We start from the raw sequence: 72,089 nt of genomic DNA, 5'->3' as shown, positions 1-72,089 counted from the left end.
TATTTTTTTTTAATACACAAAATTCTTTCTCTGCTGTTATTTTCTAGGTCTAGTCATAGCAATGATTACTAAATCATTACATTACGCCACTAACATTTACGTACTAAACACTTCGCTCAGCTCAGGTATCTAACCTTCAGTTTTCACAAGAATGATTTTACAACATTGCATATAATATATATATTCTGGTCAATGTGAAATACGCTGAAACTTCTTAGTTATCTTGTCTTCTGCAACGCACACAGAGGAAGAAAAAACTAACTGGTACTTTCTGTACACTGATTCTGTTGGCTCAAAGCATAAACCTGAAGCCTTACTAATTTTTAATACTGTCACATCCAACACCTACTCAGAACTTTTAATTTCAAGGAGAAGATTGCTGTAATTAAAATATCATGAACACAGCTTGTTCCCACCAGTTGCAAGCTCTTTGCCTGATAAGGGTTCTTGTTATCATTACTATTTGGCACCTACTGCATCGAGTATAAAATCATCATAAATTTTAACACCTAATTAAGCACTGTTTAATCAGGTAGTATTAGTCATAGTGGTCCCTGCTAAAATAAAAAGGGAGTGAGAGATTTATGATAATAGTGTTCCAATTAAGCCTCAGCTACTGCTATTCGCTATCACTCACTGGACTAAGTCAGCAGATATCCCTGGGAGACATCCCAATAAAGCAGCTAGTCTAATTAAGTGGAATATGGTATATATTGTATTACATGATAACGAGATTAAATATTGGCTCTCTGCATACCAGGTTTTCTGATGAATAGTGATTCACTGGGGCCATGGCAGGACCAGTCACTCTTTCTCTCTAATTGTATTGAGAAGCAATATAGATGTTTTCCTACCATGTGGTTTCTGACATTTTTGCCTAATAATAGTTTTAACCTTATGATACATGAATGACATGGAATGAATGTCTGATGGATTTGCTAGAAGTTAGACAAAGTATAAACAATAATGTGGTAAAAAAAAAAAAAGAATTAAAAAAACCAAGATTATCCAAGAATACAAGCCATGCACAGAGTGAAAAGAAGCTATGAAACCATAGACCAGAATTTACTTTCAAACAACTGGAGAGAAAGCTGCTATGAAAACAAAATTACATGAAGAAACACCAGGAATTTGGAAGCAAAGACAAATGATGTACAATACAAAGACATTTATAAAAATATGGAAAATATTTTAGACCTGTGCAGAACACATGTAGGCTGAGTGATGGGTGATAAGGGTGTGTGAATCTTTGTAGTGTCAGATGACACTAAGTTGTAATCATCTTCATACATGTCTTGATATAATTTATTTTTTTAATTAAAGCAATTATTATTCAAGCAACTATTGATTAATCACTTGTTATAGTGTTAGAAAAATTCGTAGAGTCAAAGTTATCCTTTCACCTTCAGAAAAAGTCACCAGTTCGAGTCACAGCAGTTTTGTGCTCTTAAAAGTGTAATTCTTCATATAGGACTGAAAATCAAAGAGCTCTTACAAGTTCCACTGCTACTACTAGCAGATGTGCAGCTCTTCTTAGGGATCATTGTGTTTCTTGTTTACAAGATCAGAAATACAATGCTGGCAAAAATTTGAGGTGTACTGAAATATTCTATGAAGACCGCACATTAAAAAAAACTACAATATAATTATATTGTATTTGAAATTATTGCTTTTCAATGATTTCCACTGGAAGAAAATATATTTTCAATAAAAAAAATCTGAATGAAAAAACTTTCAGTTTTCTACAATAAATTATTTATCACAGAATCATTTAGGTTGGAAAAGACCCTTGGGATTATCGAGTCCAACCATCAACCCATAGACCATATCCCCTAACACCACATCTAAATGACTCTTAAACACATTCAGGGATGGTGACTCCACCACCTCCCTGGGCAGCCTATTCCAGTGTCTGACCACTCTTTCTGTGAAGAATTTTTTCCTAATGTCCAGCCTAAACCTACCCTGCTGCAGCTTGAAGCCATTCCCTCTTGTTCTATCGCTAATTACCTGTGAGAAGAGACCACCACCAACCTCTCTACAATGTCCTTTCAAGTAGTTGTAGAGAGTGATGAGGTCTCCCCTCAGCCTCCTCTTCCTCAAACTAAACAGTCCCAATGCAACAGTAAATGTATTAAAAATATGTTTCCCCTGAAAGTAAAATGTGATAAATTAAAAGAGCATTATTGTGTATCCTTAGTACCTTACCGGTAAAATACTTCATGGGAAAGTCTCATAAACCTCTGTATTATGACAGTAAGTTCAAGGTCCCTCTTCATAATTTATTTGTAAAAGAAGATAAAGTAATCCTGATAGGAAACAGTTTATGCACAGAGCTTCTTCCATAGATGAGAACAGGAACATAAGATGGTTGATCCACAACTAGTATGGAATGCTCTGGCAAAATTCTGCATTAAGGCTTTTCTTTTTTCTAAAAATAAACTTTTATAACCAATTTCAGTAAAAAGGTTTCACTTCACAAAAGCACTATCTATCTTGATGGAAAAACCATACATACTAGCACTAACCTTAATTTTACTTTAATTACATAAGATTTTTTTAAGTGTAGAGATATTAAATTCTTCCTGAAGTTGTTTAACTACTGTTACATTCTGAACTGAAGATCAATCCCAAGTTAATATAAAAGTATCAAGTACAAGTTAAAATAAAAAAGGTATTTTAAATTTAATAATATATACTTTATACTGTGAATTCTATATAAAGGTATACAAAAGCATCCATTCTTCATAATGTGAAAATTAAATGCCGAGGTAAATTTCAAGTATCATTAGCATCATTATCATAGAAAAACAATACTGGACCTGTTTTTTTCTATCTTGCTTTCATCTGAAATAAACATTCTTTCAGGATGACTAAGCCACAGCTAATGATAAATGGACAGTATGAAACAACCTTAATGATGTACAGTAAATATTGTACTGTATGATCACAGTATCTCAAGGACAAAATGTATACTATGTGGAAGAAAATCAGATACAGGTATTTTAAAAACTGAAGAACATAAATCACACAGTGAAGAATGACTGGGACAAATTGCTTCAGAATAGGTCTAAGTGATTTCTCATAAATTTCTACAATAATAACATATATGAGATTGATCACTTCATATGTTGAAAGAATGAAGTATATCATTATGAATACACTTGGTTAGTTGACCTTATCTAACTATTTTTATGTATTCAGTTCCCAAACACTATATTGTAAAGAAAAGACCACCTGGAATACAGTTCCAGATGTTAATCAATATATTGTCTTAAGATGTGCTGAAATTGATACGCTACCTAGGAAGAAAAAGATAATTTTCTAAAAGGCCTGTATGTATTAATTTACAGTGAAAGACTGAGTAAAGAGAAGAATATGCATTCCTGAGTCTAAGCTATAGTCATTGGCTGAGACAAATGTCTCAAATGAGCTGAGACAACATCACTGTATTCATATGATGATAGTCTTTATAGTAAATCTACCAAATTTTAAACAGAATATATCTAATTTAATCACCAGAACAGGTAATCAATTAATGTTGGTTCCTAAAACTACATATTAAATAAAATATACTGGTTATTTAGAATTCAGCTGCTTTCATCTGACAGGATTTAGGACAAAGCTATATATGTCTATTTGTGTAATAAAGTGAGCCTGTGGTACAATTTAATATGAATTTGAATGAGCATGGAGGGAAGGATGTTTAACATACACAAAAAGACAGCTGAACTTTCTTATTAGAAGTGAAACAATATTTCATTTTTATACAGAACAAGCAGAAATCTACTGTTATAAAATCACTATAGAAAGTTTTATCTTTACAACAGTACTCTTTGTGGAACTCCTTTACTGCTGGTGATAGTTTTATTGATTGGCCAGAACTTGCAGATTTGGAAAGATTAGTAATTTCAAAGAAAGGTGATTTTTCTAATACATTCTTTAATTTCTTCCCCAAAATGCTAGTATGCTCCCCAATTCTCTTAATATCTCAAAGAAAGGCAACTGCAGCTTGAATTATTAAATAAACACTGAATTCTCACAAAACCTTTAATGGATTTTAATTTATCTCTAACTTATAATAGCAATATATCAGCTAGTTTTGCTTGGCCTAACAAGAGCTTGGCCCCGTAAACCAGAAGTGAATACTGATTAGCCTAAATATATAATCTCAGTGGGGAAAAAAAAAAAAAAGGCAAAAATGTTTTAAATTACCAAGGTTGATTCATGCCATAGACTGGAGATTCAAAGTCATTTTTAGAAATGGAGCATATAGTCTAATTATTACACACTTGAGTTGTCAAACTGTGATATCTGAGCCCTTGAGTATTTCAGCATCAGAAGACAAGAGCAATAATGAGTGGCACTGATTAGCTGAGGCATCTGACAGAAAAGGATTAGTTTAGAATAAAGTTGTCTTCCATTTCTAGAAAATATGTAAACATGACTCTCCAGGAAAAGGCTTTGGAAGGGAAAAAGAAAATAAAAGAAAAGCATTGAAGAAGCATGAGGAACGATCATACTTGGCTGATGGTGATTTTCACTTTTACTTTATAATAAATAATGTAAGCAAATAATATTAAAAAGTTTAACCTCAAAAAGCGAAAGAATTGTTGTTTTCAAAAGCTTTAAATGATGTCCTTGGCTCTCTCTTAGAATATATTAATAATTTTTAGGATTCTAATATTAATATCTATCTATATATATTTACCAAAAGGTCTGACACCGTGATATTTGTGTGCAGTAGAACTGACATATATTTTATTTAGAGATGAATTTGCAGCAAACTTATAAACAAGCTGTATGCATTCAGAAATAGCTTTAATTCAAGCTCCAGTTTCATGTCTAATTCAAACCAACAGATAAAGTATCTACATTCAACTTTGAATATTAAGCAACCTAAAATTATAGCACACATTGTCAAATTTCAGAATTTTATACACAGAACTGTGCCGATGTTAATATTTGCCTTCCACATACTGACTTTAAAACTTAATCTGTTTCATTTTGCCATTTTGCCAGCTACTTACCAAAGTACTGAGATGAATGATCTACTTGGCACTATCTACACTTCTACAGGTCTACAAGCAAAATTATTCTAGAACTTGAGAAAGAAGAACATTTAAATCTTGTCAATTCCAAGATTAACTTCCAGGTCTTATAATTATCCTCAAAATATAACAACATGGCATGCATTTAAAAGGAGTCAAAGTTTCCATGAAGGACTCATTATAATCTGTCTATATGATAACACACTACTTAAAATTGTAGAAGTGACATTAAAGTGCAGAAATTGTCCTTGTAGTAGCCACTATAACAAGAGTATAAAATGCTGTCAGTGCAATCTGGATGAGCAGACTGTCTGGTTTAGGAAGATAACTTCTAACAAGAGCTGATGCAAGGGATTTCCGCTTGACCAAGATGCTTGAGTTTTCTGAAATAGAAAAAGGCTGAGTAAATACATCTAGCTGCAAATAGGTCAGACACATATCATATCGGTTTCCATTCACTGACTTCAATTTTGTTTTCCTTTAAGGTCATAAGAAAATCAGAGTTGACAATCTCAATTACATATATTCGAGAGTCTTAAGACAACATAATGAAAAATGCAGCCAAGGAAATGGTGTTTAGATTTGGATCTGAATACAATTTATGGCATCTTGCAGATTCAGAACAGAGCCACACATATTCCTGTATAGGCACCAAATTCTTGAGTATTTTTTCAAGAAAAAGCATCAATATTTCTGATAGCAACAGTTCGTCTGTTTTCTGAATAGCTGTTCCCACACATTTCTTGGGGGATAAAAAACTGTGTCAAAAAACTCATTACAAAAAGTTTAACTCCTATAGGTCAAATTTAATCAGATTGAGCTGTCTGAAAAATTTACACTTAATTAAGGAGGAACAGTTAACTTGTATTAAAGAGGAATTTTAAATTAGTGCTTGAAAGAACGGAAAATATACTGAACACCTAATTTCATGGATCTGAAATCCAAAAACATAGTAGAATTACTCAGGATGAAAAAAGAGTGAGAACAGTATTACTTTGTAACTGCATTTGTTCCCACAAAAAATAAGAAACATTTTTTCCTACTTCTTCACTTACTGATAAACTTTTTATCAGTTTCTGAGGATTTCACTGTATTTTGTTAGGTACAACTGTTCAATGCGTAGTGGTATCTTTGTAGCACTTGTTATTTGAAGTGGTTTAACAGGGAAATAGATTTAGTTTATGTGTACAGCTGGGACTTTTCTAATTCTAACGCAATCACTGCTTTTGGATATAGAAAGTGAAATTAGTGTAGTTGTACCGCATGTTTTTTACTAATGCTTATAAAACAAAATCTTTTATTCTGAGAGATAAGAAAACCCATACTTGAAATACAAACTTCTATTTGCTGTTTGAAACAATCCATCTCCTTGTTAGAGCTGAACTCATTATTCATAGGGGTAAGCTTATTTTGGAAATAAAGAATTTGGGGTAAGATGACTTTTTTTTTAATAGCTGTTCATTATTGATCTCTGTGATCATCCTACCTGGAGTTGAATACAGCATACCCAAGAATGAGGTTGGGAGGGGAGGTTCTTAGGTTTTTTTGTTTGGTTGGTTGGTTTGTTTGGTTTGTGCTTTTTGTTTTTTTTTAATCACAGAGAAATAATTTGCTTTTATCCAGTGTCTCGGTAATATGGCTTGAGGTTATCATCTTATTGTAAATAATAATTTTGCAAGAAAAGAACAAAAAAATAAAATCAGAGGATCTCTCTGCTTCAGTACTAACCTTTAAATATAGAAAAGCACCTGCTTCCTTTAAAATTGCAGATTCAAGCTGTAAATATATTTTAAAACCACCATCAGTAATAATAGAAAAGCAATTTGAGTACCAAGATGGTTGATCTGATATTAAAATGTCTTTTTTGAAAAGATGTATCCTGCTCCACTACTGTACTAAATGAAGATTTTAAGATAGAAAACTAAAGGTTCCACAACTAGCCTGCTCTCCGCATCTGTTAGGTGTTCATGAGAGTTCTCCTGTGTTTGTGGGTTTTGCCCTCTGAACCACAGAGATGCACTATTACCTGTGGGAAGACCTCAGCTAAAAGCAGCCATGGACGCTACCCAGAAGCATGTGGAATTCGTTTGTTGGTACAAATACACAGGCACAGAAATATTCTTTCAGGGAAGGAGACACAATCTGCTTGTGATATCTGGATAAAGAGAAATGGTCTTAATTCATAGAATCATAGAATCAAAGAATCTTCACGGTTGGAAAGGACCCTTGAGATCATCGAGTCCAACCATACACACAAAAAACGTCCCCTACAATCTCTGTCACTAGAGCATGCCCTCAAGTGCCACATCTAGACGTTTCTTAAATACCTCTAGGGATGGTGACTCAACCACTTCCCTGGGCAGGCTGTTCTAGTGCCTGACCACTCTTTCAGTAAAGCAATTCTTCCTAATATCTAACCTAAACCTCCCCTGCCACAACTCCAGACCATTTCCTCTGGTCCTGTCATTATTCACCTGGGAGAAGAGGCCAACACCCACCTCTCTCCAACCTCCTTTCAGATAGTTGCAGAGGGCAATAAGGTCTGCCCTCAGCCTCCTCTTCTCCAAGCTAAACATGCCCAGCTCCCTCAGCCTCTCCTCATATGACCTGGTCTCCAGACCCCTCACCAGCCTGGTAGCTCTCCTCTGGACACACTCCAGCACTTCTATGTCCCTCTTGTACAGAGGGGCCCAGGACTGAACACAGTACTCGAGGTGAGGCCTCACCAGTGCCGAGTACAGAGGCACCATCACTTCCCTGCTCCTGCTGGCCACGCTATTCCTGATACAAGCCAGAATGCTGTTGGCCTTCTTGGCCACCTGGGCACACTGCTGGCTCATGTTAAGCTGGCCGTCCACCAGCACCCCCAGGTCCTTTTCTGCTGGGCAGCTTTCCAGCCACTCTGCCCCAAGCCTGTAGCGTTGCTTGGGGTTGTTGTGACCAAAATGCAGGAGCCAACACTTGGCCTTATTAAACCTCATACGATTGGCCTTGGCCCATCGATCCAGCCTGTCCAGGTTCCTCTGTAGAGCCTTCCTACCCTCAAGCAGATCAACACTCCCACCTAGTTTGGTGTCATCTGCAAACTTACTGAGGGTGCACTCGATCTGGCCTTTCATTTCATACTAAAACCAACTAATATTAAAATGGCCACAAAATGTGGCTACTAAGGTACCAGCAAAATCTATGAAAAAAACATGCTGGTCATGTAACATTTCTAAAGGACTGTAAGTATACGCTTGTATTTGAGAAGTCCAATTGCATATTTTCAGTTTTGTGGTTTTCACCTCTTCCAGTAATGATTTTCAAACCCTATGATTTACTGTTATGCAATGGAAATTGAACTAAAAATTCATGCTGTTTTTTTAAAGATGTTGATCCAGTTGTATTACTACACATCTCATGCCAAGGTATTATAAATAAAAAGTTAAGAATTATTGCAAGAACATACTCAAAAATACTCAAATGTGGCATTACAGCATTGTTCAATAAGGGAAGAGCAACTGACATCATCTACCTGGACTTGTCCAAAGCATTTGATACTGTCCCGCACAACATCCTTGTTTCTAAATTGGAGAGACATGGATTTGATGGATGATGGATCACTTGGTGGATAAGGAATTGACTGGATGGTTGCACTGAAAGGGTTGCAGTGAAATGGCAACCCGTGATGAGTGACGTTCCTCAAGGGTCAGTATTGGGACCGGTGCTGTTTAACATCTTTGTTGGTAATGTGGACAGTGGGATTGAGTGCACCCTCAGCAAGTTTGCCAACAATACGAAGTTGCATGGTACAGTTGACACACCGGAGGGAGGGGACATCATCCAGAGAGACCTGGACAGGCTTGATAGTTGGGCCAATCAGAATTTAATGAAATTCAACAAGGCCAAGTGTGAAGCCCTGCACGTGGGTTAGGGCAATCCCAAGCACAAATATAGGCTGGGTGGAGAATGAATTGAGAGCAGCCCTGAAGGTTGATGAGAAGCTCAACATGACATAGCAGTGTGCTCTTGCAGCCCAGAAAGCCAACCACATCCTGGGCTGCATCAAAAGCACGGCCAGCAGGTCAAGGGAGATGATTCCGCCCCTCTACTCCGCTCTCATGAGACCACACCTGGAGCACTGCATCCAGCTCAGTAGCCCCCAACATAATAAGGACATGGACCTGTTGGCATGAGTCCAGAGGAGGGCCATGAAGATGATCAGGGGGCTGGAGCACCTCTCCTATGAGGACAGGCTGAGAGAGTTGGGGTTGTTCAACTTGGAGAAGGGAAGACTCCAGGGAGACTTTATAGTAGCCTTCCAGTACCTAAAGGGGGCCTACAGGAAAGATGGGGAGGGACTCTTTATCAGGGACTGTAGCGATAGGATAAGGGGTAACTTTTTTAAACTGAAAGAGGGGAGATTTAGATTAGATATTAGGAAGAAATTCTTTCCTGTGAGAGTGGTGAAGTACTAGAACACGTTCCCCAGAGAAGTTGTGGATGCCCCATCCCTGGAAGTGTTCAAGGCCAGGCTGGATCAGGCTTTGAGCAGCCTGGTCTAGTGGGAGGTGTCCCTGCCCATGGCAGGGGGTTGGAACTAGATGACCTTTAAGGTCCCTTCCAACTCTAACCATTCTGTGATTCCAAAAATAGCTTCTCCCGATCTTGTTTCAGGGGAGAGCAAGAGTTAGTGTCCATACACTCAGAGACAATAATCTTATGCCATGTTTTAAACATTTGAATTAGGGATATGTGATTACATTATCTAAACACAAAATAAAATCTCAAAGAAGCAAGTGAAAATAAACAGGTAAAGTTAAGGGACTGCTGGCACAAGGACAAATGTCAGTAAGATTACTCTCATCAGTACAGTAGACCACAAATTAGAGGATATCCCCTGTGTGAACAAGATTCAAACTCAAATTAATCAAGACATGCTTTAACGTTAATCATTGATTACATGGCACAGCTGCTTTGACAGCAAAGACTCATTCCTTCCAAACTATTTTTTTTTTTTATGGAGAAAGAAAAAGCAAAACAATAGGAAGGAAAATCAGAAAAACAACTACTGCAGAAAGCATTACTGCCTGGAAGAACAAATCTTTAATTAGTATAGTATCTTCTTGGGGATTAAAGAAAAAAATCCACTTACAATTTTCATGCAAACTCATAGCAATCTAAACACACTCCCTCTTGGTATGTTAACTGTCCAATTCTAATCTAAAAACTTTATTTCCCTTTTGACTTTAAAGAGGCTACTGGTGTGAAACTGCAATTTACACGTTAATAAAGGTCTGCTTCAAGCAATGTGTGACCTGGAACAACCAGTCATAAATACAGCAAGTTAATGATTATATTTCAAAATATTAAAAAAAAAAAAAAGAAAAAAAATTAATTCCTTCAGAGATAAAAAAATAAAAGGTGCCATGCAAGTGAAAGCAGAAAAATACCCCCTCTTTATACAGTGTTCTTATATATTCTTTGTTTTGACCTATATGCAAATAGGTCATAACCAGCTGGGGAACAGTGGGAAAGTAACATTTGTAAAAGAAAACAGCAACTGAATATCAGTCTGTGTAGGCAATTTCTCAGAGAAAAATGCTAATCACAATTTCCCACTGATTGCCCGTTTAGATAATACAATTGTAATACATACAATAGATAGAATACTTTAAAGCGACTAGAATAAAGTCATTCATAAGGGTAGGTTTTTTGGGGGCTGATGATTATTCAAGGCTGATAGTACAGCTTTGATTATATGCCCATCTCTGGAGGGGTGAATGACCAATCTGATTGTTATAGCTAAATAAATGCTTCATTGGAGTTTTTAAAGTTTTCTGAAAAGCTTTTCTCTTCAAATGTTATTGCTACATCCAAATTGCTATATAAAAATAAAAATATTGGTTGCTCTATCAAACTGAAAAGTGGCTGCCATTTTGAAATTGAGGTAGTATCGATTTAGCTGCTGCCCACCTGTAACTAGTCAAATATAGCTGATTGGATGTAGACAACTTTGTGGGGAAAGCTATACAACAACGATATTACAAGAAGTAATTTGAAAAGAAATCCTACCAGAGAAACCTCAAGTCCCTAGTTATCTTCTCTCAGAGACTGAGAGGTCAGGCAACCAACAGTGATGGCTCACACAGTCTGGGAAACCAGGCAGCATGATGATCATCAAGACACTCTAGCTTTTTAGATGGCTGTATTGGCTGTAGGCATCAAGGTGTTGACAGTGGAGGCTGCAGGGTGACCTCTGAGGAAGCAGCATCAGAGACCAACTGTTATGGACTGAACACAACCCTCCGATCTCCATCCCCACCTGGGCCACTTGGGGGAGGAGGGCTGTGTGTGGGGAGGGTAGAGGAGTTGAGGATGAAGGAGTGAATTTGATCCTGGGAAAGATTCAAGGGGAGAAGCTGTTCTGACTTTTCTTTGTTTCTCACTATCCAAAACTATTTTAAAATTGGTTTTCCCTAAGTTGAGATGGTTTTGCCAGTGATAGTAACTGGTAAGTGATCTCCCTGCCTTTATCTGAACCCATGAGCTTTTCTGTCTTATTTTCTCCCCCTGTCCTTTTGAGGTGGGGGAGTGAGAGCAGCTAAGCAGGCATCTGGCTGATAGCCATCGATCCACCACAGTGACTGACTCTGACTCGAACCACAACCATACATCATTGTAAGCTTGCTCAATTGTGGATCTCTGCTAGATTTGTGCAGTAAAGTCTTCATGTAAGTCTTTATATAACTGAGGGCCAAAATGCAAAACAATTGTGTCTGATCTCATAAATGCTGGTCCAGTGAAAAGAGAATCAGGAATAAAGTTTTGTTCACTATGCCACAAAGCTGACATAAACTACAGTGACAAAGTTGTGAAACAATGGTTTAATCAGTGTTTATTCACATCAGAACTAATAGAAGGCAGTTTTAAGTACTTTTCTTCTCCCACCTCTTAATACCACTTCCGAGAAGCCTTATGAACTTTGCAAACACATGATAAATACAGATACAGAGCAGTAGACATTACACTTCCATCTGATCAGAGAGACTAAAAGCATCAGAGAACAGTAATGAGAGATTAAGCTTTAGAAGTCTAGGTCACTAGTTTCTGTCAAGCTCAGATAGATATGGGTCAAAAGTAATTGCCATCTAACGGCAGCTCAAACACTTGCGTAAATACGTTGGTAGACTGGAAGCAGTTCCAGGTAGAGCAGCTACGCAGTAAATTATTTCACATATTGGGCTCTTGTGAGACAAGGTAGTGTAGTTTGTGTAGTGGAACAATAGGAGGCTGGAGAACAGAGCGAAAGTTCCTTCTTCCTCTCACCACATAAGATCTGTACAGCAAAACAGCAGAAGTTTGAGAAACTCTCCGGTGTCATCACCTGGTCAGCAGACCCCATACAAGAATTTTTGCAAGATTTTGAATCTTGATTTTACATTTTAAAATCCTTAAATACAAAGCATTCTGTTTCTTTATCAGTGGAAGATAAAAACCAGCTCTTTATGTGCTGTGATTTATATTGCAGCTGTTGCAAGAGACACATGAGGCCTTGCTTTTCACTGGCAGTCAACAAGCACTACCATCTTCAGCAAGATACAGTAGGTACTTAGCTGTTTTCAAATCATAAAAGCTAAGCTTCATATGACATCACCCGATAAACTACGCAGAGCAAAGATTCATTTTATTGCTAATGTACTCATAGTATGTATACACTATTTCAAACTGTCTTGTCTAGTAACAGTCTTACTTCATAGAATAATTAAGTAGATTTAAGTATGATGCATATGCACAGATTTGTTTTAGCTACTCTGTAGAAAAAAGCCAGCTAGAGTTGAAGGGTTTCACTTTCAGCCAAGAAGTACTCTTCTGATCCACTATGCACCTTCGTACAATGTTAACCTTATTTGTAGTCTGAATAAAGTCAACAATAATAAATCATTTAACTACATATAAATTTCATTATATTTAGAACTAAGTATATGTAATTCGGAGATACATAAGGAACATTAAAACACCAAGAGATTACCTCCCAGACTTCATAGAAAAACTTCCCAGACATAATCCTCAGACCCAAACAGAAAAAGAAAGCTACTTGGGGGAGGAAAAGAGGGGGGAAGGGAAAAAAAAAAAGAAAAAGAAAAATCTAAGTATCAGTTAAGCTATTACCACTATCATCTGTAAAAGCAGTATTACTTTCCCAGAAGACAGAAGAATTAAGCTCTTTTTTCCCCCTAAGATCACAGTTTCAGAATTTTTTTAGCTTGTGGTGGGTTTACCTTGGCCAGCCACCTGGTGCCCACCCAGCTGCTCTCACTCTCCCTCCTCAGCAGGACTGGGGAGGGAATAACATGAAAATCTCATGGGTCAAGATAAAGCCACTTTAAAAAAAAGAAAAGCAAAGTCTGTGTGCAGAAGCAAAGGAAAACAAAAAAGATTTATTCTCTAGATATCCAGCCACTTCTTGGGAAGCAGGGCATCCATACACATAGCAGTTGCTTCAGGAGACAAATGTCTTCGTAAAGGATGCCTTCCTCCCCCTCTGCCTTAGCTTTTGTTGCAGAACACTTCATACAGTATAGAATATCACAATGGGATATCCCTTTGGTCAGTTTGGGTCATCTGTCCTGCCTTTGTCCCCTCCCAACTCTTGCCACAGCCTTTGAGGGAGGGAAGGAGGCAGGTGGGTAGTTGGAGGGACAGCCTTGATGCTGTGCAAGCACTGCTCAGCAACAGCCAAAACATTGGTGTGTTACCAACACTGTTCTAGCTATGAATACAAAGCACAGCACTGCAAGGGCTCTTGTGGGGAAAGTTGACTATCCCAGCCACACCCAATACACAGCTATATTTTTAAATAGCTGGAGGGTTGGCACACTTTCAAATCTTAAAATACACAAAAAATAAAGCCATCGTGCAGCAAAGTAAATCTATATGTGTCAATATTTGTATAAAGATTTATTAACTGCCAAAAGCCATGCAATTTCTTCCAACAAATTAAGTTCCCTCTTCACGCTCAATGTGCTGTTATGTTAAAAGAAAACAAAAAGACAAATTCTCCATGGAAGAAAAATTCACAGTGTTCTTTCAGTATACCCAGGATCAATTGCCAATTTGTTAATAAGACTACAAACCCCTACAAAATTAGCTACCAAGGTCAGTGTTTGTTTTTTTTTTGTTTTTTCTTTTTTTGACAGAGTCTGCAGTTTAAAGATATACAAGGAGACTTGAAAACCTGGAATGACATTTCAGGAATTCAGACAGTCATCTCTATTAAAAGAGAGTTTCTTGCAGGTAATGGAAAAAGTTGCATAGAAATCTGTTCCCCTTTATTACAGCTTTAATACCCTCCTTCTCTTTCAAAGATATTTTTTACTGTCAGTGTATTTATGAATTATCTTCCGCCCTTTACAACCATGGATCTCAGTAACAAACGTGAATATTGATCCACTGACATAAAAGTATTTTTAAGTAGTATTTATGAATAATACCAGTCATCTCTTAGTTTGTGTTGTCTACAACAGGGAAAATTACACTAAAATTCCACAGGTCAACCAGTTGACAAGTAATGAATATAGGTGAAGGTCAGTATCCAGACAAACAACATATAGAAATAATTTTCACTATATTTTGTTCTTAAAAAACTTAATACTTAAGGTCCTACGTTTCCAGGAAGCTTACTTGTAAAAGTTTCCATAGTTTCCTCTGTGAATTAAGTGCATATATTTGGTGTTTTAATATACACATTATACATTTCAAGTACATATATCTCATAGAATGAGGTTTGATGCCTCTGCTTTCTTTTAGAGAACTATTTGAGGCATGAGCAATTTTAATATTATATCTAAATTAGATTTAGCTATGTTAAGGTTAATTATTTAGACCCAAATTACATTCAGATATTCACTCCCTCCCCCACCCCCAGCTTCTGGAGAGGAGATCTTACTTGGCCTCCAACCAAGCTAATGTCTGGACTGAGTGAAAACACACCCCTCTCCATATAATTTCTTGTGTATGTTTCATTTCTGTAACTAGTGATATTAGACTTTGCTGAATCAAGGTCTTTTCTTTGCCTTTCCCTATTCCTTTTCCCAAACAAAAGGACTATTCTAGTTAAATTTTACATTAATATTGCTTGTTTAGTAGATATAGAATATTTTGAGCATTGAAAGCCATGGAAAGCTCTTTGGCTTGTGAAAATCATATAAAGTTTCACATTAATACATAAAAAGTGTGGAACCATATTGATTTACAATGAAGGATCCAGTTCAGAATCACTAACAAAGTGGACTTTTTTTTTTTTCTGATAAGATATGGAGGTTAACTTGAACTTCAGTGCCCTTTTCATGATTAGCTTTGGTGCTTGGGTGCGTTTTTGTTGGTCCTTCAAAAGAAAAAAAGAGAAGGTGTGGAAGATCTATCACTGAGTTAAATGGAAGCAGTCATACCATCAGGGACAGGCATGATTACAAGCATGAAAGGCCTGAGGTATAAAAGTACACAGTACCTGAACTGTGACTGTGTTATGAAAAAAATAATTACCTTCCTTCCCTTCTGAGGAGTTCTTAAGGTTTTGGTCAAGTAGTCCAAAAGTACATCTGTAACACCACTGAAGCAAATTTCTTATTCTTCCCCCTACTTGCTGCACTCTGATTCTCACTGTGGTGCAGTCCCAGAGGCTGTCAACTTGCTGACTTCTCAACAACAGAGAACAAGGTGCCTGCTCCAGGAAACCATGTAATGAGCTCAAGGGTCTGGAGACGATTTGGTCCATGGGGTCAGACAAGAACTAGCTTGAACTAAAATGGACAGTATGTATTGGGTTCTCACTATATACCTCACAATCTGCAAAGTCATTCCTACTACAGAATTAGTACTGCTTGTTGTACAGGCTAGGTAGTACACATATGAGAAAACTAGTTTTTCAAACCCTTAAAAACATTAGGGATCAGTTACACTCAAAGTTCATTGCAGGAGATGATCATGCAAAAATAAATTTCAAAATCCTATATTTTATTGACACTGCAACTATCAGCTAATAACAAATGTTACAAAATTTTCAGGACAAACAAAACCTTTCATAACAGCAAACTTTTTACCAACATTGTTTCCTTTGTTATGGGAAAACAGCAAATTGTAGTATTATGGATAGCTACAAATCAACACTATATAAATGAGAATATTTTGCAGCACTCCTATGACAGTTTACTACTTATATGAATGCATTTGTTGCCATTTGCAAGGTAAGCAAAAAAATTTAATAGTTTCAATAGGAGGCTTCTGTGAATCCCCAGGGCTCGCTATTGGGGCCAGTTCTCCTTAATATCTTTATCAGTGATCTGGATGAGGGGACTGAGTGCACCCTCACTAAGTTTGCAGATGACACCAAGTTAGGTGGGAGTGTCACCCTGCTTGAGGGTAGAAAGGCTTTGCAGAGGGATCTGGACAGGCTGGATCGATGGGTCAAGCCCAATGGTATGAGGTTCAACAAGGCCAAGTGCCGCGTCCTGCACTTGGGTCACAACAACCCCATGGAGTGCTACAAGCTTGGGGATGAGTGGCTGAAGAGCTGCCTGGCAGAAAAGGACCTGGGGGTGTTGGTCGATAGCCAGCTGAACATGAGCCAGCAGTGTGCTCAGGTGGCCAAGAAGGCCAACAGCATCCTGACCTGTATCAGGAACAGTGTGGTGAGCCGGACTAGGGAAGTGATCATCCCCCTGTACTCGGCACTGGTGAGGCCCCACCTCGAGTACTGCGTTCAGTTTTGGGCCCCTTGCCACAAAAAAGACACTGAGGTGTTGGAGCGTGTCCAGAGAAGGGCAACGAAGCTGGTGAGGGGTCTGGAGAGCAAGCCTCATAAGGAGCAGCTGAGGGAACTGGGGTTGTTCATCCTAGAGAAAAGGAGGCTGAGGGAAGACCTTATCACTCTCTACAACTACCTGAAAGGAGGTTGTAGTAAGGTGGGGGTCGGTCTCTTCTCCCAGGTAACAGGACATGAGGAAATGGCCTCAGGTTGCACCAGGGGAGGTTTAGACTGGATATTAGGAAAAATTTTTACACTGAAAGGGTTATCAAGCATTGAAACAGGCTGCTCAGGGAAGTGGTTGAAGCACAATCCCTAGAGGTACTTAAAAGACGTGTAGACATAGTGCTTAGAGATATGGTTTAGTGATGTTTTTTGTCAGAGTTAGGTTGATGGTTGGACTAGATGATCTGAACCTAGGCAATTCTATGATTCTATTACATTACAAACATTAAAACTTTTTCTGATAAAGCATCAGTAAATTTGACTTCTAATTTTTTGAATTAACTTCTTTGTTTTGGAACAATAAGATTTGATGGATACCACCATTAAATAACAAAAAATTATAATACTGTTTTCTATTACAACTGCACATTAATTTTAGATAGCTCTAACCGCTATATGAAAAATTCTATTCAGATATTAATTCAAAATGTTGATTTTTTTAACTGACCTCAGAAATGCGAGCATCGATAATTTATACCCTTTTTCATACATAATGAATAAAAAGAGACTACATATGGAAAGATAATGTAAATAATTTTGCTAATGTCAACTCTAGTGTTGCAGACTATTTTTATCTAAATATTAACATCTATTTACCAATAGATTTGTGCCAGTTCCCGTTGTTCTAAATGCTGGAATCTAATTAGACTTAATACACAGACACAGTTTTTTAAAAAACTGAAAGCACAGATATTTAAACATTTCTTACAGCTGTTACCCAACTGACCATTATAATATTAATATCATACCTGGAAAACTAGTTCCATGCCTTAGTCCATATAGTACAGTCCAACCTTACTACGCCACTAATTGCAGCTTTTTGTCTCTAGAACATCATTTCTCTGCTCAGAAAAAGGAGGGAAAGGATGTGGATTCAACTTAGAAACCCTTTATTTCCCCCATGGTGGGGGGAGCGCGTGGAAGGAAGAAAAAAAAAGACGAATGGACGTCATGCATATTGGCAGATCTTTTTTATCATTGCACAGACACCTTTTACATTCCAATGTAGCTTTTGTCCAGAAAAGGTATTTTTATACAGTATCCTTGATTGTTTCATAAATGAAGCACTTACGTAGTCCAAGAGAGAAAATGAAACCCTTTATTTCATCCCAAATAGTGTACAGGATCTGAGCCAAAAATCCTTCACTTGACATGTTATTCTGTAATACTGAATAGGATATATTAAAATTTGATATGCCTATGGTATGAATCTAAAAAACCCTGTGACTGCACTTGACCTGAAAGATGAAATTATGAAAAGGTTAGCAAGATCATTAAAAAGAGGATAAGAGGGATAACTAAAATTTAATCCTTTTAGGCAGTGAGGAAAGCACTGAAGAGCAACACAATGTTAGCAAAGCATCAGCACACATTACTTATTAAGACAGAATAAGAAGTTGATATGACTAAGTAGAATAAGTAAGTACTAGAAAGGAGCAGCATGCTTCAGAAAGAGAAAGTTGCATCTAGATGAAGAAAACAGAATCAAATTCTGGGAGGTTAAATGAAAAAAGTTCTGGATGAACACTGTCTTCAAATCTACCTAGAGCAAAAAATATGTCAGACAGTATGCAGAGCCAGCTGATGATCAGTGTACAAAAGGAACCTTCAGAGACAAGACCATTGAGGAAAAGTAGTGAGGTTTTTAAAGTGGTGTTCATAGAGGAGGAAGATCCAGACAGATGTCCATGCTGGAACTCCTTGTGGGAGGCTCAGGAGGTTTGCCTGAAACTGAAGTGACTATGGATTATATTAGAGAATTAAGTGAACAAAACCAATAACAAGAAACTTCTAGGACCAGGTGCTACTCAAGTAGAATTATTAAGTGTAGTCTTTAACATCTTACTTAACCCCACTTTTGTGTTAAGAAGTGACAAAGCTTTCACCAAACAAAAATGAAATAGGAAGAAAGGCTCCAGGTGCTATCCAGGTAACTTGAGGCTCTTCAATTCAATGCCTATAAAAAGGAAAAACATACCAAATAATGAAGTTCTTTGCAAAGTTCAAAAACCTAATAGTCTTACATATGAGTAAGGTTTTCACCAGAAGTCTTTATTAAAAAGCTTTAAAGAAACCAAGCAATCATGGGATGAGGAAAAGGTTGTGATACAAATAATTATTTTTAAAAGATATAAGAACTGGTAGTAGTATATATGCAGTTATCATGATTTTAAAAAGTGCAGAGGGGTTAATAAGAAGAAAGTTTTCTAATCCTACTAATTTACTGAGAGTAATGAAGGCAATAGAAAGAATAAACTCCGAAAGGAAGTTTTGATACTAGGTGACAGTACAACAGCTGACAAAATTTATTATATACACACACATAAGTGACATGTATAAGTAATATTTCTTAATGTAACCCTGAAAGGATGAAAGCTAAGTGTACACACGGAATATCATGCTCCATGTGGACCATTACCAAACATGAGTGACATCTAGAATCACAGAATCACAGAACGGTAGGGGTTGGAAGGAACCTCTGGAGATCATCTAGTCCAACCCCCTGCCAGAGCAGGGTCACCTAGAGCAGGCTGCACAGGAATGCAGATACAGAGATCACAGAGACTGTGATAGGTTTATAGGAACATGATCTCAAAACCCATTAGCTGACAATCTGTTGTTACAAGCTACTAACAAACAAGAAGAAACACCTCTGAAAACATTACACCACGACATAAGTCTGTGGCTTACTGTTCTTTGAAGCGCTGCTTCCCTGTCTTGGAATGAATTAAAAAAAATATTGGAAAAAAGAATGATTAATCATATAAAAATCACTAATAAGAAAATAAATTGTTTGGTATGGTATACAAGAAATTTACAAAATTCCAGACCACGAAGAAGTCGTGACTGTCATACCATAGAATCATAGAATCATAGAATCATAGGGTTGGAAGGGACCTCTGGAGATCATATAGTCCAACCCCCCTGCCAGAGCAGGGTCACCTAGAGCAGGCTGCACAGGAACGCATCCAGGCGGGTTTTGAATGTCTCCAGAGATGGAGACTCCACCACCTCTCTGGGCAGCCTGTTCCAGTGCTCTGCCACCCTCAAAGGAAAGAAGTTCCTCCTCATGTTTAGGTGGAACTTCCTATGCTCAAGTTTGTGCCCATTACCTCTTCTCCTGTCCCCGGGTACCACTGAAAAGAGCCTGGCCCCATCCTCCTGACACCCATCCTATATCTTCCAAAACAAGCACTAGGAGCCTAGTACTGAAAGATTTAAAGGAGGCAAATGAGGTTGAAAACGCTTAGTTAGGTAAGACAGCTTTTCTTTTCACACGGTCAGAGACCTACATAAATCCCAGTTGAGGGTAGTGTAGTTACTGACAGTTCACATGGATTTGATGGAAGACTGGACAAGCATTCAATTATAAGTCATCAAGAGTTTTTAAGTAGAAAAAACAGAGCAGATTCGGGAAGCCTTCAAAGCTGAAAGCAGTTGGAATCAGGCAGAAATTGTAGGGGGAAGCATCATTTAAAAGTACCAATCTATTTTCTTTCTTACACACCTGCAAGTAGCTGCTGCAGGAGGCAGGTCACTGTGCTGCATGGGTCCTTGGTCCGAGCCAGTGCTGCTTTTCCTGAGAGCTACTGAGGAGGAGACAGGTCTCTATAACCACTTGTACTGGGGTATGGATTACCCCTTGATACTTTTTTTGCAGATTTGCACTGTGAGGTTAAATCGCTCATGAACAGGATTTGATTATGATAATTATTAAATTAATTGGGCTAGGAGAAAGAGGGCAAAAGTGAGGAAGACAGTCTTGCACTCTCACCCCAGCCTCTCAGAAGCCCTGTGATTCTTTAACAAGTTCACCATTACTGGTGGAAAGGAGAGGGTGAGGATAATTTTTAGTGTTTTGAAATATGCGACTGGTATTGCCTTATGTCAGCGACATTTTTATAGGCATGGTCACCTCAGGGACCAACTTGACAAAAACCTCTAGAGCAAAATCCTCATGTAGCTTTTCTTTGTCGTGTGGCATTCCCAGAATTTCAACACGGGCCAGCAGTGCTTGGTGGTTTTGAAGCACTATAGGAAAGTAAGTAAGTGTATTAAATAATATATTGTATAGAGTACTTCTGAGTCCTCTCTCCGCTAGAAGGCAGGGAAGAGAGAAACGGAAAAACCAAAACACAACCCATAATTCTTTGTCCTCACCCTATATTTTTGCTGTAGGAGCTCTTACTTTCCCTTGCAACTGTTCTCCTATGTCTAGGTTCTTCTGCCATATGTTAGCCCAAGTATTAAGAAAAAAGTTGTTTCTTCTTAAACACTTCACTTGATACAACCTCAGTCCATGCTTTTGAATGGGGAAAAAAATTGGATTAGCATATTTGACTAAAATTCCCATGTAGTTTTAGTTTACATTAGACTTAATTTTTCCAGTTAGCAGAATAATTAAAAAAAACCAAAAAACTTCCAGATGAATCTTACAATATTTCATTCACATACATAGAATACGTATGTCATTAAAAAGAATTGAACACAGTGAAATAGTTATTTTGGAATTAAAAATAATTATTATGTCTAACTGTCTTCATATCACTAACAAGATATGTTAGTGATATGCTCCTTGATTCCAAGAGAAAATATTTACTGCTCACAGGCCCTTAAGAAAAAGAACCAACCAATCATGTTAAATTAATGTTATCCTAAATTGCCACATACACGAATGTATTCCCCTGATGTCAGAAGTACACAAAACTAAACATGACCCCAAATTCCATTCAAAGGCTGTTGGAGATAAGCTTTTCCAAAACAGTCAAATCTCAGCTGTGGCTTTTTCAGAGGTCCTTCTTGAAGACAGCAAGATAGATATTTGACTGCACATTCTATATTAAGATCCCAGGCCTTTATTGTCGATGCAGATTAAAACAAACAAGCCATCTGTGAGGCAGAAATCTATATAAAATGTAGGAACACTATTTAAAAAACTCATAATCACTAAGATTCAGTTACAATGTTTTTACTAGCTAACATTTTCAAATTGCTTATCTGATGTAAGGATTATGTTTCATAGTTACAGACAAAATATATTAAAGTTCAGTAAACACTTCTTAAGCTATATATTTCCAACTCCACTTCAAGTGTAATAAGGTATTTCCTAGTCATGTCTAATAATAAGTTTTTATAAGAAAAAGGCATAGCAACTTATTATTTCGGTTTGGGGAGTACAAGTACAGTGACCAGACTTTTAAAAAAAAACCAACAAAACAACCCTGGTAGCAAAAATTCTTCTGGGGAGTGCTTAAGTTTCAACATATTTAGTTCAGGTCTGACCAAGAAAATGAACTTCCACCCCTGAACAAAACAGAGAAGAGCAAAGGTACAACAACTATACACAGCTGGGGAACCTGAAAGCAAGAGTCTACAGCTTTTCCATGTGACCCTGAACACATCACACAACTTGTTTTCATGCAAGGAAATACTCCTTAGCCCCTTTACTCTAATAAATACCTAAAATAGCTATGCATACATTCCTGCACATACAGATCCTGGTTGCATATATAAACTCCATCCAGATTGCTGGTGTTGCCACTGTTAGAACAATTTGTATAGTTCATTTTCAGCCATTTCTTCACCAGGACTCCCTCAGAAAAGGAACAAACTTTTAAATGCCTTTACAACTAATGCTGCCTGCTGGGAGGGCTTAATGTTTCTTCTCTTGAGGCTGGACATCCATATATGCTGAGACTCAGGGGACCTCTTCCTTCCTCCAGGACAGCTGCTGGACATCAGCTTGCTGATGAAAACTGAATCCTGCAGGAAAGCCTGAGTTCAATTAAGTTTCAGCAGGAACTGGGATTGTAATTGTTTTAGTCACTGTTGAAAGTAAGACTTATAGGTGTTTTTAAAATGTTACCCATGATGGACTCAAACAAAATATTTGTTGTGAAACAGATAAATTTTGTGATTTCAGTGTATATTAAACAGTCATGCTTGTTTTCTCTTAAGTGCTAATACTTCTGACAATTAATTTAACTGATTTTGCACAAGATTTCAAAACACCTTACGATGTAGTTTATTTTATTTTCCTCTGCTTTCTCATTTGTGGAATTATTGCTGCATATAGTTACTGAATTTATCCTTACTTCTTGCCTTCTTAAAAAGCATCTCTGCCAGTATCAACATAGTTTGGACTTTGTCAGCTGTGTTCTACTAAGATGCTAAATATTCTGAATTTTTAAGATATACACAGAGGATTTTCTCACTTTCTTCTCTCTATCCCACTCTTTGTCTCACCATGTCTGTTGGGTGGCAGACATTAGGACTAACAAGGCCATAAAGGGTAATAAAGTAAACTCGCTCACTGTGCACATTCTAGTTCCCCGAACTTCAATTAACTAAGGACAGCTTAATCTCATACTTTTCAGTCAATATTTAGCTCTTCTTTTTTTTTTTTTTAATTGGGTTTACTAGTGACAGTGCATGTCTTGAAGAAACAGAAAACAAGATCCCATAAACACAGAGTACATAAAGAGTTCTTAAGTATTATAAGTATTGTACACGTATTAAACAATATGTTATTGAACAGTTGACGGCTTTTTTATGGTGACAATCCACTCTTTGCAGCAGGACACAGTCCTGAAATTATACGCCAGACTAAATTGCCTTGGACCAGTAAGTTCTTTCTGATTCCCTGCTATACTTTTTGAATAACTTTATTTAATAAGCTAATATGAGTTAATAATTGTTATCTTGTTTATTGAAGCATACCTTACAAAAAAAATGCAATGGTATTAAAGTCTGACAGTAAAATGAGATTCATAAAGAGTGTCCAGAGAGAACTATGGGTCCCAAACTGCAGCGCCTGGGCAGGAGATGGAGTGAAGAAGCTGGTCGGTCATCAGCTCTTACGGGTTCAAACTGGAAGAGGCCAGACAAGCGGAAGAAGTATTTATTTCACAAAAGGGATAAACCAAAATTTCAACGTAGTAATCCTAAAAAGGATCATATGGGCTTCAGACTGCCAAGGGTCTTTACCCTCTATGTAAAACTGAGGTTAAAGTTAGGGATTAAATCCAGGAACCACAATAAGAACCTTACTCAAAATGCATGACCAAACTAAATGTAGGGTAGGAACAGAAATTTCCAGTGAGTTATAATTGCCTTCAAGATTCACTGGAGTTACTAGCCTCAGTGTCAGGTCGGGGACAGAGCTTAGAGTGTGAAAAAGATAAGACTAACAGCAACAGCAGGGTACATAGTGAAGAGCCAAAGGAAATAAGTGCTGTAGACTGTCCTCTCCCAGGACTTACAACTGGGTTGAGCACGAAGTGGTCTCTGACAACTATGTCAAGTTCAGGTTAGACTGAGGTTTGGTTTAGGACAAAAAATTTTGGACAAGAAAGAAGCACAGTAAAACTGGAATCCCTAAGATGCAACAAAGTACATTCAGACTTGGTGCCGGATATCAGATACGTCTTCTGCTTAGGCAGGGGTCTGCAGTTCTTATGTCAAATTAGATTTAAATACAGGGTTAGAGTTTGAGTTCACAGAAAGACAAAATTTTTGAGGAGTGGCCAAAGGAACTGAGAGTGGGCAAATGAAATCTTTAATGAATTATACTTAGTCTCAAATCTTTAGATCTTCTGTCAGGCTAGAGTTAAGGTTAGGATTAAATTTTGCAGAAGAAATATTGTGTTACAGTGTGAATAGGATCCATAAGAGGCACCAAATAAAATAAAATAAATACATAAATACAAAATAAAATAAAATAAATAAGAAACATCTGCAATGAATTATACATGAAACTTTACAGATTAAGGTAAAATTTGGGACAATGAGAAAGAGAAGAGGTACAATAAAAGGGTTTCGTAAAGAGTATCTGAAGTGATGATGAGTTGTGAATTCCAGCAGGTTCCCTGGTGGCCAAAGTAAATCAAAGGACAGTGACAAGCATCTCTGGTGATTCACAAGTGTCATTAAGGCATACAGAGGTTTTTTTCCCTTGTGTATAACTGAAGTCAGGATTAGGATATAGTTTAGAAGAAGGCCAAGCAGTAGTATGATCTAATAGTACATGTAATGGGCTGGTGTGAAATATCTGAATTTCATAGGAGTTTCTGACATCCAGTCTCTGCCACTCCCAGGGAATGAAAAGGGCTGTGAAAGACAGGCTCTCATCTCTCCTGCACAGTAATTGAGAATGCTGCTGCTCATTATGTCTGCCTGACAGATTCTTCCCAGCAGCAACTGTTAGTAATATGTCAGGAACCAGGTGTATGAAGGAGATCACACAGGTCCAGAGGGCACATGCAGCAATGTTCACGTGAGGCAGTGTTCCCTCCACTGGAGCATGCAATGCTTTATTCCACTGGAAGAAGGATACAGTGCAAGTGGGCAAAAAATTCTATGAACTTGAGAGTTTGCTTCCTCGACCCTAAACCTACATCCTTCAGTTTCTGAGGCGATGCCCAATCTCATCATCATGCCATCATGCACCATCACGAGTCAGTAGGGCATGACCATGCTCAGGGGTTGCCTCTGCCCCACCCAAGGCAGCCTCTCCCACCCACAGAACATCACCCCAGCAGTGCAACCCCTTCCAAAAACCCTCTTGTCTCCTCTCCCAGAGCACAGGACAGTCTACTCAGCCATTTGCTCTCTATGAAGGTGGACCAGCACAGTGGCATCTGTGAATGGCTCTGAACTTGCTTATATCTCTTATTGAAGTACCTTCCAAAACTGGAAAGTACAGTCCCAACGTTATTAGTGCTAAGTCCTGGCAACTTGACAGACTAGAGTAAGGAAGTCTGCAATTCCTCTTCCTTTCTTAGTGTTATCGACCATATTTTGAAATTAGAAATAGATATCTACACAGTTTTTTGCAAATCTCTTATTTTTATTTTGTGCATAATTTTTGCTTTGATAGTCAGCACATGAACAAAGTGTTTTGTTGCATCCAAAACATTATATCAGACAGGTTATATTTTTTCTGATTTTACAAATGTAACTGAAACATATAAATTTTGTTCTCTGACCAAAAACACAAAGAGAAAGTAATTATAAGAATTATGACTTTTTTTCTGTCTTCAAATTTACCCAAAAAGAAGACACAAATTTCATACTATTTACATATTCAGCTTCAGTCAGGTATGTTCAGAAACAGTGACAGGTTTTTAGATTTAGCAGTATTTTGTGTAGCTGAGGCTGAATCTCAAGTCTATATTTAAAATTGAAACAAACCAAAAAAAGTCATTCAAGGTGTTATTGAATACATTTTGCAGAATTCAATTTATATTAGCCTGATTGGTGCTGAAAAAATGGGCATTTCCATAGAAACACTAAAGGAATAAACCAAGCATACACAAGACCCTCTAGAAGAGGATGTCTAGGAAGGATGTGCCTGCTGTGAGTCTTGATAGACACAAAACATTGATCCTTTTTGTTGTCTGCTTTTTTGCAGAAGATTTCTAAACAGTAGAAGTAATGCCTGTTACTTTTGTATATTAAAATTGCTGTATCTGCTGAGAGATTAAAAAGGGGTTTAAAGAGAAAACAGTGCATAGACTTTCTCTATTAATCTTTCAAAGAGAAGTATATCATAGGAAAGATACATAACTGAAGTCAAAAGGTCAGTACCTTCACTAAGTGTAAATGCAAGAAAGTGCTCCTGGCTGCTTTTTCAGTTTGGGTATTTTAAATCAGTTGAACACCCAAATTGCCTTTTCTTTTCGCTACATTCTCTTTTCTTTCCATTTTTACTACCGCTATTGAAGCAGCCCCCTTGGCACCACTCTAGTTTATGTGCAGAGGGTGGCACTATTATACACCACTCTATCTAGCACTTTGAAAATGGCCCAAGAATATCTTTCTTTCATGTGAAGTGTGTCACATGAAGCCTTTTTTCTATGAAATTAAAGAATAATATAGCTTGCAAGAGAAGTCTAGTTTCAGCTTTGTAACAAATTTGAGTAGATGTTGATTCTCTAAAGAAAAATAGTTATTTTGAATTGTATCAATAAATCAAAATTTTATGATCTTATTTTAACAAAATATAAAATCCCCTCATTTTATTAGTAAAACAGAAAAAAATAAACAAACACACCAAACATTAAAAGTTACATATTGCATTGCAACAGCTTTCAGTTTAACCATTCCAACTACCAATACTTTATTGTCAACAGGTTAAAACTAGGGACACAAAAATATTTTCCTTTTTTTCAAATAATTTTTTTTAAAAATGCCATTTCCTAATTCTTGATATTGCTTTGTACAGTTTGAGAGTTATATATCCTTTTAGCTACATGAAAGTAAGACTATTGGCAAAAGGGTTTCTGGACCCTTTCTGGATTGGCAGGATTTGTGTTTACCATAACTTTTTCCATTACTTCTTTGTGCTTTTTTTTCTTTTTTCATCTTATTCAGAATCTGAGGCAACTTGGGATATGATTTTTGCATTTATTTGTGCTACATAATTTGTAGTCAGGCAGCAGCTCATGAGAGGCCCTGGAAAAACTACTGCAATATGAAGCTACCTTCAGTGGTAAGTGATGTTAACATTTGGCTTAGATCACATCTGTAACTGTTAGTCTCTTTGTATTTATTTCTCTGAAATACACACTCACAAAGAAGTTTAATACTTTTGAACACATTGGGAGAAGTAGTTGACTGAAGTAGTTGAACAGCTGTCCCATGGCAATAACTTATGAAGTAGACCAGTAGAGTGGCAAATAGCTTAGCTATTGCCCTAGTAACATATTTAATCTACGTGATTTGGTTACCAACACAAGCCAGTCCATTTCCCCTTGCCGATACAGAAGGAATCTCTGTGATACACAACTATCACTCTCACTAAGCCTGGTACTTATGTTACTTCTCTGTACAATGATGGTACAACATCACTTTCCAAAGGATAATTTACCATCAGAAAAAGAAACAGGCTGGTGCACAGAACGGGCAGTTCCTCTCTGTTTACTACTTCTAATAAACTTGACAATACATCATCTTGCTTCATTTTTTTAATGATAGCAACATAAAATGATCCATTGAACAAAAAACTCTGGCCATTATCTATTTAGATTTAAGTATTGAAGCACTTGTATTGTTAGTCATTTTTATGTGACTATTATGTGAACAAAGTCCATGATGAGAACCTGGCTGAGTAACTAAACATGGGGATCAAAACAAAATGATCATTGGAAGGTAAGTGTTTAATGGCTGCAAATGTAAGGCTTCTAGGTCTTATTGTGTCTTCATTAAATGGCACTGTGCAAAAAGAGATGCAGATGACAAAATTTTTTCCAGGTATATTGTTTTCAAGGGACAAAAAATACAGTGAACAACAGAAATAGGACAGAAAACAAGAAATAGACGTAGTACCCTAAACAGAATATAACATTACATTAGATTTTAAATTAAGAAGTAGGGAGATAAGCAAAGAATTGTTGGTGTACAGACAATTAAATTAATTATCTGGGGTTTTAGATATAAATATATAAATATATATATAAAAAACTTTTTAAAGCTGATATTACTGGAGTTCCATTGTGTGGAGAAGGGAGGTAAGAACCAACTCTATAAAGATAAGCCAAGCACAATTAACTAAACATGTTAAGTTTAGTTTGGCAGATGGATGAAACAGTTAATGACTGGTGACCACACCTGTGTTTAGTTCAGAAGATTTAATGATCTAATAGTTATAGAGACATATGAAAGTGAGAACAGTACAAACCATTATTCAGGAGGCTGGAGTGGCTGACACAGGGAAAAATCAAGAGAACTAAGCACATGTACCTGGTTAAATGACATCCAAGGAAACATTCAGCAAGAAGTCTAAGATGAAAATACAGAGAAGGAAGGAAGTTATACAGAGGCATACCAGAATTACTAGGAATAATGAAAAAAAAACACAAAACCAAAAACAACTCTCAAAGCCTCTAAAAAGAAAATTCAACAAATATAAAAGCTGCCCAAAAGCAACAGTTATTAAACCACAGAACAATTTTTCTCAAGGAACTCACAGAAAAGCCATTCAGTTGCTATTACAGAAAAAATGTGATACACAGTATAAGGCAGAGAAAAGTCTGGCTTCGAAAAAATTAGACTAGCTTCACTAGGGTAATTTTTCATTTTTAGCAGTGGTATAGAAGTAATTCTATCTATAATTCTGTTACACTCAAAACATCCTTTTCAAAAACATGAAGAATACAGAAGCATTAACTAAATGAGACCTGTGTGTGGTGATTCAGTAAACAGACACAAATAGTTTCACCCTTCACTATACTTTTGCCTTTCCCTCACTTGTGGTTAAGTTCTAGATAGCAAAGCACTGTAAAATTTAACCTCTGAGATTTTTATTGTTTTATTGGAAGGGGGTATTCTCTTACGTTTCTCTGAAGCATTAAATGTTACAGCAGCTAGAAATCAAATGCTTTTGTGCAGCAGTGCCATTGAAGTATTTCAATTATTTGTTTAGTAGGCTTTGCTCACCTTCTGGAGATAAATGAATTTGCCAGTAGGGCAAGGCCAGGAGGGAATTTTCCTTCCATTGAGGATGGATGCTATTGCTCTTTCATTCTGGTTCTTTGTTTTGGTTCTGTGTCTTACTTGGACCCCATTCTCTAAAGTGTACATTTCCTAGCTAACACATAGGAATTTAAGTTTCCTTTTGGGTCCTAGCCATGTCTCTTTCTTGATCCTTCCTGCTCTCGGCTAGCAGTAGACTGAAGTTGTGTTGTTTTGTTGTGGGTTTTGGTTGGTTTTGTTTGCTCGTTTGTTTTGGTATGGAGTTTTTTTTGGGTTTTTTTTGTTGTTTTTTTTTTTTTCTTGATTTTAACCATACGTCTTAAATTTGTTCTAGGACAGTGAGTGGTTTTCTGTAGCACACAGACATTGTCCTCTGAGCACACGCTTCAACTTCCTCCAGGTCATCTGGGGAAAGCAGAGGACCAGAGCCATGATTCTCTGCTGTTTTCTATTCCTGTCTCCTTAAAATAGAGCCAATGAACTACAACAGCAGTGTAGACCAGCTGTACTTAGCAAAATTTCCCAAACAGGTTGTTCTGGATTTCTGTTTATTCTGACATTTCATTTCTACCAGAAGAATTAAATGCCTGGGAAGTGAAAAGTTATGCACACAAAGGAACTAACATATGTCTACATAGCTTCCTGGATTATTTTAGAATTCAGCATACTTGTAGTTTGCATTAATTTGGTGTATAACTCTTGCATTTGTGAAACATTTAGATTTTAATTCAGAGTAAGGTAAGCATGCAGATGTATTTCTTAACATGCTATTTCTTTTCCTGTGTCAATGCCCAGACACAGAAGATTTGGATAAGGAACTGCAAGACTCAAAAGACTAAAGCAGCATATCTAGTGATTTGGCAGAATGCAGAAATTAATCACATCAAAACGGGGTCCAACATTAAGGAATAGACTAAACAAAAGAATTGTACTACAATGTGTTTATCATTCCCATATTCACAGCAGTACACTGTCTACATATATGGCTTCCCCTATGCTACAACTATACCATTAATTTCTCAGCAACAGATTTAATCTAACGAGAAAATAGTAAAAAGTGCAAATAATAAGACAACAGTAGCAAACTAGTATTAATGTTAATGTTACCAAGTTTGATAATGCAAACATTTCTGCTTTAGAAAGGGTTAACAGACATCATAGCTTTTAAAGAGGAGTCCAGTTCTGTTCCCATCTTGCATTTCTGAATCACAGCAGCTTTGGTTATCAGAGGGTTGACTAAGACCACTGAGTATTAGAGATTGTTATCCACGTGTGCTAAACTGTATTTGGCAGAAGATATGCGCTTAACATGAACCAGAAGCGCTCCAACCATCTTTCAAACTGGTCACAACAGACAAAGAAAATAACTTTTTTCTTTTAATAGAGTCATGTTATATTTCAAAGTTAATGAGGCGCTTAGAATTCCTATGGGTAGGCCTAGAAATCGCAGTTATGTAGAGCTTGATGTAAAACCCACTGAAGTTGCTGGACACTTTCCACCAGTCTGAGTTTATTTAAAATGTCCATTTAAATTCATATTTACAGGCCACGAGGGTAATGAAATGTACTCTCAGTTTCTCAAAGAACAGCTTAGCTTAGAACTTGCAATTTTTTTTGATCTTTTCTATATATCCTAGTTCACTTTGCCTGTTATTCTACCTACACATGACTAAAGGGATCTTTCAGCAATATGCAGCCTTCAGTAAGGGAAAGCAGCATACTTTTATGGACGCTGTAAGACTGCTCAAAAATAGTCCCGAACAGAAATGTCTGGGTCTTATTCATATTAATGAAAATGGAAATATTGAGAAAAGTAGATTCTTACTAAAACAGCACAAGCTCTTAAAAAAGTACTTATATAAACAACTCACATAAAAGAAACAAAGGGCAAAACATTAAGTAAAGACCACTGTGATAAGAGTTTAGGACGAAGAATCAGAGCAAGGCGTACTGTTTTTTGTTGGTTTATTTTCCTCCAAGAGTTATTAGTTTTAATCCTGATTAATTTATATCCTTGACTAAAAAATACTTAACCCTGGAAATATGCAAAATTTAGCATTTAAACTACTTGTAGGAGATCTCCAAGTATAATGTTGGAATCTGCTACTAGTCAGAAACATAACGTCTTGAATGGAGGAAGGGAGGTCTAACATCCCAGATGGGTTGAAGAATCTGGTGTCTGATCAATTAGTTTTATTATTAGTATATTTGTAATAGGTTAGAATCAAGACCAAAACAACAAACTTTTTTAGGGTCATGGAAACTGCTAGTGCTTATTTGTGAATAGTTTAGTTTTAACATTTCATGAATGTACTACTGGAGAGACAATTGCACTTCACATTTGATTTATTTTTTCATGTATCACAGCTTCTTCCTCCACTCATACTTTAGGTTACTTTTTCATGTAATTATAGGAAAATAACTTGATGTACCATTCTTTGTCATATCTCACTGAGCTGTGAGCATTAATAACCTCTGCAGCTTAGCGGAGAGCAAAAATGAAAATAAAAAAGTAAGTCACATAACTAAGGTCTTTGCTCATATATTGAAATAAAATTACTTTGAGTTATATGTAGTTCTTGAGCATATGTCATTAGTTTATTTGTCTGCAGATCTCCTTTGTACATTGTTGGTTTTCATAAAGAACATTTTGTCCATTTATATATTTATTCTTTGACAGAGGAAGAGTTATTTGTATTTGAAAATTCTTATGAACATATATTTTCTCCTCCTCCTCACATTTGTTATGGAAAGAAACAAAACAAAACCTCAGCTTTTTGGGTTAGTTTACCACAGAAAAATAAGTGTGAAGCATAGAAAAAAAAATCCCACCAGTAAAATACAAATCAGACATTATGAAATGCTGTGAATTACCTGTTAGATGTTACATTTAATGACACCTAGGTTTCCAGAGTCTCCATTTCAGCAAAGCACTTGGGATTGGTGTTAGGGTATGCTGGGAATTGGGACTTGTGGAAAGCTAAGTGCATATATAGGTGGGAAGGGATGAAGCACAAGCTCAGGAAATGTCACGCTCATCTCCTTTTATGTGTGCATGTGCAAGCATTTGTACACAAGGCTTTCTTGGAGCAAAGCACTGCTGCCATATTACCCATAGGTTCACTCAAGTTGGTGCTGGTGCCCAAAAGAGCTCAATAGCTCTTGCCTGTAGCTGGAATGGGTACTGGATATTGAAGGCAAGGTCTTACAGATGTATGAGGAGAAGCAGAAAATGCTTCGTTCTGTCTTCAGTTCTGCTGCACACCAAGCCCATGTAATAATGCTCCAGGATGTATGGCTTGCCATTTTAGAATTGCACTTTAGCCTATGGAGGATTTGTGTGCAATTTTCACAGGGGCAGTGAACTGTGACTCTCTTACTCCTTGTTCCTAGGGCTCATGTAGGAAAAAATGATCTTGACAGTGGGTTTTTTTCTCCCTGCTCATCACTGTCGAGGGATAGGTGTGTATCAGGTTTGTGATGCATCACTTAAATGTGTGACAAAATGTCACATTATTTCTTTCTTCTAGCAAACCCTTTGTGTAACTGATCCTTATTGCACTCTGTTTAAATAAAACAGAGCAAAATTACTGTCATTTAGCAGAAACAGTATTTTATTTTAGATTTTGCTTCTGATTTGATGTACGGCAACAAGCTTAAGCCAGTTAATAGTAATCAGTGTTCTATGATGACCTCAGTCAAAATATTTGAAGAAAAACTTTACTATCTTATTGGCTTTTGATATTTTCTTTTATAGATCTTTATCCATCCTTCCTACATTTATATCTTACCTGGTAATAAACTAGCTTAGGTAAGTGTTTTTTGCTTTGATTTTATTTCCATCATTATGAGCAATGACCTTTTCTTTTAACTTTAGCTCTTTCACATCTGAAAGAAAGATCACACATCAGTAATACATGTATCTGAAATATGACATTTTTATTCTGTAGAGATACGAAAAGAGATTTTTAACATTGCTTTTACTGTTGAAATACTGGAGCCAAAATTTTGGACATAACTAGCCACTTTGGAAGCCACAGAGGCATTGAAGAATTCGGCCATTTTAAATTGCGTTAGACAACAAACCTTGAAAGGAGTAAAATTCTTTACATTTACAGAAAGAAGAATACTTAGATTTTAAAAAAAGATCATTAGCGATACAGTTATTTCTCTCTACGTTTCACAGCTGTGGAGACATGTATCCACTGCACAAACATAGTAATCTTGTAGACCAAGTCAATAAAAAAGATATTGCATTTCAATCTCCAGGTCAGCTCAGAGGTGTAAAATGATTGCTCTAGTCTGACATAAGTACAAACCAATACAGGCACAGGATTTTTATCGGTCTGAGGACCGTAAGTTTTCTATTAGCACTGCCCAGTGTGACAAGCACGCTCCAGATACTGGCAGCCATGGCTGCAGCAGCCTTCCCCTGTGCCCTTCACTTGCTAGCAGCTATGCCCAGTTCTGAGACTCGGAGGGGCGTCTCTGCATGGTGTGCTGGCTCTGAGTCGAGCACCTCATCCTCTCTTGACTGCTCTCCCTCTGCTTCAATTACTGCAGGCTTTGCAAGAAAGTCACCTGTCCACAAGGTCTCACTTGCAAAGAAGAAAGTCCCGGCTACCTTCAAAACTTGTATCACTACGTTTTTATTCCATACAGATACTGCCTTTGTTCTTTAGCCCTTTTTCTTTGATTTCTACTAGATTATCAAATTTCTACTGGATTATCCATTTTGCTTAGTCTTGTCTCCATACCCCAACACAATATCGTTTTATTAAAGATTTTTTTTTTGTGGATATTTTCAATTTCTAAACCTACCTTGAAAAATGCACATCTCCTTTCTAAACACTTTCCCTTCTATTGCTTTTTTCATTTGTGTGTACATTTCTGAGTTTATTAATTTTTTTTAATTTTTTTTTTCAGATCTTCTTGCAATGATGAAAAAAGAGCACAGTTTTCAGCAAGTTAGGTTGTTGAGTTATGATGACTGTTTTCTGGCAAGCAGTGCATCAGGTCACACAAAAATAATGAGACTTTTTCATTTATACAACAGCATGCCAAGAAGTCTGTAGGCATTATCAAAAGATAAATTGAAATACAATTTGAGATGAAAAGAAAAGAAACAGCACAAACACTAATTAATTTCCAAAATAGTTAAGAAATTAAAATATTTGAAAAACGGCAATATTGAAAATAGTAATCTTAATTGCTAGAAAACTTTAATAAGAACTTGGGCATTTGGTCTACTACTGTCCTAAAATTGCCTATTAAAATTGCTTATTTAAGTGCAAAAATAAAAATAATTTTTGTTCATGTTCATTTGTTATACCAATTGTTCTGTTCAAATCAATTTCAGGTTGTGTTTTTAAAATTATTATATCCTTTACACACTTAAGTGATGTTAGTCTCTCTTCTACTTCTCGGTTGGTATATTTATTTCAGGAAAATATTCTAATTTGTTTTTCATATATGTGTATGTTTCAGACAGTAGTTAAGGGGCTTTTTGTCTGTGTGAATTATTTTTTAATAAAGATAATTTTTGAATAAAGCTTCCTTTGAAAATTTACTTCTCTCCCCCAACTCTGATTAGTTCTTTTAACCATTTCGTCCTTTCCTCATTGATCTTTTCTATTCTATTTCTAAACCATTTCTTACCACCTCCTCTGTAATTCCCATTTGCTCTCCATTTTTCTATTCTGCTACATCCTCAGTCCACTGGAGAATGTTTACAGTTGCCTTGAATCATAACTCTTAAGAACAGATGGATAGGGACAAACCATTGAATAATGAAACTAGCCTTGTTTAGACTGATAACTTTGTACTGTCTATGACCTTAGTTTTTTAAAATGGAGAATTCCCTCAATGTCTTATTCTGAAAAGCAAACTCAATATGAAAGGTCACCCTGAAATGATTGTATGATCAAGAGTCCTGGAACATGTGGGTTAAGAAAAATATCTAGCTGATTTCCATCTCCAGTAACTTCAGTCTTGAAAAGAGAATATAGAAATATTTATTGTTACATTCTTAAAATTTCAGAGCTACCCTCTTTCAGTTACCAAAGCTTCCATATAATTTAAAAAAAAAAATAATTCTGAGAAATTAGAATACTAACTATAGGTTGCCATGGAATACTACTACAACAAATAATTTTCTGACCTACCATTAAATTAATGTAACAAAATGCAAGTTAAAGAAGAGAAGCCAGTTTCTGTCTAGCCATTCTGTTGTATAGCTCTGCTTATGCTCTTCTTATGAAACTCAAGCTGTAATAAATCATGGCATCTCACAATGACAGTTTCAAATGAACATGTTTATTGGGACAGACAAGTACATCACTAAGAGTGTTTACCTCAGGTGCTGACATACAGTACCAGCTGCTGGATTTAAACATTGACTCAGTCATTGCAGCTGAAAACTATGGGAATTTTTCAAATCATACACCAATATGAGCAAAAACATGGGCATCATAGCATAACACAAGTAATATAGTTGTTTTTTTCCAACAGCACAGAAACCACAAAACTTGTGGGAAAAAAAACAACCAAACAAACAAAACCCCAAAACAACAAAACCAGGAAAAAACTTCACTCTAATCTCTAATAACAAAAAAATTACCACATTTAGATTCAGTGTTAATATTGTGAATACGATTTTTAAGGAAGTTTAAAGAATTTTTTTCCTTGAAAAATCAGTGGCTGAATTTTAGAGGCTTACCAAATTTGATATCTTTCTTCAGGTATATACCCAAACCACCTCTAGCCACCATTTTTCAGATGTGGGTATGTTTGCCAGCAGGCCAAATGCAAACGTGAGATGGGTTTTCTTGCGTAAATTGTCTAGAATGGAAGCACGCCTAGCACTGCTGTGAGCTCTTGCTCCACCACTGAACATGGGGACTTAGCTCATGCATAGATCTGGGGAATCAACCTGAAAGGAAAGGAATTTGTGTTGTCAGTATGATAAAAAAACAACCTTGACCCCCCACCGCTCTGAACCCACAATCAACCAATGAACCAAACAAAAAAACACACAAACCGTCCGCCCCACAAAACAAAACACAGGCCATAAGCATACAGTATGAAATGGACTTTGAGGTGGAATACTTAAGGAAGATGGTATACCCGTTTATTGTGTGGTGTCTCCTATGTCTAGAACTATGAGGATTTCATCAAATAGGGATATCCAGCATGGAAAAAAATAGCTGTTTCAAGAGGGTATTAGTAGCCTCATGGGAGAAAAACAGCTGTCCTACAGGAAGGAAAGAAGATGACAGCTACCTCATACATAAGAGAATTGCTCAGTAGCCTCATCCAGGTCCCCTGTCCTTCAAGGTTAAGGACTGCTGTGTGGTGCTGAGGCCAAAAGAAAAACAATGAACAGAATAACCAGATGAAAGAGATTATGTGTTTCAATACTGAGAGGATTTTTGCAGTTATTTCAACATAAAAATATAAAGAATGAGATAGTTAAAGGTCCCCTTCTGAGGGAGCAAATCCTATCCAACAACCAGTCCAGGAAGTATGAAGTCTAACTGGAACCAAGTCAAAGATATTAAAGATATATTGCCAATACTTAATGCTGCCTTTTGACCATGCCTTATTTAATCTTCAGTATAAGCTACTTTACTAATTACTCTGGATAGTCACGTACCTTCCTTGTAGAAGACTGACGTGATGACAGTCCTCTACTAGTGTAAGTCAAGGAGATGAGCATACAGATGGTATTATTTGTCCTTCAGCTTGAGTGTACAAACTTCGGCAGTGACTTACAAATACTGAAAGATTAATGCGTAACTCCATAAATGGTTGATATGAAAATCAAAGTTAAAACTTTGGTTTCTTTTCACAGATGACATTCCATGAAGCAACACCCCTCCCTTCTCTCCAGGCTCAACTTCATTCCTAACTCTTCTACCTCATTCCCTGCCATGTGGCGCAGGGGGAATGGGGAATGGGCGCTGCAGCCTGTCCATGACACTCCCTCTGGTCTGGCGTGGAGTCTCCCCCACAGGATACAGTCCTTCACAATCTTCTCCAACATGGGTCCTTCCCATGGCCTGCAGTTCAAGAACTGCTCCAGCATGGATCCTTTCCACAGAGTACAGTCCTTCAGGAACAGACTGCTCCAGCGTGGGTCCTTCATGGGGTCACAGGTCCTGCCACAAAACCTGCTCCTACATGGTCCCCTCTTTACAGGCTACAGTTCCTGACAGGAGGCTGCTAGAGCATGGGCTGGGCTCTTCTTGGGATGCAGCTTTCTACAGGACATACCCACCTGCTCTTGTGTAGGGAGAGCAGTCTACAGTGTAGATATCTGTTCCACTGTGGTTCTCCATGGGCTGCAGGAGGACAGCCTGTGTCACCATGATCTTCATCACGGGCTGCAGAGGAATCTCTCCTCCTGTGCCTAGAGCACCTCCTCCTTCTTCTTTCAACCTGGTGTCTGCATAGTTGTTTATCTCACATTTTATCACTGCTCTCATGGTTATGGCACAGCATTTTTTACCCTTTCTTAAACACGTTATCATGGAAGCGCCACTAGTGTTGCTGAGAGTCTCAGCTCTGGCCAGCAGTGGGTCCATTAGAGCTGGCTGAAAGTGGCTCTGTCAGACATGGGGCAGACCCCAGTTACCAAAACCTTGCCACATAAACCTAATACATCTGTCCTGTACTTAGTGAAGAGGGATTTAACAGATTTGGCAGAAATCTGTAATATTATTATCTGTAATAATATTATCTGTAAATATTATTTATCTTATGAAATGGTGAAAATATAAAGAGAGTGGAAAGAATACTAGAGGGGAAAAATACAATAGAGAGACTGGAAAAGCAAGACCTTAAAGAGAAGTGAAGCCTTTTATGCTAAGAAACAGAAGCATGCAAAGGACTGCACTAAAGACAAAGATTTCACGTAACCCAGTATCAAGTAACACAAATTTTTGAATGTACTGGGGTATAGTTTATCTTCCAAATAATCTTCCACATTTAAAAATCTCATGTAGTGCTTTATGGCACTCAAGATCAAATGTAGAATAATAGCTCACTGATTACTTCTTTGGTTTGTAAAATAAAACAGGTGAAAATAATTTGTATGGAAGCAGTTGTACAACTATATTTTTATTATTCTAGGGAAAAGGACTATGTCAGCAGAGTAAGGACAGCAGCTCTCACAAAAGCAGACCATGGTCTGAAGGAGGTAGGTGGAGCAGCAATCTATAAGTGTGTGTTATATATCTGAAAGTATATTTTATATCTATTAAGGTGTTCTACAGGAAAACTGGCAGATCCTGAAAATGACAGTATTAAAAGGATAGTACTCAGACTATTCTAATTCAAAGGAAAGGTAGTTAATTCAATAAACTACCAATCAAATAAAAAATGCATCAATATTAAGGGAAAAATGGGGAAAAACTGCAAACTGACAGGAATACTGTTGCCAAAGGGTAAGTGTGAAGGAATGACAGAAAAATGAAGACATGAAAATAATCAGAAAGGCTAGCTATAAAATAAGATACAGCAAGAAAAGGTTTTATAATCACAATAGAAAATGAAATCAAAAGGAAGCAAAAGTCTCTCATTCAAGAGGAAAGGAGAACAAAAAAGAGATTATGCACAACAGACTAAATTCAATACCTTCTTTGATTTTTTCGTTAAAAAAGAAAGAAAGAAAAAGTAGTTTTGACCAGATACCTCATACAGTGAGTTTTATCAAAAAAGTAAGTATGTCAGGGAGAATTTGAAAAGAGCAGGTTAAAGAAAATTTAGATAAATAAGTTGAATTTAAGTCATAATAGCCTGATAAATTTATCTTTAAATGCTTTAAAAGAAAAATAAAATCTAACAAAAAAGATTTAGAAAATATTATTGCTTTTCTTCAAGGGATCATAGAAGATATGTGTTTTGAAAAAGAAGAATATGAAATTCTGTATCAACTGTTAAGAAGTGAGAGGTGGAGCAGTGGGAAGGAAAGTAAAAGAATTACAGATCATGGCACCTACCTTGAAGAACTAGGACAGAAAGAATTATCACTCTATTTATATTGAAAGAGAATAAAATGAAAAAGACAGACAGTATAGTTTTGTGAAAGTTCAGATGGTGCCAAGACAGTTATTTTCTCCATGATGAAACCTGTACCAAGTTACAGCAGAGTATGTAACTGACTTGAATAAGGCTTTTCCTACTGCCCTACGGGACACTCAAAAACAAACTAAAGAAACACCATCTTGATTTAAAAAAAAATAAATAGAAAAAAAGGGAGTACTCACTGCTTCATGAACTACAGTCCAAGTAGTTATCAGTGTTTCCTTCGTAGTGAGAGGGTATTTCATCAATACAGCAGCTAGAATAAAAGCAGAACATGGTAATAGGTGTCAAAGATGTAAAATGTAATGTCTTTGGGAAAGAGCTTATGATGGAATAGCAAAAAGGCTCTGTGGGAAAAAACAAGCCTGAATGGTCAAAGGGTAAGTCATATGGAAGAAAAAGAAGAAAGGAAAAATTACTCTAGATATATCAGTAATGCACACGCTCTACACAGGTAATGGAAAAGGTCATAGACAAAAACATTATACTTTGAACTTGACTAAATATGTCAGTTTGATGCCTTACCCAATAAATTGAGAAGAATGTGGCTTTCAGATGTTTACTCTCTGTGTATACAATTGCTTAGATTTGGTGAGGGAACACTGTACCATAAGCTTCATATGTAGTCTGTTAACAGTGCTGCTGCTAATATTACATATTCTGTTCTTCATCTCTGCAATCAATTTCTTACATCTCTTTCAGTTTCATCTGGAAATGGACTGCTTAAGAGTAAAGTGATATAAAGTGTTTCCCAGCAACTACTGCATCACTTCCAGTGACCTTCAAATTACATTTAACATTTGTCTTGGACAAAACTATAAGGCTGCTCAGTGTTGTAGACAGGAAGATTCATCTGGTACCGTTAACCTGATCAGTAGTGAAATAAAAAATCAACTGAGCTTACATTTTCACAACCCCAGGAGAAAGTTAAAAAACACATTAGTTAGTTTAACAAAATGATAGCAGACAGAGAATCTGTATTCAAGGTTATAAATGACAGTAGCTTAGCAAGCCCTGTACATTATATGCAGTTACAAAATACTTGCACTGTATTAGTTTAAGGACAATCTCACTTTTGTTTTCTTTTACTTCAAGAGTTCTGTTGCTTTGTCCCCCAGAAAGAAAACAAACAAATGAGGCTGTAAGTGTCAAAAGCATACAAATTATTATGGATTTCAGAAAATGAGAAGGTGTCATGTGGTCATTTTCTTCTGAAAAAGAGGATGGAGAGAAACTGACTCTTTTCCACCATAATTCAACAAACAGGAGAGATGTCAGTTGGTATTATTTACATACAAGCAGATAATTACTGTTGGTGTCAACCAGGACCACTTTTCCAATACAAAACAGAAAAAATACCATAGTACAGCTAAAGTTTTTCAGATCAGTGCAAATCAGTCTGAAAGGAAGAGGTATGACTCATAGCATGGATTTTTCATAGCTGTGAGATGGTATAAGGATGGCTCTCTTTGAGATCCTTCTCTCTTGTCCTCTAGCCTGGTGGCATGGTGTGTCTTTGGGGAGAAGTAAAAGAGATTTTTCTCTAGATATTTATCTGTGAAGTGTTCTTCATCTCATTAATCTGGAATGCTTTTGGGAAGGGCTTTTGAGTTTATTTAGAACAATTTGCTAGCCTTCAAATGTTATTTACACTTTTTAACTTTGCTTGTTATTTACAAGCAAACTAGATGTAAAAAGCCTGACTAGTAATCTGAAGTTTTCCATCCTGATTATCATGTTTAATTCAAGACATTATTAACAATTTCAACAATAGTAAGGTATCATTAAAGCTCTAAGTGGCTGTTACAATGCTATTTCATTTTTTTAATGTTGAAAACAGTATGAGTACCAGTGATAGAACTGTTTTAGCATGACGCACAGTAACGGCACACAATCTAAATGTGGCATTCTTAGAGGAAAGCAGAAATTGTGCTGTCCTGGTACATAGCTACAGTGTGCACGACATGAATTTGCTAATAATCAAAGGAAAAATTAAACAGAGTCACCATCAGTAGCTGCTAAACTGGAAAGGATGCTATTAAACCAGATAATCTAGTTAAACAAAAAAAGGCGTAATAAAGATTCAGTAACAATCCTGATGACACTACCTACATTTTTCCTAAATTTTCTTAGACATAAATTATGTTGACTAGTTCCGCAGTCATTAAGGATGTCAAACTGTCTTTCTGGGAGCCCTTTGATAACACAGTTTATTATATTTATATATCCGTGAGTTAGTCAAATGTTTTTTTAGGTACAGGAAAAAATGGAGATGTTCTGCCTTGCTTTCGCTGCAGAAAATGTTTCTCACAAACAAAAATATTTATCACAATTGTATTTTCTCTTATACAACCGTGAAATGGAAAAAACTCCTTAAAACTCCTGAGGCATTTTTTCTTCAACATTTCATCAAATAAAGCAAGGAGTACAGTAATCTGCATATACCCTTGCATTTGAATGCTTCACTAAAAGTATGCCATTCAAGATAGGACTATAACTTTTGGAGCTGCGTCAGAGTTCTGCTGACTTCATTAGCTAGGCAGATGATCAAGCATCATAATAAGTTGTTTCTGCTCATTGACCTGGCAAAAAGATTCTGGATAGTATTATGCAACAGCAAATATTTTCTGGAAAATAAACTGATTCTTACCTGCCAGCACGTAATACTTTTTCTCTCTCTTCCATGTGTGCTTAAGTGGATAGCTGAGTTAAAATCTGTAAAGTTTTTGGCTCTTGGCCTCATATTGAATATTGCACAGCGCAGCTACCAGTGAAATTTGGATTCACTCAGGAACGCTTTTTGGTCTAGTCTAGATGATTGGCTACATTCTTTGTTTTGAGTATGGTTTTGGTACTCATGGGAGGAAAACCTCTTTTTCTAAACTGTATTTCAAAAATATGTAGATTAACCAAGTCAAAGCTTTTCTGATGGTTCAGAACAAAGCTGAATATTGTGCATATTTTCCCATCTTTGGCTGTGCAAAAAGATTTTGTAACCCTTTACTGTAAACTTTCTCATCACAAAGCAGTTCTTTCAGAATATCTGCAAAAGTATCCTAGGAGTAATTTAGTGATTTTTATGAGTTATGAGTCATCTGTCCAACAAATTATTCTTCAGCAGAATTTAGTTAATTGGTCTTTTAATATCAGTTTTACCTAGTTAAAGATACATTTTGGACAAGTACAGACATTTCTTTATGAGCTCACCATCAAATCAGATACCTGAACAAACATACATTTGTCATTATGATCCTACATAACTGTGAACTGTATGCTGTGTGTATATTGCTGTGTCCAGCTCTGGGGCCCCCAACATAAGAAGGACATGGACCTGTTGGTGTGAGTCCAGAGGAGGCCCACGAAGATGATCAGAGGGTGGGAGCACCTCTGCTATGAAGACAGACTGAAGGAGTTGGGGCTGTTCGGCCTGGAGAAGTGAAGGCTCCGAGGAGACCTTATAGGCCAAGTGACAGCTCCTTGATCGTCAGTGCTTACAACTTCAGTCACTTACACAGGGTCCTAAATATGCTCTAGGCAATATAATTCAGTTTTTGTTTAAAGACAATACCATATTTTCACATTTAATTTTATTGCTAGATATTAATTCCTGGTATGGCTTTTCAGATTTTGTTTAATTTATGTATTTGGATGTCCCATTATGATTTAATATAACTTTTTTGGAAACTGATATGTTCGAAAAGCCATTTTAAAATTACATACTTTAATTTGTCATGCTCTTGGTGCGTTTCACACATTGATATATGTAAGGAAATACCTATATTATTTCATTCATAATAAAGCTGATATGATTTATTTGTAATGATTTTTTCCTCTGCTTTTTTTTTTTTCCCCCTGTACTGATCGGCTGCTGGGTATTTCTCAAGAGATCTTTATTAATAGCAGGTGTTTTTAAGACACATGGAAGGTCATCACATTTAGGTTTTGCTCCTTTTTTCCTCTCAAAAGAAAAGAGTTTTCCCTTTCTTGTAGTCCACACTGCAATTCCCTGAAACTGTAATAAACAACCTATCGTGAGGAATATTCTATCACATTCACTCTTTGTCAAGGGTTATTTACACAGCTGAGGTAATGCATCAAAGGCAATCTATGCTTCAGAGAATATAGTTTTGGATTCCAATTCTGGGTTTACTGCACTTTAGATGATATCCGAGTGCTTAAACCTCACAGAATTATTATATCTGATCCTTCCCTATCCCCACAGAAATAAATGCAAGCTTAGAACAAAAATAAATAAATATGTCTTTTTTAAATATTCTGAGAGATGGAAAATACTTTCAGGTTGCCTTGAATGTAGAAAAAAATTGCTTACCATTTGTAACTGTTCATAAATAATGAAGTAATAACTAATTTAGTCAGAATTTAATACAAATTTCCTTGAAGTAACTGGAGGTAGAAACTTCTGTAGATTCTTAGTATTACATTGTACTTTCACAGATGAATACAGTTTTAATCATGCAGCTTTTAAAAGTTATGATCTATCTATCTGCTGAGCTGCCACGAATGACATCATAGTGGCTGTTAGGTTTGTTAGGCTGTTAGGTAGAATTCATTAAAGTGCTTTTATGGCTATTTAAACTGAAATGTTTTGGCTCAGTTGTGATGAGCTAACAGTGCATAAATAGTTATGGTAGCTCTGTCACCAGGAAATAACTTAAGGCTGCTGCAACTTTATTGTTTTACATTGAGTTCCCATATTCTTACATTACCACTACTGTAAAAAATTTTTGGCTATCCTTTTCTTTATATCCAATAAAAGTATTGATTTCAAATTATTTCTAATACATGACATGACATTTCACCAAAACACAACATGTATCTTGATGCTTGTTACCTGTGTCATAAATTATTTTAATTGGTAATAGTTACATTAAGCAACTAAAATACATGTCATGGTCAAATCTGTGTGACAAATAAAGTAGATTCACTTCTAACTAATACAATAATAAAATCACTGGTCTAAATAGACATTCTCAAAAAAAAACAAAAAACCAAATAAACAAAGTATAAACAGTGCATAAAAATGACATTGTTAAGATGTTGAAACAGACATGTCATCTCAGTTCTGCAAAGCATCATAATTTCCTATCACACTTAGTTGTATTAAAGCAAAAGTGGTGATCTGGGCCTTTCCCTGCATACAACTGCAAGTTCCTGCTCTCCCTCTGTGGTAGCTGTGGTATTTGTACAGATGACCATGAGCCAGCAATGTGCCCTTGTGGCCAAGAAGGTCAATGGCATCCTGGGTTGCATCAAGAAGAGTGAGGCCAGCAGGTTGAGGGAGGTCATCCTCCCACTCTACTCTGCCCTGGTGAGGCTGCATCTGGAGTCCCGTGTCCAGTTCTGGGCTCCCCAGTTCAAGAAGGACAGGGAACTGGTGGAGAGGATGCAGCAAAGGGCTATCAAGATGGTTAGGGGACTGGAACACCTCTCTTATGAAGAAAGGCTGAGGGATTTGGGTCTCTTCAGTCTGGAAAAAAGACGGCTGAGGGGGGACCTTATCAACGCTTATAAATACTTAAAGGGTGGGTGGTCAGGAGGATGGGGCCAGGCTCTTTTCAGTGGTGCCCGGGGACAGGACAAGAGGTAATGGGCACAAACTTGAGCATAGGAAGTTCCACCTAAACATGAGGAGGAACTTCTTTTCTTTACTTTGAGGGTGGCAGAGCACTGGCACAGGCTGCCCAGAGAGGTGGTGGAGTCTTCGTCTCTGGAGACATTCAAAACCCACCTGGATGCGTTCCTGTGCAACCTGCTCTAAGACAACCCTGCTCTGGCAGGGGGGTTGGACTAGATGATCTCCAGAGGTCCCTTCCAACCCTATGATTCTATGATTCTATGATTTGTTTTTGTTCTTGGAATTTCTTTTTTTTTTTTTTCCGTAGGTGGATTAGGAAATTCCATCACACTGAAAAATGACCTAACTTCCCATGTGTCACCATAAACACTGGTGCTAGCACAAAGAAGAAAAGGAGAGCAATAGAAATATAGAGGTAATGTACGGGGGACTGAAATATTCCCCTTGGTGATACTTCACCTTTAGGCTTGCTTGAAGATACTGTGAAATCGGTCTTTTGATAATCCCACAATTACTGTAAACACAACCACTGAAATTCTACATAATTTTTCAACAATAGCAATAGTATAATTTATTCAGTTTTCTGTCAAAAACCTTGGCATAAACCTCAAGATTTTGCATAATGTTACTCTATTGCTCCTCATCTGCTTTTTATAAACAACAGGTATTCAGCAAAAGCAGTTTTCAGAGCCCATCAGTCCACTGCTGTGAAATCCAAAAGGTCTCCATAATCAGGTGGGGCCTCCTAATTTGAGAGTCTGGTAGCTTCTCTTCAGTAAAGGGATGCAAAAGAGAAATGGGAATCTATTTTGCCTTTTAAATATTTACACGGAGCTGGCAACAGTTAACAGATGTAAACAGATGTACCTTCTTCACTGCAGTGAACGACTGATTACCTTGAATAAAAAACAAGTTGGCACTGTGTCCAAATCAGTGTCATTTCTGTTTTTCAGCAAGCAAAGAACATAAGACTGGTAGCACAAGTAAATAAAAGAGTCAGCTTTCCCTGGGACTTGCCTCCCCTCAATTTCTGTCAGCCAAAACCCATAGTTATTTGCAGAGGAAGGAAAAGAGAGAAAGCATAAGCAGGCCAAATGGTAAATAGGGCCTTGGCAGGAATAAGAGCAACTGTCCAATGCCATTCAGAAAGTTAGACTTCAGGAAGTGCGTTCATCTGAATGGATTATGGGGGTTTTTTGTTTATTAAAAGGTTGTGGAAAGAGGCATTGTCCTCAATGTAAGAAAGGAAAGGCTGTAAATTTTGCATTCATCTAACTGAATAGCACAACTGAAAAAGGAGGAAGTGTCTGAATCTGATATTTTCTACCACATACAACATTCCCTATATCTGATATATTCTAGTTAAAATACATATATGATTTCCAGCATATGATTTCCAGAAGGTATACAAAATGTCTCTAAATGTGAATAATTTGTACTTGAATCTCCTGTTCATCATTAAATCCTTTTAACTTTTTACGTTCTTTGCAGCACCCTTCTAAACATCCCACTGCTTGTTGCTATCTTTCCAGTGCTCAGGTATCTGGAACTTTATTTAATATTCCATTTGGGCTTACACTAGAGCCAGAGAGAAACAGACTATTAGTTTTTTTTCTGCATGACAAGACCTGCAAATATCAGAATTGTTCTGTACTTTTATAAGTACAGAACAGTATTTTACACTGTAAACAGGTCCAATTTGTGCCCTGCTATCTTCCTTCAATCTGATCTAACAGTATTGCTTTTGGTAGCTTGCATCTTTCCATATTAAAACTCTGTTGCTTCTTTTCTGTCTCTGTTCCTGAGCTATCTTTCTGCACTTTTTTTGCACTGTCTACAGGTTATTCAGCATACAGTCCACCAAGTTTAGGATTTTTTGAAAGAATTAGTAACATTAGCATTACTTTCTCTGCCAGTTCACTGAAAAAATAAAAACAAAATCAGCCAAGAAAACACCACTTCTGCAGTACTCCTTGGGTTCTTTTCTTCATTTCTATACGAAGTCATTTATCATCAACTTTTTTTGGCAGATCAGCACTTCCCTTTCACAGTAGGCAAGGATTTGTATATATCTGATCCTTTTTGTAATGCCCCCCAACTCTACTTAATACCAAACAGCTATTCTTCTGCCAAAAGATTTCTCTCCTTTTTTGAAGCTCTGTTTGCCATGAGTATCCTTTTTCTGTGACACATGCTTGCTGCCTAAAACGGTCCTGAATCAGTAGGAATCTCCATACATAATTTTGAAAGAGATTGCTGGCTGGGTCTCTTGCCTAGGCTAGTTCGTTACCTAACTACGTCAAGATAAACTTCCTGCATTTGCCTACTAGCAGCACATTCTCTTATTTAGATTCACCAAAGGCTGTATATGCTATCTGAACTTGCAGAACAAAGATTAACTTTCTGCCCAAAAGGGAGTGAAATGACGTCTTGAAAGACAGGGGAAGGTATAGCATAGACATGCAGATAAGTCTCAGGAGCTTCTGGGAAATACTGTCTTTAAGAAGTGGTATTGCAGTTGGACTCAGTGGACAAAGGCATGCCATAAGCATGCTGAGCTGGGACTGCTAATGTCCTGTAGAGAGGCATAAACTCCCCCCCGCAGCTGTGTCAGCATGTGGTAATGAAGGGCAGCATCCCAACCAAAAGACCAACAGTAGAGAACTAGCTTATGACTGCTGATGGCAGTCCTCAATCAGATTAAATCCCTCAAGAGAGGACTTTTAACTTACACTTTACAAAGTAATGATGAATAAGTCTCAGAGTTAATTGCTATGTTACAGTACCTTGACTCTAGGTTTTCTTTCTGCACACCTCAGTCAAGCTCCAGAACTTGCTCACCAACCGCATTCTCCAGAAGAATGAAAGGTATCTTAACATATTTGACCTTCCACTGAGTGTTTTCATTCCAACCACATACTGAGCTGCATCAAAAGTAGCGTGGCCAGCAGTTTGACAGAGGTGATTCTGCCCCTCTACTCCGCTCTGGTGAGACCCCACCTGGAGCACTGCATCCAGCTTTGAAGTCCTCATCACAGGAAGGACATGGACCTGTTGGTGTGAGTCCAGAGGACGGCCACGAAGATGATCAGAGGGCTGTAGCACCTCTCCTATGAGGACAGACTGAAGGAGTTGGGGCTGTTTGGCCTGGAGAAGAGAAGGCTGGAGTGAAACCTTATAGTAGCCCTCCAGTAGCTGAAGGTACTACCTACAGGAAAGACGGGGAGACACTCTTTATCAGGGAGTGTAGTGATAGGATGAAGGGTAATAGTTTTAAAGTGAAAGAGGGGAGATTTGGACAGGTATTAGGAAGAAATTCTTTCCTGTGAGGGTGGTGAGGCACTGGAACAGGTTGCCCAGAGAAGCTGTGTGTGCCCCATCCCTGGAAGTGTTCAAGGCCAGGCTGGATGGAGCTTTGAGCAGCCTGGTCTAGTGAATGGTGTCCCTGCCCTTGGCAGAGGGGTTGGAACTAGACGATCTTTAAGGTCCCTTCCAACCCAAACCATTCTATGATTCTGTGTTTTTCCAATCACAATGTCCAAGTGACTACAGAGAACTACTTTTTTGTGAGTTGTGTTTTCTGCAGCATTCTGTTTAAGGTGACCAATTTCTGTAATTGTCCTATTCAAAGACATGTAGCTGCCCTAAGTATAACCTAAATACCCTTATCTACTACATATTTTATAGATATTTTCTTAAGGATAACACAATATTTAAAACCTAAAGGAACTGTTACCAACCTGTTTTTGAAGAGCGCTGGACGTGTGAGACAAAAACCTAATTTTAGAGTGAAAATTAATGTAGCAAACACTATCTCTGACTTTTAATAATGTGTTTATGCTTATAGATTTCAAAAAGCAAATCAAAAGTTTGATTTCTTCAGTTATTTCAGGAGAAAAGGCAAATAATTTTGCATATATGTTACTAGGTGCAATCTGCATATAAGCAAAGAAGAAAAGTAATTGTTTAATGCTTATTCCACTGAAACTCAACACATCAGCTCTTTTGGTGCTGTCTTTATAACTCCAGAGAAGGTATTAAAAAGGCTTAAATAAATATCTAATGATAAGCTTTAAGGACTGATACTTCCTTCCTAATGCAGCCAACTCATGAACTTTAGTAGGATCTGGACTTATTGATACGACAAAAAGACTGTTCGCTTGGGTCAGGTCCAGGTTGCTACTCTCCCTACTGTGCAGTAATTACTTCCTGAATTACATGAGTGGAGGGAAAGTATAGAGGTGCAGCAATTCTTTCACACAGAACAGGATGCTAGACAGGGGTGAATGTCCATGATTGATTTTATACATCCACATGTAAAAACTTAGCTTGAGTGGGTTATGCCTTCTCATACTGCAGCTAAGACGAACACATGATGATGAGTCTGAGTTACCTCAGAGCTGCAGTGAACACATCTACAGAGGAATGGCCACCCATTAGGGCTAACTGCCTGTGTAATTGCTCAGGCTCCCAGGCCAGTTTTGCTGCCCAGAAGAGAACTTTTTTGGTGCGCTTAACATTACCTTAGCTCATTCTAACAGAAGTACTTCTGTGTGTAAATCAGTAGAATTTTGATCATCAGTCACTTAACTTCTGACCACCAATACGACCACACAGAGAGCATCAACAAGTTCTAAATTTTTTAATAATAAAAAAATTAAACAATTTAAAAATATCAAATAAAATTCTGTATTGCTATACTGAGAAACTTTACAGAGGTAAAAAGAAAATATTTTAAAGGTTGTGTTAGTAAAAAAGGCAGCATGGTAAGTAGCTGCTCTCTCTTAAAGGCAGAAGAGTTCTGGTTCTTACTGACCTGCTGCTGCCTACCTACAGACCTAGCCCTGTCTGTTTTCAAACTTCTTGCCAAGAAAGGTTCTTTCTGGTTTACATTCATGTCTTTGCCTGCTCCACTCTGAGTGGCAATCTTATATTTATTGCATTTGGTGGCACCAGTCTTCTTCTTCCTGGCTTCTATGTTTTCATTACTTTAAGCCCTGGTAGCATTATTCTGAGAACATAAGATAGTCTTTTAATTCCTACAAGATCATCTACTGAGGGCATACTGTAGAGAGTAAGTACTTGGTAGTGTTGGAGATTTGCCAAATCTGCATTAATCTGTGATCCTTTTTCTCTCTAGGTTAGCTTTTGACTTCATGATACAGTCAGACTAGCTTCCCCAGTTAAACACTTTCCTTAGTTATTTGAACCTGAACCTTGGATTCCCACATCATAACTATTGTAAATCAGTATCAAACTCACCAGCATTAATGACTATTGTCTTATCCAAGAGTTTATTAACAAAGAAGATGAAAATCTACTACTACCATGAACTATTCCAATTGATCAAGAAATAGGTACAAGGATCTACCAGCTCTGATGCCCTTTCTGATGCAAATGAACAAATACCAGGAAAAAATATGATGCTATGCTTCTTTATTGAATTTGTTGAAACAAGTACATGCACACACACTTTTTTAATATTTTTTTTCCCAGCTTTTTAAATGTAATTCTTCAAAGCCAAACACAAGTTGTTGAAATCTTACTTTAAGAACCTTGGACAAATGTCCAATAGAATTTCTATATGAAAAGCTCTATGCTATGTACAGATAGCATTAATATTGCCTAATTATTGCAATTTTGACATTGCTACTGTAATTTTCTTTAAATATAGAGTTCTGTATAAATAGGTATCCCTCATACTGTAAGACACATTTCTACTCTTTTTCACGTTCTCATTTTTCTTATTCATTTAAACAATATAGGATAAAGTGTGAAGTGTGGTATAAAACCACTTCAAGGAAAATAGAAAAGAGAGGAACTGTATTCTGAGCACTTTTTACGCAAATATAATAATCTCATAGGCTTATTAAATAATGTGACTTGGAAGGGCAAAAGTGTCTGTGAAATCATGCTAGCTGAGACCACCCAGGTTTAAACCAACTGAGAACTGAGATCTGCATATATCAACTTATTTCTGAATAAATTAATCTGGTTTAAATAATAGGATCAAATCTCAAGCTACACAAATAATCATAACAGATCTGAGATTCTAATGTTAAGTGGATCAAACCCAGAGAAAAATATTGTCCTATATAATCTAATCTAGTGTATTATTTTAGTGTAACAGGAACTTCACCTCTCTTGAAACATCTTTAAAAGAGATTATGAGAAAAGGAGATTTAAAACATTAACAGGATTGAAGCAGATGGAAAAACCTCCCATTTTTCTTATGAGCTGATGGGGGAAGGGGGAATAAAAGAAGGTACTGCCAAGAAATATATTTTTAACTCTATTTCTAAACTTCCAGAATTCAAAGCTTAAAACTGTGCAGATTGATAATCGTACAGCCAGGTTTCTTTCTTAAGTGGCTCATCTCAGAATAGCATAGAAAAGACTGCAACATTTGACACAATGAACACAGTCCTTTCTTCTCTCCAGCCAATCTAGGTTTTCTGACAGCATGTGAGAAATTGAGACCATTTGAAATGCTTTTTACAATGACTTTTCTAAAGTAAAAATGATACACCTTTTATTAGCAAGCCCACCTTAAGCTAGCCTAGAAAATTGCATGGAAGCTACCTCCCACCACAGCTCTGATTTTGTGGGCTTTGATGGAGTGCAAGGGAAGAATGAGCATAAGCTGCAGGATTCTGCAAGAGTGAAGGAGACTGTAGCTTCTCACTTTGAAAGAAGAGTGGAAAGGTGAGAGCACTGCGCAGGTTCTGCATCATTACGTGAGTCCAAAGACATGAGTCATACGCGAGACCAAGCTGCCTTTTCTTCAGGCTGCTTCCATCTATGTAGTCCCATTCAATTCACCATTACAGACCTCCACCTGAAAAATAGTATCATCAGAGGCACATTCATCTCCTGTTTGGAGAGGCATTTTCATCTCCCCTCTTTTTCATGAGACCTACCTATATCTGATGTTTTTGTTTGTTTGTTTGTTTCAGTTCTGTTGGATCACAGGATGATATTGGAATGAACCTCAGGAGATCATCTACTTCAATATTTTCCCAAAGGCAGGATCACCTATAAGATCATAAAAGCTTATCAGGGCTTTATCCAGTCAGGTCTAGAAAACATACAAGGGTGGAGACTGAATCCATGCACGTTTTTCATTATAACCTCTCTCTCTTTTTTTTTTTTTTCCATTTCTGTCCATTGTGTCTCATTCTCCCAGTCTGCAACCCCGAGGCTGTTCCTATCATCTCAGTAACCCATCCTGTTGGTACAAACAGGGGCAGCCCCACTCCAAAGCTATCCATTCTCCAGAGTGAATAAGCCTCAGGTCCCTCATCTTCAACCACCTCTATCACCTGACCTCACTCAGGTTGATCAACATCTTTCTTCTACTGGGGTATCCAAGCAGTCCATGGTATCTGGATGTGGTCTAATGAGCAATGGATAATCCCTTCCCTCAGTCTATGGGTCGTGCTCCTGTTGATACAGACCAGGATGCTGCTGGCTGTCTCTGCTGATGGGGCAAGGTGCTGGCTCATGTTTAGCTCACTGCCAGCCCAAGACCCCAGACTTGTGAACAGAGCTGCTCCCCAGTCTGCCTTATTGTCAGAGGCACATCCTGCCTCTAGATAACAGCGTAGAAACTTTCTGCTTTTCCTCACAAATAAGGCATTTGGTCTCAGTTGCACCTGATCTGGAATCTGAACTCTCTGGGTGCAACTTATGTATTTATGTTTTTAATTTGGAGTAGGAGAGTGCCTTTAGATTAAGTTTCTTGGCCTTCAATACCTACTGAACTATGGCTCACATTGCACAGCAGCCTCCTAGTGTGCCAACATGGTTATTTTTTTTTCTATAAAAAACAGTGGATAGGTGGTTGCTTGCTAAGTGCACTCTAGCTGCTTATGGATATTCACACCACTAGACCACACTAGACGTCACCTGAAGTCATAACTCCAAAACTCAGTGCCAGTTCTTCTGCTTGAGAAAACTGTTCCTAGAGGCCCTGAGTACTGGCTAATATGGACATATTGTTTCCTTCAAAGCTTGGTATTTACCATTGCAAATGGGAAAGAATATAAAAATCAAGAGTTTGCAAGAGCATGAAAATTCTTTGGTGTCACAGTGACTGAGATTCATGGTCTTATGAATATGACCTTTTATTTCTGCAGTAAAAAAAATTATTGAGAAAAAGTTGTTTTTCTACATGTTTTTTTCCCTTTCTGTAGGCAGAAACAATCAAATGTAGTAAAGCAGTGTCATTGCTCTGTTGGTGCAAATACAAATCCTAGAAAACCTAGTTATCTGAAATATAACACTGTTAACACATGTTGAAAGGTATCATGCAGAATGAAATGTAAAGCCCAGAGATCATGTTTTACAGCTACTGTTTTAAGCAGCTTCTTTTTCCCCAAAAAAAATCACAACTCAAGGAGGCCCAGAATTGACCTGTTATTAACTTTTTCCTATTGCCATCGCTCTGCTCTGGGGGAAGAAATATGCTTTCCTTAAGTCAACTGTAGAACTTCAGAGAAGAGTAAATTATTTTAACTATGTTGGTGTTTGGAAAAAGACACAAATCTCACATAACTCTGTCTTGTTTTATTTCTACATAAAACATAACTTATAAGTGAAGATTAAAGGAATTACATTTATTTAGCTTAAAGAGGTGACACTTAGGGAAGAACACGATAACTCTACATAAATAGTTAAAGGGCAATAATATGAGAGAAAGGAAGAGCTAGTCATGCTGAACATTAGTCATAAAACAAGGAGTAATGGCCTGAGTTAGAAGGATAAATTTACCTTGGTTATTACAAGAACTTACTGAGAAAAAAGACTATCAGAGTATAGAAAGATCTCTCTTGTGAAATAGTTATTGCATAATCTTTGGAGACATTAAAGGTAAGATTAAAAAGCTACCTGTAAAATACTGTGAGTTTTCAGAGACTGAACTGGATGGCCAATAACTTCCATTCAAATATACCTGTAGTGGGTTGACCTTGGCTGGATGCCAGGTGTCCACTAAGTTACTCTATTACTCTACCTCCTCCACGGGAGAGGAGGAGAAAATATGATGAAAAGCTCATGGATCAAGATAAGGACTCAGAGAACACTCACCAATTATCACTACAGACAAAAAAGACTTAATTTGGAGAAATTAATTTAATTTATTGCCAATTAATAACAGAGTAGGATGATGAGAAATAAGAACAAATCTAAAAAAAAACGTTCCCCAACCCCTCCCTTCTTCCCAGGCTCCTGACTTTTCTATGTTTTCCCCCTGAGTGGCACAGAGGGACAGGGAATGTAGCTTCTGGTCAGTTCGTAACACTTTGTCTCTGCCTCTTCTTCCTCCTCATGCTTTTTCCCTGCTCCAGCATGGGGTCCCACCCATGGGAGGCAGTCCTTCATTACCTTCTCTAATGTGGGCCCTTCACACAGGCTGCAGTTCTTCAGGAACTGCTCCAGCATGGGTTCTTTCTACAGGTCCTTCATGAATGGACTACTCCAGTGTGGATCCCCCATAGGGTCACAGGTCCTGCTAGAAAACCTGCTCCTGTGTGGGCTCCTCTCCACAGGACACAGACCTTGCCAGGAGCCTGCTCCTGCATAGACTCTCCGTGGGATGCAGCTTTCTTCACGACATATCCACCTGCTCCAGAATGGGCTCCTCCATGGGCTACAGAGGAACAACCTGCGTCACCATGGTATTCTCTGGGGACTGCAGGAGAGTCTCTGCTTTGGCACCTGGATCACATACTCTTCCTCCTTTTTCCCTGACCTTGGTGTCTGTAGGATTATTTCTCTCACATATTTTCAATCCCCTCTTTCAGCTGCTGTTGCACCATGTTTTTTCCCCTTCTTAGATATGTTATCATAGAGACACTACCAACGTTGCTGATTGGCTTGACTTTGGTCAGTGGTGAGTCTGCCTTGAAGCCAGCTGAAACTGGCTTTGTTGCACATGGGTGCAGCTTCTCATGTATTCTCACAGAATCCACCCCTGCGGCCCCTCTGCTATCAAAATCTTGCCACATAAAGCAAATACAATGCTATTTCACAATACCATGGGGAAAAAAAAAAAAAAAAGGTGGATGCTTAAAAATACCCAGAGGTGGAGGAGCACCAACTCCCTCCATGCTGAAATCAAGCTGTTCTAATGATGGGAAGGAAAAATGACACAAAAAAATGCAATAAACCCTCTGACAGTTAATTTAATTTGTAATCTGCTCTAGGTATGATTGAAACCGTATTGATTGACTTCTAAGATATTTGCATGTAATTCTACTGCATTAAGCACATTTTTCTACTAGAGAAAAGTGAAAGCAGACAGGCTACAGGTTCAGAACCTCTAGTGCTCACCCCTTGTGTTTGTGGGAGAGAAAAAGTTGAATACAATTCTGTATTCATCAGAAAGACTGAAGATTTACTCCTACCTTCTTTTCTCACATTTAGATTTTCTCCGGAAGATCAGCAGGACTTCTGTACTTTTCTGATAGTAAGGATGCATATGAACCTCTAAGAACCTGCAAACTGGAACAGCTTCTTAAAAAATAATACATAAATACATAAATAAGTGGAATTGCCTAGGAACAAACACATAAATACAGCATCTACCATTTTCCTCAGCCTACAGTTTTGGTCTATGAAAGCAAAATTAAGTTCTAGTCACACAGGGAATAAAACAAGGATATAATTTCAGATATTAACACTCAGTTGTATACCCCTGGTCAAATATATGTACAAGGTCCCAGTCTCTGACTGAGACAATAAGCATGTTTGGTCACGTGATATGAAGGTGCCAAAAAAAAAATAATCTGCCTTTTAGTTTGGCTTTGTTGAGACTTAAGCTTCATGATTGTAATGGATTAGCAGATTTTCTTGTCCAGTTCACAATCCCTCACAGCTACCCAGGGAACTACAAATTATTTTGACAAGCTGTGATTGACACAGGGTCACGGAGCCAGACTGACCATGATGATACAGATCCTTGAGACACAAAAAGATTCATTAGAAAGGAACAAGATGAAATTCAAATGTTTTCACCTTCACAATCAGTGTGAGAGATCTGATAGGTTTGCATGTACTTCAGCTTCTTTAGCCATCAGCAGTAGTTATATAACATTTAGATTAGGAAAGGTCTGAGGACCCAGTTTTGCAAGTTCAAAATTAGGTGATGCCACTTCCCCCCAGGTTCTTGTTATTTGTGCATTACAGTTTGTGTTGGGTTTACATGCCAAGGTGTTGGCAGCAGGGGTCTGCAGGGGTGGTCCCTGTCAGAAGAGGCCAGGGGGCTGCTCCAGGTGAACATAGCTGGTTCCAGCCAACTCCAACGGACCCACCACTGGCCAAAGCTGAACCCATCAGCCAAGCTGGACAGACAGAGAAGGGGGAAAGTCTGAGAAACAGCCCTGCTGACATCAAGGTGAGAAAAGGAGGAGGTGGAGGAGATGCTTCAGGTGCCCAAGCAGGAGCAGAGATTCTACTGCAGCCCCTGGAGGAGACCATGGTGAAGCATGTATTTCCCTACAACCTGGGTAGAGAGCAGGTGGATATTTCCTGATGGAACCACAGCCTGTGGAGTTCCTACACTGGAGCAGGTTTACCCTGAAGGACTGCAGCCCATAGGAAGGTCCCATGCTGAAACAGGGGAGAAGTGTAAGAAGGAAGGAACAGCAGAGAAGAGCTGTTATGGACTGATCACAACACCCCATTCTCCATCTCCCTGTGCCACTTGAGGGGTGAGGAGGTAGAAGAGTTGGGGATGAAGTAGTGAAGTTGACCCTGAAAAAAAGGGGGGTTGGGAGACATGTTTCAGCTCTCGTCTTTGTTTCTCACCATCCAAATCTGTTTTAATTGACAATAAAGTAAATTAACTTTCCCTAAATTTAGTCTGTTTTGTCCATTTTGGTAATCTGTAAGTGATCTCCCTGTCTTTATCTTGAGCACAAGTGTTATGAGGAGTGACTGAATGAACTGGGATTGTTTAGGCTGAAGAAAAGAAGGCTGAAGGGAGACCTTTCCACTCTCTACAACTACTTGAAAGGAGGTTGTGGCGTTGTGGGGATCGGTCTCTTCTCCCAAGTAACAAGTAATAGGACAAGAGGAAACAGCCTGAAGTTGCATCAGGAGAGGTTTAGGTTGAATATTAGGAAAAAAGTTCTTCACTGAAAGGGTTATCAAGCATTGGAACAGGCTGCCCAGGGAAGTGGTTTAATCATCATCTCTGGAGGTATTTAAAAGACATGTAGATGTGGTGCTTAGGGATGTGGTTTAATGGTTAACGGTTGGACTCGATGATCTTAAAGGTCCTTTCCAACAAAAACGATTCTATAATTCAATAATTCTATGACCCATGAGATATTCCATCTTATTTTTTCCCCTCATCCTGTTGAAGAGGGAGAGTGAGAGAGTGGCTGGCTGGGCATATGGAAGGCAGGCAAGGTAAATCACAATTAAATATATGATAAGTATAATTAACTAATAATAATTAAATAATAATTAACTAATACTGTGGTATACAATACAGCTAAGATGTATTACCTGCATTCAAGTAATCCAGTAGAAAAACTTTAATCCACCATACTTTATCTTTTGGTTTTGAGGATTTTTTATTCTCCTGTGCTTCTTTTCTGTATACTTGTTTCTTTGTAGTGTCAACTGTTTTCTTCACCTTATCCTCAGAACATAGGGTGGATCAAAATGTGCTGTACAGGTTATTCAACAGAAGCAAGATGAGTTCAAAAAATATTTCTCCTGAATTACTGTTTCACTGTATTAACCAAAGCTCTAGCTTATATAATTCATTAAGATCATAAATTTTCCACCATCAGCAATGACTGCCAGGATCACCGCTAAGTAATAAATTATGTAAGACTTATTAGCAGTTCACATATTTTTGTTTGATTTATACTGCCATTTTGTATTTTGGTGTGAGGATCAGAAACCTCATAGCGTAAGTCATTACCTATTCTTTGTTCTGTTTTATGTAACCTTCTTAAGTGGACTAATAAAGTAAAAAAAAAATATGCTGTGCAAATAAAAATATTAAGTGAGTCAGTTAAAATGAAGGTTCAGATTTTTAAACTGATTTTTAAATCATTCATAAGCTGTATAGATGTCCCAGGTACAAATTAGGCCTTAAATAAATTTACTGAAGATAAAAAGAAAAAAGAAATTGGGAACATACTACACAAAGCGTTTGCATATTTTAATTGATACATCTACTAGACTACACTGAAGGTCCAAAGAAGTAAAAATAATGCTAATATACTTTACTAATTTTTCAGGATGTGCTTGAATATTGTATTAATGTTGTACTTTTCTAGGCATAGTTTTTCAGATCCATTTTATGTACCAAAGCACTGCATTTATTTTATACACTGTAATTCACGGTTGTCTTAGTTTTCTTCGGGTGACTGGATCACATAGACCCTCTTCAAGGAAAAGAGAGATCATTCTTGCCCTGGGAAACAATATAGCCTGCCTACACAAAAGGTTTCAGAGACTGTGGAGAGCTGGGAGGCTGAAGTAAAGAGCAGACTACAGACCGTCAGACTTCATAGGTGAAGAAGGAGCTTCCTATGACCAGAGGGGACTACTAGGCAGGGATGGTTGTAATTCAAACTCTGCAACTTGGATAAAAGTAAGGTTGGAAAGAAGAATTCTTGCTCTTAGGGTGGGAAATTATAGCTTTGTGCATCTCTTCCACAACCATTCTTCTTGTACTTTCAGTTTTCTTTATTCTAATATTAGTTATCTATTTATTTTTCTGTAAATCTGAGCTGTAAATCCTTTGGGTTGTCTGTGAGGAGCTTTGATTATGTAATATTCAGGTCAGAATTGGGAAGAGTTGGGGTCTTTATATCACAAAAAAATAGAAAGAACAGTACATATTTTGAAAGGATTTATACTCTTAACCTTTATAAAAATTATTTGAAAACTTCAGCGTATTAGCAAAAACTGCGGATACTAAGTTATGCTTTTGCAGTCTCCCTGGGACATTGGATGACTGCATTATTTTCACAAAACAGACAGTAGTTTACTTACACACACCCCTCTGATCACAGCTTTCGTATGGGCGTGGTTCCAGGAGACTAGCCTATGTAGCATCGTCAACAAAGCTGATCATATCTCAGGCAAGGGAGATTATTAAGTATTTGGGGAGGAAAAAACCAAGGAGAAGTTTTCCAAGTCTTTGAAGCCACTGAGGAGAAGGGGAATCGAGTCAGTTTGCAGAAGTGAAAGCCATCCAACTAGCCCTAGGGATTGCTGAATGACAAAAGTGGCCAGTACTCTGCCTTTATACTGACTCCTGGATGGTGGTTAATGCCCTATAGGGGTGGTTACAACAGTGGAAGAAGACCAACTGGCAGTGCAGGGCTAAACCCATTTGGGCTGCTGCATTGTGTCAGGACATCATGTCCAGCTAGAAAGTACCACTTTAAAGGTATGTCATGTAGTTGCATCTCTTCTTTGATGCCCAAATATTTTGTGGGCCCATTGAGCTACTTGAATTTTGACAGTCTTGTCCACCTGTTCGTTGTTTTGATGTTCTTCAGTGGCACAGCTTTTGGGCATGTGAGCATCTACATGATGGGCCTACCCCTGCACTGCCAGTTGGTCTTCTTCCACTATCCAAATAAATTAGTTTTGTTGGAAGACAGGGCGTTTTGGGGAAGTGCTACAATGATACAGCCTTACTGACACATCTTATGTTTGAGATAGCTTTCTTTTGAAGTGAAATTTGCCTAGAGGATAGATTTTGCTAAACAACCATGTGATGCTAAGCTATATAGGGGGAGCTTTTTGGTTGTGGGGTTTTTTTTGTGTGGTTTTTTTTTTGTTTGTTTTAGTTCATCAAGAGACTACAGCAAGAATGTTCAAGAATGATCCATATTCATGCTATAGAGAGTTTAGCAAAATTATTCATGTTTTTAATCAAAAGAATGTATTATAAAATTGACATATTTTCTGTCCCTCAGACAATTCTATAAAGCAGATAAGTGTTCTGAAAGAACAATAACCAGTAGAAAAGCTAAGCTGGGGATTTTACATTAACATAATACAGGTTAAAAGTGCAAAATTAACAACTCAAGATTTGGATGGAGTGTGTTTACCTTACAAATCAAGACATACATAGAAAGCACCAGTGAAAGCTTCCTCAAACTATGCTAAAGCTGTGACTGCCAAAAAGTTGCCATTTACTGCTAATTGTGACAGTGACGCTGGAAAAGGTGTTTCGTGAATATACCTGCAGATCGCACCTAAAGGCTGGATTTCACAGTTCAAGAGCTTCCACATCAAGGAAGTGGAAGAAAGGTATGTATTCCACTGTCTGTCAGTATTTCTTTCCTTTTGACAGTACACACAGCTATAATGTGAACCAAGTACATAATATTTTAAATTTTAATTTCTTTTAAATTAAACAGTGATGTCTCTCTCACGAACACATGCTCTATTCATTAGTCAGACAAAGTGTGTGTTCCTGAGTAAATTGCAGCTTATCTTTCTTGTAACTTCACCGTGTGCTAGGCTGTATTTGTAGTTCTGCATTTGGAATACTTGACGTAGCATTCTGATTCTTTATGAAGATTTTACACTACCTTCTTAAGCACTGTTTTGCACTACTAGCAGACCCGTGCTTTCTGATTTTTATTCTGAACTTATTTCTTGAATTCATCTAGTTTTAAGTTCAGCAAACACAGTAAGCAAATACATTTCTATTGAGTACTTGTATTCTACCTTTTAGTCTAAGATATCTCAGCATATTTTGTATATTATTCACAAAAATGCCCCTTAAGTGCAGAGAATTTTTAATGGTCTTATTTGCTGCAAAGGAACTGAAGAATGGCAACATTAAAATCAAATATCAGGGAAGGATAATAATGAGAGGCGTCATATCTGAGATTTGATTTCAGGCATATAAATTCCACCTGAAATACACCAAATAACCTAATTTCTGCACCTATATGGCAGGGGCACTCACATTTTCTAATTGAAATGCAATTTCTGCTCATACTAAAAATCACTGGGATAGACTCAATTCCCTATCTCACCATGTCTGCGAACCCAGATCATACATAGTATCTTCAGTTGCATTTTCTCAATGAAACAATGGTAGTATTTTCTCTTACTACACTAATAGTTGGAGCATTCTGTTTCCTATTTTATTCTGTACCTTAGTACATAAAAAACACCTAAAATGCTGGGTATAATTCCCTGCTTTCCCCATAGAATTAAAAAAAAAATATCACTAACTTTGTTGAAGTGCTCAAATAGTCAAGTTGTAATTTTGGGGGAGAAAATTTCTGCCCAAGGAAGAAATCCTTCTCCACCAATTAAGCTTATTGTGGAATAAATTATTCAAAACTGTTCACTGAATTTAAGTAGATAGAAACACTCCTTATAAAAATTCTTACTTAGAATTAGGTGTTGCATTCCAAAGAAGCAGGGCAATCATGCTAACAGTCTCACTGAAGTCAGAGGAATCATTCATATTTGTAAAGCAAACATACCTGCTGACTCAAAGTCTTGATGAATGTTAGTTAGATCACCAGTTTTGATGCACTTTAATCACACATTTTATTCGAGTTATTCGTAGGAACAGAGTTAAAGAAGTAATTAAGAATTCATGGGAGAGAGATGAGAAAGGTAAGGGAAAAAATGCAGGGGGAGCGGGAAGCCACAAAGCCTCTGAAAAAGCAGCAGGAATGCCCATTTCAACATATTTCTACGTTTAATAACAGATCTATCACCCGGTCCTGAGCCTGCAAATTTGACTTCAGAGTAGTAGGTCTTTATAATACAGAAAATACAGCTAATGTAAGCAAGATAAATATACCTAATCTAAAAAGGTGCTTTGTTTTTAACTCTAGATCTACATTTTCATTACATCTTTAATGAAAAGTAATAAAAGATTACACTAAATGAAAGATTTTAAGAACACCTTATCTATCAAACATAGTTGTTTGCTGTGAAAAAAAATATCTTTTGTTCTTTTTGTTGTTTTGTTTTTGTTGTTACACAGAGCTAGGAGAAAACTACCAATTTTCCCCTTGAAAGGCAGTCATAAATATTTTCTTTAAACACATAGCATTTTTTCACTCCCAAGCACTGTTCTACAGGTATGCTACATGTAAAAAATATAAAACAGAGCAACACTAAATTACATATGAAAAAATACTTTTCATTTACAACACATGCAATTATCAAGAAATAAATAAATCGTATACAAATTTTATTTAGAACCTGGGATATTACTAAGACCTAGTTGCTTCTACCCACCAAATCCCTCCTGTACTCTGTAGAACATGCTCATAATCAGGGCTGGTATTTCAGTAACAAGTTGACACAGGTGTTGCTTGAGTCATGCTTGCTCCCAGAGTATTTACCAGAAGAGTTTGACCTACTTATCCTTCCCTTAGGAAGAGGTAGTTTAGGTTTCTCTTTGCTATTCTGATGCTGACTTTCACAGGATTTTGAGAGTTCGTATTTGTCTTTTAAAGTTGAAATTAGTCAATACATTGAGAAGTCAAAAGGACAAGCTAGAAAGTCATAGTGCAGTCACACAAGCCTCTTTTCTTAAAGATTGTTATGTAGTCTTTAAACAGCGCCATCTAATCCATACATTCAAGATCCTATTCTGTTATTTCAATGACAAAAGCAAACATTTTCAATTTATAAATTCTGATTTTATGTTATGTTTTCTGCACTGGTAAACACACTAGTGAAATAACAAGCTAGGGCCTGATTTCAAGAGTAATTTATTCATGATGTGATTAAGGTTAGTTGTACCAGTATTTATTTACCCAGGGTTCACTGAAAACATAACTGAAAATGAGACTTTCTCTATTTTATGTCCTAACCACTATTACTGTGAAAGAAAGAAGCTATCATAAAGCATAATCATTTCAAAAATAGTTTGCACAATACTGAGAACTGACACATGGTTTAGCATTGGACTGAACAAAAGGTTCAGCACAAAGTTGTATACTTAAGACAGGAGTGTACAATCTCTGTCACGTTTAAGAACAATAATACCACACAGATTAACCTTAAATTAAATACAACATTTTTCATTATTATTGTTGCTCTCATTTTTTTCTTTCGAAGTCTTTGTTGACTCTTATGCTGGCTTCTACTTTTAAAGTTAATTGGCCTATTTGCACTGTACATTAGTAATAGCAATGGCTCGTAACAGAGAGTTTCAAACATTTGTTCCTAGGGTGACTGAAAAGGTGAGCCCTGCGTACTATCCACCACCATGCTGTCACAGTTATGAGGATGTTTAAGGATATTTTTTATATATGGAATTTGAAACTTACAACAATCCTTTAAGTTCATTTAAAGTAACATAAACATTCATATAATTCTTTAAAGCAATTATGAGAACTCAATATGATCAAAGATGAAAAGCCTTAAACTTACTGGATCTTTTAATATTTTATATGAGGGGTAGCTATTAATAAAAACCCTGAACTGAAACATCATTGAAGTAACTGAAGGGGAAATTGTTCAGAAACTTAACTCTTACAATCAATATTTTTGGCAGGCCATATATGTCTTTAGAGGGTTAAAACAAAACTCTGGATCTAAATATAAATACCTGTTATCTTGTATTGAAATCTTTGTTTGTCAGGATTTCAAATTCAAACCCATAATTTATATATCAGTCAGTTTAAAAACTTAAATGATAATAATTTAGTTTTGCTTTGTTTTTTAGACTGAAAACATGCTGTTATTTTTTTTTCTTTTTTTCCCCCATGACATAAACACATGAAACAAACACTGAGATACGAGAGTCCTTTAACAATTATGCATTATATTGCTATTTATGAGTTTTGTTTGCAGTTGCTTTACAAAGAACTGGTAAATAATTCCCTTGGTACCTAATAATTTGTCTATATAGTAATCTAAAATAAATTATGTTACAGAAATTACTCAAGTTGCTTAATATCTGTGTAAACAAAGCAGTATTATTTTACATTTATTTATTTTTAAGAACCTCAGCTAGTAATACATGAAATGAGGTAAGCCTAATAATAATAATATCACAGAGATTCTACCTTCACAGACTTCATCAAAGGTTCACATAAAACTGAACATTAGATCTATTTTTAGAAATATGTTTAAAAGTACAATACTTCATTGATTCTCAGTCAATCCAGTTCTCTTGCACGACCACATTTTGTGCAGTCCCTTTGCTGTCCCACAAAATATTGCTTAATTAGAAAGCATGATTCACTCTCATCTTACACACATAGGTCTTTCTATGCATCGATAATTTGAAATATGCATACTATAACCTCTGTTTATAAAGTCCAGACCTACAGAACAACATGTAAGGATTCTTTTCTTTTTCCTTTTCCTGTTAATTAGTTTGCATAATTGATTCTTACTATATAAGCATTTCATTGACACAATCCTTCTATTGACAGAATATGCAGATGAAAATGTATGATATTTCTGATATACAGCATGAAAATTTACACTAAAAAATCTGTAAAATATATACTATTTTGTGGATTCTGTAAGTGCCCTTAAAAACTGATATGTGGATAAACACTGTTTCTGATATTGTTGTGTCAAAGTAGCAATAAAAAGCAGAACTAATCACCTCAATCTGTCATTTGTGTAAATATTCCCTACAATGAAGGTGATGGATTGTCTTGCTTAATGTTCATGGTAGCACATTTATCCAAAGGAAAGTTGTTGATGACTTATGCAAAAGTTCAAGATACCAAATGCAGTTCATGTATACAAGGATCTGTTGGGAATATTTTCAGTAGCACATTTAAGCATCAGAAGGTTTTCTAAGGACAGTTTTCTATTCTCATCCTCATCTACTTTCCACAAAGACCGTCATTTTCTTCCTCTTTTTTTTTTTCTCCCCTGTCTTTTTCATCCCTGTCTTCTCCTTGTTTTCTATGCGCAGTAAAAACTTCAGTGCTTTAGTTGGTAAAAACTAAAGGTTCCTGAGGTTAGTGAAACACTTCTATTCCTCCTTCATGGTTTAAGGTCTTTTCCAAACTGTCCCTTCCTTGGCTTTGGACAGACTCACAAATCTCAGGCTCTTTTCTCTCACATAAGAATAGTTTTCTAATATTTCTCTGATCTAGGCTGCTGTTTAAGTACTAATTCTTAAATTAAATCTCTGCTTTCTCCTGAAATAATTTTTTATCCTCTCTTAATTTCCTCACAGTTTGTTACTTTATGCATAACCTAAGCTTTCATCTAAATAAGCATTATTCATGTGTGTTTTGATATGCCTTATTTTATTATCAATAAAAATTACTCTTTTTTATTCACTTAATCTTCCAACAACAGATCGTTGATTTTATATCACAATAGGACATGCTTTGCTACGAATGTGGAGAAAGGAAAGCATAGGAAAAAGCAATTTCTATTACTAATTTTCAAGTTTCTTCATATCACAAAAAGCTCCTTCCTGTAAAAGCATCTGTCCTTCCAAGAGACCCAGAGAGAGTATTGAACATATTTGTAATCCCCCTGTGGGAAAGACATAAAGCTGTGGATCCGTGTTCATTTTATCTTCTCTAGCCATCCCCAAATAAAAACTTAGAATAAATAATTTGTTAATTATAGAAGACCACACAAGCTCTTCCACAAAGCATTTATGATGGAGACATTGTGGTATAATCCTGATCAGTGGTGAAACATACGGGAAGCACATAGTTCTCTTCAAACTACATTTCTATCACCATGACTTGGATAAAGGCACAAAGTTGTGCATAGTTTCTATGTTGTATCCTAGTGTTGAGAATAGACATGTAGACAATGGAAGATCTGGTATTGTAGATCCTCCTCCATCGTTATCATGTTTAACCTTATAGGCAATGTAATCAACACTTATCTGATTTCTCACAATAAACTTTCTCTTTTTATTGTAGATTGATCTGCCTTGCCATGGCCTGACTGCATTTTTGAGGCTAGGTTTTTTGTTCAGACTTTCCATATTGCATAAGAATGATGGTGCTACTCAAAGAATCAAATACAGTATATCAGGCAAAAATGTCCACAAAAAATGCGCTTATCTAACTTTTGTCACACTTAACAGCAATATGTTGCTGACATCTGGTAAACATTGGTCTGTGCTGTTGGAATAGTGGGAAAATGTTAATGTGATTCACTCGTCTCAGATTGTGGATTGCATCAGCAGCTGGGTTAGAGGATACCAGTGTAGGACCTTGTAGGAACAACTACAAGATTTATTTTGGGGAGTAAAGAGATAGCCAATGAAAATAATTGATAGGAAAATGTTGTAAGATCGTGTAAAAATCACTGAAACTGTAAGTTCAAGAGTAGAATAACTGAAAAAAAAATCAAATTTATTTATGTTAATAGATGAAAATTATTCAGAGTAAGAAAGGTGTTACTACTAACATATCCTAGTCAGTAAGAAACATCCTGTGAATTTTAATAAGTGTAAGATCACACCCTTTCTGTATCTGCAGCAGAAAAAAGTTGGCATTTCAAAAGAAACTGAGAAAGAGGTATATTTACCAATAAATTAGGGTAGAATATAGTACAGAAATGTTGGAACTGTCCCCAGAAAGACATTATTGTATTGGGTCTATCTGAGACAGAGTTGATTTTCCCCATAGCAGCCCTCATAATGCTTTGCTTTGTATTGGTAGCTAGAAAGGTGTTGATAACACACCAGTGTTTTGGCTATTGCTGAGCAGTGCTCACACAGCATTGGGGCTGTCTCTTCAAAGCATTCACCCGACTCCTTCCTCCCCCAAAGGCCAGTAGGCTGAGGGAGGGCAAGAGCAATAATTTGGAGGGGGATATAGCAAGGACAGCTGACCCAAGCTGAACAAAATGATATTTCATACCATATGATGTCTGCTTAGCAATAAAGGCTAAGAGAAAGGAGGGGAGGGGGGCATTTGTCATTAAGGCATTTGCCTTCCAGAGAAACCGCTACATGTACAAAAGCCCTACTTTCCAGGCAGTGGCTGGACATCGCATGCTGATGGGAAGTAGAAAATGAATCTTTTTCTTTTCCTTTGCTTCCACATGCAGCCTTTGCTTTTTCTTTACTAAACTGCCTGTATCTTGTCCCACGAGTTCTTTTTCATCTTACTTTCTTTCCCCCTGCCCTGCTGAAGAGGGGAGAGATATGGATATGGATATGGATAAGGGAGCATCTACACTCTCATTGGTCATGTGCCAGGAAAAGATGTTTGCAGGGCACCTCGAACCCACTGCTGCCCCTGCAACTCGCAGCCTGGAACTCAGCTGAATGGATGGGCTGGGCTCGGCCAGGGCTTTCCAGAGTGTCCCCATGTCCCTTCCCCAGCCCAAACTGGCCCTGCAGGTCTTTTGGTTCTGAGATGCTTCTCCTGCCTTCCTGTGAGGGCTACCCATTAAAGCATTTCTGAGTGTGATGCCTGACGCCTGATCACACGACGGCTAATGGAGCACAGCTCATGAAGCACAGAGGAACTGTTAACAGTTTTCATCCTCATAATAAAGTTAGGAGGAAGAGGTTAAGAAAGTCTAGGAGGTGATAGTAGCCCAGGTAAAAATCCCTGGTTGGCTTTACATATGGAGCAACTGAAAGAGATTGGCCTGGGTTCATGCGATCAATGAGGCCACCGGTGACTTATGCCAACCAACTCAGTTAGAAAGCAGGTAATAATGAACAAAATAACCTCTTGGGTTGAACATCAATATTCAGCGGTTTGGTATAGGAGTTTGAGCTCATGGTGAAATGTGACATGTAGGTGCTGCACTGTCAGCCCGGATCCACACATGCCAAAGCCCTGGAAGAGAATGTACTTTTGTCCTGACTCACAACTGGATTGTGGGGCCTGTTTGTGTTCTGCACACCTTGTGAGAGTGTGTCATGGATTAGAAACCTTGCAACAGAAACAGAAACCTCTTTGCATACCTTGCTTAATAATTCATTTTCAAATTTCATGTCACTGAGTGGTGTAGTTCTGTTCTTGGGATTCTTCACCTCTAGGTTCACCTGTGACAGCTATAAATCCCAGATATGGTAATATTTTTCAAGTATTTTACTGGTAATGACGTTCTGCCAATCCTTTTTCTAAAAATGTCTAGTGTTTCACGTAATCCTCTACAGCCTTCAATAATCTTAGTGGCATATTGTAGTACGCCAGTATGATGTTCCTTACAAGTATTCTTAGAAGCCATGTATTTGCTTACACACTCCATCTGCTCTGTATGCATTTTCTATGATGCTTCTTTGCACTTCAGCTTATTTCGTTAGTATTCTCTGCTATAATAACCAGTTTTGGCACAAAGTATTTTAATTATTTCATTGGATTTGCTTGTCTTCTGTTTTTTCCTAGTTGCTCATTGGTATCAATCCCTTTGAGTCTTAGCTTCACAGTTTAATTCCTGGCGTATATTATGACTTCTCATGTAGGGGCAAGGAAGAGCTTTTTGGTTGGTTGTTTTTTTAATAAAAATATATTGATGCTATTTTATTAGAAGTTGAAGATTAGTGGAGAACTAATCTCAAGTTTGAAAACGAAATAGGTTTGTATACGAGGCAAATATACAGTTTTATAACATGCTAATTTCTGTTACATACTCTTGCTATAGACATTATAGTTCAACATCATTGAGCATTTTATACTAGAACATTTTTAAAAAACATCCAACTTTACATCAGTTCATACAGGCTCATATTAGATCCATACTAGAACTTTGATAAAAATGAAACTTTGTATTACACGATATAGCTGACAGCAGACTTTAGACTTTATTTGGAGTGAAAATTCACTTTTTAATGATTTATATATCTAAGGTGAATCTCACTCTTATTTTTGAATAAGCTTTGCATTAACACCTGGGTGACCTCAGTTGCTTCTATGCAGACTTATAAGGATCATTCCTCATTGCCTGCTTGAGCTGAAGCCCATATGGATTCCTTTAATGTATTAACTTGACCTTTAATTATGTCATTTACCAAGCATTTTTGCATAATTGTCCCATCTGGGTTTATAAATTGGATGATTGGTGTTTTGCCATGTTGTCAACCGTCTGATAAGTAACTGACCAGTTCACAGCTGAACTTGTAATAGTGCAGCCTCTCAGGCTGAGAGATCATAATTTCCTTTTATTTTTTTTTTTTAATTTTGGTTTGCTAACATTGATGTTACTTTACTTTCAAAATATGGGACAGATTAAAATGTGAAAGTGGATGAAACTGTGATCTGTACAACTTGATTATTCCCATTTCTTCCTTCAGCACTGCCGTTTCTGTAGATAATACACTCTTTATTTTCTGGATGTTCAATGATTTATTTCCCTGTTTTTATCTTTTTTTGTGACTTAGAAGTCACAAATTCAATGCATTTGAAGTTAGTAGGTGCTATTTGTAAACACTTCTTAAAAAGTCATAGCTCTATGTATTTCAGGTTAAGCTGTGACAGGACCTCAAGTTGAATTTGCCTGCCAAATGTGGATCAATCAGCATTTTTTCCTTAAAGATGATGCCCCAAAACATTTTGAATCTGTAAATGTGTCTGTATCTAAGCAGAAACTAAAGGAATGGATTTATCAAAATAAATAAAATTATTAATTAAGATGAATGGAAATAAAAGACAGTATAAAAAAATCTGTTTCTTTTTCCTCAACCTTCCACTGTTAGCAAAGCAATGAGTTTCTGGCTGAATAAACTTTCAAGGATAGTGGAAGTCTTTCTCTTTTTCTGCCTAAAGCCTAGTTGTGTGTCTGCTCTCTGCTACTCTTGAAGTTTCATCTATTTGAAGATGTCTGACTTGCAGGGAAGATGTCAGAAGAGCTCTCAAGCAAGCTCAATTGCATCTAGGGAATCAGTTCTCCTGTGTCTGAATGTTACAGCTCACCCAAAGGGCAGCAGCTAGAACACGGAAAACAAGTAGCACTTTTACCTAAGCAGTATATCTTAGAAAATTTTGAAGTCACTGGTTTGTTACATGAAAATTAAAGGTCAAAGACTTTGGCAAGCCTTTTTTTTTAAGAACATATGACTACTTTGGGGTGCTGCAGAAATGTCTACAAGACTGGGTTCTTCAGGAATCCTGTATGCCATGACACCACATTTCTCAACACAGTTACATACTGGCTCAGACTGGATCAATTTGAGGTACTCTAAGATGCTGAAGAGTAGTCATTTTAGGAACTTTCCAGCTCAACATGAAAACTTCAGGGAAAGTTCAGGAGGTATCTTGGTATAACACAAATCCTGGACTCTATCCCATTTCCAAAAGTTAAAACTGAATGAATAGGGAATGTCAGGAAATCCTTGAATTTGAATAATTTGCACACTCAAGAGGATATAACTGAGAACAAAAATGTAATTTCAATGGTTAATTTTATTTATATCTGAGCGTTGGATGTCTTCTTCTACAAATACTTTTTTTTTTTTAGAATAATTGGTGGGGTTTTACTTTATGTCCTAGTAGCTTAAGGGAATGTACATATATAGATTTGTGCTAAAAATACTTTAAGCTCTTTTACTGACCATGCAACTTTCCATGAATCTTCAGATTTTAGGAAAGATGCTTAATTGTTGATTTTGTTAAAACATTACAGATTACATTTAGCCTTTTTTAACACAATTGCAATACATAATCAGTCAGGGTCAGGTTTATTGTGGTGTTTTGATAAAATCATACAGTGCACTAATGACTGCTTTACAGAATTATATTTCTTTATAATTTACTGAGACATGATTATTCAGGACATTTGAAATAAAATATTTGTAAAAAATAAGTCTATTTTTTCAGCAATTAAGTTAACTCTGTCAGAGGAGCGGGTGATCATGGTTGTGATAGCAACGCTAAACTGAGAGGAAAGGATGCATGGGTTTCAAAAATGCATCAGAGGATATTTAATATTCATGTTGATTAATTTTTATAAGGAACATTTTTGTCATTGTTCAAAAAAGGTAAATATGAATATTAGAGATACTCAGATGTTCTTCTCTATCACAGGCTACCTGCAGTGGTTAACTGCCAGGTTGAGACAGCAACTCCAGGTATAGGTTAGTGTTATGTTGAGTAGGAAGGGAGTCTCTAAATTAATCATTTCAAAATCACGTATTCCAGGACTGACAGAGAATACTGTGCTTGCTTTTTACCTCTCTGTATGTTAATATACCCAGCTGCTTTGAAATTGGAAAGTGTAAGGCTACAGACCCATAAGGATTGCAGCGTACACATTATTAGCTCATCCTTCTACACCAAAGAGAGATTTGAGACGTTAACACTAAATGACTCAAAGGATAGTGGAAGGCATACAAAACAGAGAAACTTCTTTTTCCAACTAATGCCATTAGCAGGGTTATTTTAGCTTAAGTGGCCATAAGGAGACATTTAAAGATATTAAGTGAAATCAGATATCACCCCCAAACAGCTTATATATATATATGGGAAAAACATTAGGACAGATATTGCAGAAAGAGAGATTCCTGCGAAGCAAAGCAGATTGGATCAGAATGCGATTTGCAAAAAAAAAAAAAAAAAAAAAAATTAACTCTTTTTCCTGGTGAGTGAATATACTCATGAGTAAAGGTTAGGACTATGCCCTGAGTACATCAGTCACATTCTCAAAAAATTTTTGAATTCAAATAAATTACCAATTATCTGACATAGAAGATTTTCCTGACAGCGAATGGGCCTTGATAGGACCACTTGGTTGCATTTTATAGCTTTGGACTATTCAGACTGACAACATAGTGACATACTGTCAAACTCTTGGGTCACTTCATAAAGGCTGATCTGACTATATTTTCATGGTCTTTTTCATCATAGCTTTAGTTATCCTTGCTAAAGTTTGCAAAGTCAAGGGAAATGACAGCAGGATGATGAAGTGCATGAAACCTTAATTATTGTGAATAATTTTGAACATAGGT

Source organism: Chroicocephalus ridibundus, chromosome 1 (genome assembly GCF_963924245.1).
Source record: "Chroicocephalus ridibundus chromosome 1, bChrRid1.1, whole genome shotgun sequence".
In the NCBI taxonomy this organism is placed as follows: domain Eukaryota; kingdom Metazoa; phylum Chordata; class Aves; order Charadriiformes; family Laridae; genus Chroicocephalus; species Chroicocephalus ridibundus.
Note: the sequence above shows the minus strand (reverse complement) of the source record.